Here is a 69,944-nt window from a genome sequence, read left to right as displayed (position 1 = left end):
AAATATGATTTTTATTGTTTAGATGATATATTCCATGTATGAAAATATTAAGTTGATCGGTGATAATTATATGTCCTTATTTGTCTTTATTTGTGTTCATGTTTACATGCATGACAATATGATTAATAAAATAAGTTTGAAGATATTTTTCTTACTTTATTTGTCTTAATATGGATTTAATTAGCTTATGGTCGTCTTTGAGGGAAATTGTCTTCCTTTCCCTTGTCAGCAAAAAGTACCTGCACTTGACAATCTCAGAGTATGCTCAACATTTTCAATTTTCTTTCATTCATAGTTTAGCGGGCAAGAAGTATCAGGAAAACAAAGCTTTTCATTGTAATTATAGGCATGTTTCTTAAAACTTCACTTAACTGTGATGAAAATTAACTTGAATTGAGTTCTGCATATTTAAATAAGTCAGAATTTGAATACACCAACTCATTTAGAGAGTTCAAGTGCGTAAACATCTCTTTAACAACGAAAGCTTCAAAACCTTAAAACATGACTAATCGAGTTTCACCCAAATCAAGTCAGTTTTTGACAAGCCTCGACGAAACATTCCAAAGGCACCCCTTCCATAGTTCCATGGAGTTCCATCACTACTATGGAACACACTAGAAGGTTCAAATTGCAGCCCAATGTGAATACTAAACAGGATCCTATTGCAATTAAACCACTATCTTTTTTTTTTTGAAACCAATTAAACCACTATCTACAACACCGTCACAAATTCCCAAATTAAAATAAAAAATAAAAAGAAATTCACCAAAAAACCTCGACAAACAATTTTCTTACTTTCTCTCTCCTCTCTTTCGCCTCCACCATCTATCCATTTCTTCCTACAGTCGACAAAAATTAAATTTTAAATAAAAAGGTTAATAGAATTTATATTCATCCCTAATTTTACCTCTTTTAGATCTTCAAAATTCATTGAATTCAATCCAGATTTTTGCAAGGAACTCTGATTTTAACCTCCGATTCATCGGTAAACGCATCGATTTGCCGGAAAATTGCAATTGATTTTGAGGAATTAGCGGAATTGAAATTCTAGGGTTTGAAGAAGAGGAGATTGAGAGAGTTGATTGAAGAAATTGATATGAGATTTGATGGATGAAGAACGATGCCGGAGCTGCGTAGTGGAGCGCGCAGAGGCCGAGCATCGAGAAATCCTACAGCAAACAACAATCAGGAGGAGATCGACGGCCAGAAAGTGACCGGAGGTAGGACACGTGGACGGCGTGGAGGAGGTATAGCAGCAACTAGGGGAAACAAAGGAGGATATCGAGGTAGAGGTCGGAGGAATAACCGGCAACCGGCGGCGGCGGTTGGTGGCGGTGTTGACGGTGAAGGTGATGAGAAGGTTCTAGAAGAAGCTAAGGAATCTAGCCGTAAAACGACGTCGTTGAAGGCTAACGCAGCTGCTGAAGAAAGAGGTGGTGTAGGATTAGGTTTAGGCGGCGGTGGTGCCGGAGAAGAGGTTGGAGAGAAAGAGATGGATGAGTTTGATAGTGGCGGTAATGCCGTCGGTCGAAGCGGCGATAAAGGTTTGAATGATGATGATTCTTCTGCTCCTCTACCTGAGAAGGTTTACTCCTTTTTCTTATAAATTGATTGGTTTCTGTTTTTGTTTGATTTGTGCTTTTGTTAATTTGCTGATAATACAATTTTTTAATGTTATATCTATTGAAATTTTGAGTGTGGGAAAAAAGTTTTGAGCTTGATATTGAATTATATAGTTTTAGCAGTTTGAGGAGGTTATTGTTATTAGGTTGATAGCCGATTAATACTTGGGGTAGTACTGAAGACTTAAGACTTGGGATTGGATCGCAAATTCGGAATTCTTAATACTCTTTATATGTATCAATGCCCTTTATTCATGCAGTTTAAGGATTAAATAAGTCTGTCAAGTAGCTGAATGTATCTAGTCTGATTGTTTTCTTTAAACATGGGCGATCTTCATTTTGTTTTTAGTTTATGAGTGCAATAGAATTAGTATATAAATCTTTTTTATCGGTTATGTTTTGGTAATAGAATTAGTATATAGATTCTATGTAGGATGCGTTACAGGTATGATTATTTTAGAAGTTGCACGAGGAGCACGTTTGATACTGACTTTTCTCTATTCTTTCCATATCGGGGTTAAATTTAAGAATATTTAAGAATATAGCACTATTTCTTAGTTAAAGTGTTTTGGGTACAATTGTTGTTTATTCCATTTGATTTATGATACTTTGGCGGTATGTTTGAGAATTGTTTGGGACTTTGGGTACATTTAGTATCTCTTGGAGTTGCAGCTGATTGTTATTTATTGATTAAAACAGGTCCAGGTTGGGGGTTCTCCAGTCTACAGGGTCGATAGAAAGCTAGGAAAAGGTGGTTTTGGCCAAGTTTATGTTGGTAGGCGCGCTGGTGGTAACACTAGTGAAAGGAATGGTGCTGGAGCTTATGAGGTGTGACATTTAGTATAACAACACATTTTGGCTCAAGTACATAGATGTTAACTTTTGTTTATCTGACACGTACTTTTTGTTGATGTACTTTAGGTAGCTCTGAAGTTTGAGCATAGGACTAGCAAAGGTTGTAATTATGGGCCTCCATATGAGTGGCAGGTTTACAAGTGAGTCAATATCTTGCAGCATATCTGTGGATGGTGGTCTGATTTCTGTATATGCAATGCATATTTGTTAAACTAATTTATGCTTTTGCTTTGTATTTTGCTTCTTTTTCTCAGTGCTCTTGGTGGTAGTCATGGAGTGCCACGAGTGCATTACAAGGGTCGGCAAGGTGACTATTATGTCATGGTAAGAGAGTGTTTGTGTTTCTATTATCTTTGTACTGCTTTATTCCCTTGGTATGATAAGCTGACATTAAGGTTGTTGCAGGTCATGGATATGCTAGGGCCAAGTCTTTGGGATGTTTGGAATAGCAATTCTCATTCGTAAGTAGATTGAAATGTCAATATCATTCTATTTTCATTATTTGGATATGATTTCGCACTAACAGGGTATATGTTCTGAACTTTATCAATTGCAGAATGTCAATTGAAATGGTTGCATGCATTGCAATTGAAGCAATTTCTATTTTGGAGAAAATGCACTCCAGGGGGTAATATTACTGTCTCTCATTCCTTGTATCTATTTCTGCAACATAAAAATCTCACCTATGTTGTTTGTTGAAAGCAAGATTTGTTTTCAGCCATTCATCATAACCTGCAAAGAATCCTTTTGTCGGTTTGTTCCTATTCACTAATACAATTACAGTTTATCTATACTGTATTGGATTGGTGGAAGAAAGGTGGGATATTGATGTTTATTTGAAGTTCACATAAGGAGCTGGGTAGTAGATTAATGCAACATTATCTATTGATATAGATTACTTTTGTTAATCAGCTTTTCATGAATATTAGTGGTGGTAGACACTGACTTTGGGTTAGAGTTTCTCTGGAATGCAAAATATAAGTCAACTGAGCATCTCCTTTCATGAAGCTTTTATAGTTTAAATATTGTTGTTGGGCTATTCACTTTCTGGTGCGTGTTTTAAAATGTTTTCACAAACCCTGCAGTTATGTGCATGGAGATGTAAAGCCTGAGAATTTTCTGCTTGGTCCCCCTGGAACTCATGAAGAAAAGAAATTGTTTCTTGTTGATCTTGGATTAGGTAAGTCGACTATCTTTCTATGTTGATAGTTTTGCTCTTCTTTTTATACCATTTAATGCATTTATCCATTCCTTTTTCTTTCCTGCAGCAACTAAATGGAGAGATAATTCAACCGGGTTGCATGTTGAATATGATCAGCGGCCTGATGTTTTCAGGTTTTTGAGACTGCTCATTGATTTGTTTTGTGATTATGATCTTATTCTTATTGTTTAAACTCATCTAATTATAATTTTCTCTGGTTATATCTTTTCTCTATTGCTTCAGGGGTACTGTTCGATATGCTAGTGTTCACGCTCATTTGGGAAGAACTGGAAGCCGGAGGGATGACTTAGAATCACTTGCATACACTCTCATTTTTCTTCTGCGTGGCCGGCTTCCTTGGCAGGGATATCAGGTCATTACTTTTCTTCCATGATTGTGTATGTGAAATGCGTCCGGAAGGTCTTGTGTTTTTAAGTTAATAATTTGTTCTAATGAGGTATTTTAATACAGGGGGAGAACAAGGGATTTCTTGTATGCAAGAAGAAGATGGCAACATCTCCGGAAACATTGTGCTGTTTCTGCCCCCTTCCTTTCCGCCATTTTGTTGAGTATGTGGTAAACTTGAAGTTTGATGAAGAGCCTAACTATGCAAAGTATGTTTCTCTTTTTGATGGGATTGTTGGGCCAAATCCTGACATTAGGCCCATTAATACCGATGGTGCTCAGAAGGTAAGCATATGATTGTTAAAATATTGCTCTTGATATTCTTCTGGAAATTTTCATGAGATGCCTTAATGTTTAAATCATGTTTATATTTTGTGAAGTTGATATTCCAAGTGGGGCATAAGAGAGGACGTTTGACGATGGAGGATGATGATGATGAGCAGCCAAAGAAGAAGATTCGAATGGGAATGCCTGCCACTCAATGGATTAGTGTTTACAATGCTCGCAGGCCTATGAAGCAAAGGTAAAATTGCAGAAAAATACAGTGTAAAATGATATTTAGTTTGAATGGAATTCTGAAAATTGCTTTTGGATTTTTTCTGCTCTAGGTATCACTACAATGTTGCAGATAACAGGCTTTCTCAGCATATTGAGAAAGGAAATGAAGATGGCTTATTTATTAGTAGTGTTGCATCTTGCTCAAGTCTTTGGGCCTTGATAATGGATGCTGGCACTGGCTTTAGTTCTCAAGTTTATGAACTTTCTCCACATTTCCTCCACAAGGTTTCTTTTCTTATCTTATAATGTGTGTCTGTTGTGTGTTTCATTTTTATATGTACAATCCTGTAGTTATATTCTTAACTATGAAAGTAACCTATCTGGTTTTGTACCTAATCCTTCTCTTGCATTTGATTGTAGGAATGGATTATGGAGCAGTGGGAGAAGAACTATTACATTAGTGCAATAGCAGGGGCTCAAAATGGTAGTTCCTTGGTAGTAATGTCTAAAGGTAAGTCTAAAACTTTAGTCATGGCTTTGCACTATGTCTTGATAAAGAATCTCACATGCTGTTTTATATGCTTTGGTTAACCCATTATTTAGGTACTCAGTACTTACAGCAGTCTTATAAAGTTAGTGATGCATTCCCTTTTAAGTGGATTAACAAAAAGTGGCGAGAGGGTTTCTCTGTCACTTCCATGGCTACTGCTGGTAGTAGATGGGCAGTCGTGATGTCCCGCGGTGCAGGGTATGCTGATCAGGTATGATATTAACATTTGATTGTATGTTTTAAAACCTAAATCCTGAAAAATGTGTGATGGTCATTAACTGTTTATGAATTTAGGTGGTTGAGCTGGATTTTCTGTATCCTAGTGAGGGTATTCACCGAAGATGGGATGCTGGTTATCGTATCACTTCTACTGCAGCAACTTTTGACCAGGCTGCTCTAGTTCTTAGTATTCCAAGAAGGAAGCCGACAGATGAAACCCAAGAAACTCTTCGGACTTCAGCATTTCCTAGTACTCATGTCAAGGTAAAATGATTCAAAAATTTGTACTGGGGCTGCCTATTTCCAGGTTCTGTTTTTCTGAATTTGCTGAGGATCTGTCTTTGTTGCTTATGCAGGAGAAATGGGCGAAAAATTTGTACATTGCTTCAATCTGTTATGGAAGAACCGTCTCCTAAGCTGCTAACCATTTGTCAAATACATAACCTAGTAGGTGTTATTTGAAGGATGCCATGCACTTGCTCTTACCAGTGGCCTTCAGCATTAATGGCACATTTTGAAGTTGCTGTGGCAGTTGTCTCTGTGCCTGTGAAACTGAGTCCTCAAATTTTCATGGAGTCTGCTGCTGATACCTGTGCACTTGATGTGCTGCAATTTATTGTTGGGTTGATGTCTATGAAATTTCATATGCAGTGGGATGGAGGCATTCTGAAGAGTTTGTATAGTCTGTGATCTTTAGTACTGAGTTGGTGTGTGCACAGGTCATCTTTCGGTTGTTGAAACTTTTTGGGCAATGTGCAATTAAAGATTATTCAAGGGCATGTACCCTTTTATCTCTTTTGATTCATTGGCAGTGTCTTGGACTTGAGATTCTGTTCTGTTATGTTCTGATGTAGTTTGCAAGAAGATTGACTATTGATTGTGTTATGAACTAGATGTGTAGAAAACTTTTGCTTCTCTTTTCACCTGTGGCTGTTTCTTATTATGGCTTAGTGATTTGTCTTCATTTTTATAGTTACAGCCACCGCAGTTGTCATCTCTCAATTCATGGGTTCTGGCAATTTGCCTTGGCTTTAGGGATTTGCTGCCTGTCTTCCACTTTAAAAGGTAATTGGATTTCCATCTCAATTAGTGTCTAAAATTCTTTCTGTCTTCCCTTTTGTGGTAGTTCAGTAGTTGGCACTAGTTGTATCACTTTAGATATAGGCATTTATGCAGGTTTAAGACATAGTTAATGGAATGAGATTTTAGGTGATTTTGTAAGTGAGCTTGTATTTTATTATTGTGTTAAGCAGTCGCATAGGTACTTGAGGAAATACCTCACTGAAATTTTGTTGGGGTAAAGGGTATGGTTATGGTGTTTGAATTGGACTGTTGTGTATGCTTGCTGTCTGGTTTCCAACTATGTTAAGAGTAGGCATATTAAATATGTATGCCATATCATTGATATAATGCCTTTTGTTATGGTGGTTTTGATGAGCGAGCAGTTTTTGTTTTGTCTTTGAATTCTATGTTATTGATATTAGCATGCTAATTCAAACAAAACTGTAGGTACTATTTTCCCGTCAATAGAGTTGTGTACTTGATTTAATCCTGCCTTAGTTGTTTGATTTCAGGGGCCACTGATATTATTCAGCAGTTTTGTGGCCTCGAACAGTCGAACATCTGTAGCTCTGGTGAGAATTCTCACTTTTTGCCTATACCCAAACCTGTAGAAGTGTATCTCAGTTGGTTTCACCAGTGATAGTTTTATGGAATGGGGATATAAATCATTTAATATCATTTTGTGCGTGAATATTTGAATGTGCTCATGGTAATGTTATACCTTGCTGTTTAAATGAACCGCAGAAGTTGGGGTAGGTTATAAATGAACCGCACAAGTTGGGGTAGGAGTACAGTTTTCATGCATGCATTGTTTGCTGACAAGTTAAATATTGTGTGCAATAGTTCATCATTCTCTCCTCTGTTTTTTTTTTTTTTTTTTTTTTTTTTTTTTTTTTTTTTTTTTTTTTTGGGAATTGTAAGATGATCTTGATCATATTGCTTCCCTTAATCATCCTAAGACAAGGTTTTGTTTTCTGTGTAATAGTGTATGTTCATTTGGGTGATTACAACAAAAAGTTCTTGTCACATAGGATGATCATAGCTTTCTTGCTTCTTTTATTAACAAAATTTGTGTGGTGACTAGTGAAATCTTGATTGTAGTGAGATAATTTCAATTAGCATTTTGGTATGCATATTAGGTTTTTTGCCTGATGGCCTAGTGTTTAGTGTTCACAATGGTTATTGTCATTACGGAAACCTGCTGAAGTATCATGTAAGAATTGTATACAAAAACCTTCTAGGTTTTAACCTGGTTTGGTGTTTCTCATTGTAGATGCTAGTACTTTAATTCTGTGATAATTGCTACATTGAAGCTTTTGTTTTGCTCACAATCTTAAGTACACTTCTTGTAAATGGTTATTGTCATTGCTTTAGGCTCAAATTTGTTAATTTCAGTCTGCATTGGATTTTATCTCTATTAAAATTCTGATTAAGTTGGCAGTGTTACGCAATTTTTTCTTTTTCTATTTTTCTTTTACCTTGTCTCGTGAAGTGTATATATATATATATATATATATATATATATATATATATATATATATATATATATCTTGTTTAGTAAGATGAAGGGCCTACAGGGCTAGAACCCGTTATGGGTTACCTGGCTTGGGTTAGTGGGCTAAACAATTTGGGAGAGTGGGGGAAGGTAAGGGAATCCCACCCCCCAAATTGCAACTAGTGGGAATTGAACTTCTAATCTCATGGTTAGAAGGTATTCTCCTTTTCACTTGACCAAGCTCAGCTTGGTAAAAAAGATTAATTTTTGATTAATCAACTTGTGAGTCCTCAAACGGTTGCAATTGTATACTGCTATGATGAGTTGCTGACTCTTTTCTTTAGTACTAATCCAAAGATGCTGTTTAAGTCTTCATGAGCTTTTGATATGTTGGTCAATGAAATCCTTGGACTGGTTGTTTGAGCTTCTCATTCTACCCAATTACATATGGTTCAACGACTATTCAAATTTTCTTACATTGATCACCAAGCAAGTATAGTTACAAGTGGCAGTCCCTAACTCTCGTTCTACTACTATGTTCATATAAGTAAGCAACTAAACTTGCATCAAAAGCAAAAATTACAGCACCTAATTGAGTAATTGTTTATGATCGAAGTCGTCGAGGATGATGGAATCAGCAAACTCTAGCGGTAGAGAGATTGTGGGGATTGCTTCCTCCCCTGCACCTTGATTTTGCTCAATTATGCTTGAAAACTTGAGAGGATGAAAGCATGTACTTTTCTTACCCTAAAGAATTAATGATGGCCAGATGTAGAAAACGGTATATAATATGTGCATAAGTTGCTTAGATCTTTTGAACTCACGGTTTAGATTACAACTATACAAGTACAACAACTCAACGTACGTTACTAGTGCAAGTTCAACAATAACTCAACGTATGTTACTTTCATGGGGTTAACTAATACTTCTCTCTTACATCATATTTCCATCTACGTAGAAGGTTGCATAGTGCTCTCTCTCTAATTGGCTACTGGTTCTCTCATTCCATTTCATCACAAAACCAATGAAGAAGTACATAATTGACATTTCTTCTAAGTTCAACATCTTTTATGATATTACCCTACCCTATAAAACGAAATTTAATAAACACCCCATTATATTTAAATTTTTTTGAGATTGAGGGATAGCTTAGTTAATTAGAGTTTTCCTCTCGATTTTAGGGGTCCTGGGAATAAGCCATTTTGGCTCTCTAAACACAACAAGAAATATTTGATGATGATTATGTCTTCCATATTGTGTGCTATGTCTTCCATATTGTGTGCCCAAAAGTATTACATACACATTCACTAATTGACCAATATGTATGTTTTTTTTTTTTTTTTTTTTTTTTTTTTTTTTTTTTTTTTTTTTTTTTTTTGACTAGAGCTTAAACAACAAGAAAAACTAACTATATGACAAAATTAAAGGAGGATAGACTACTGTTCGCCGTGGTAGCAAGAACGTGCGCCCAGTCCACCACATTCCGATCTACCTTCAGAATGGTACACCCATCAAAACTTTTGCTAATTTCCTGAATTCGAGCGACAGTCCATCGAACGGGAACATCTGAATCCTGCGCATCCCGAAGACACCTAACAACTCCAGTAGAATCCGTGTAATAGTAACTTACGAAATCGACCTAGCGATCGCCCATTGTAACCCCGCCAAACAGGCATTCATTTCTGCATGTAGAGCTGACTGAGCAAGGCCACACGAGGCCCCCTCTAGACACCCCTGTTCTCCGTACTGACGTACCTCCGGACACCAACCCATACCTGATCTTGTAGTGCTACTGTTCCACGAGCCGTCAACCACGATGACTGTTGTCCCCGGCAGGTTACCCCTTCCCGAATCCCGCAACACAGCGCAAAAAAACCCGGGCGGGTACTCATTCACCCCTTCTGGTAGGTGCAAGGAGCGAAGGTTCTCATTTTTCTTCGCAGTAAAAAGACCCTGTTGGCGAAGACCTTCCGAAATAATAGCCTGCGTCGATAAACTGACAGTGTCATGCGTGGTGAAGACCCTTTGATTACGCGCTATCCATAACCCCCAGAGAGTGGCAATAAAAAAGGTTGTCCTGTCCCTCCAGACCATCCTGGCTTAGAAAAAGCCGGATATAGTACAGAATCCAATCGCCAAAGGATTGGTCTGCGTTAGCTTGTGAGAGGATATGTAAAATTCCCCCCCTCCATGTGTCCTGCGCATTCCTGCAAAATCTGAACAAGTGTTGTAAATCTTCAACTTGTGTCCTACAGAGGTCACAATATATGCCCACCGCCAGACCGCGTCTTTCCAAATTAGACTTTGTAGCAATTCCATTATGTAGTAGTTTCCACATAAACAATTTCCACTTAGGCATGATGTTGAGCGACCAGAAGATTTTATAGAGACCTGAGACGGGGTCAGTGAAACATGCAGAATTCGATCGTTTAAGGAATGCATACCCTGTTTTGACTGTGTAATTACCCGATTTATGGAATTGCCAGTACAAGTAATCCTCCGAGCCATTACCATCACTCGGTAGCTCCATACTAGCCATTAAGGAAGCATCTGTGTCGACAAACGCCGAACTTATGCGGGCGAGGTTCCATTCACTTCCCGACGGGCAAATGAATTAACTCGTTTTCCAATCCTTAGCCTGGCGTAAAGTGACCGAATATAAATTCTGGTACTCTTCCATTCAACCACCTTCCTTCCCTGCCACTATTGATCTACCATTTCCCACCTTCCAACTACAACCCTCGAGCAGCGTATTCCCCGCTCTTATCAAACCCCTTAAACCCCAAGAGAAATTTCTATTCCGATACTGAACCTGAAGACCTTTAGCTAGCGGACTCTGATACCGGGCAGTGCAAACTTGCGCGAGTAAGAGCTGAGGGTTGTGAAATAAACGCCAAGCTTGCTTCATTAGCAAGGCCGAAATAAAGGATCCGAGACTCCGGATCCCCAGACCTCCCATACCCTTACCCATACCCTTAGGCATGCATACTTTGTCTTTACTCACCCAGTGTATTCCGTTGTTATCTCTATTAAACCACAGGAAACTTGCAACAAGAGAATCCACCTTATTTGTAACCGAGATCGGCATCTCGAAACAACTAAGGACATGGGAGGCCATGACAATGAGAATAGAGTTGATCAAGATTAATTTCTGAGGCTGAGAAAGATTAACTGCATTCCAACTTGAGATACGTTTTTTGATTTTATCGACAACGGATTGAAATGCTGCCCCTTTTCCCCCCTCCAAGTCAATCGGAGTTCCGAGGTGGTTCTCGAAGCGATCCACCTGCGGCATGCCCAAGATACTCTTAAAGGACTGCTGAACGGAAAGAGGAGTATTGGGGCTTACTTTGAAGTGTGACTTGGCAAGGTTAAGTTGCTGCCCTGAAATGTCGGAAAATCTGTTAATAATATCTGAAATGGCCTGGGTACTGGAAACATTTGCTCTGTAGAATAATAGAGCATCGTCTGCAAAGAACAAGTGAGAAATTGTGGGACCCCTTCGACCCAATTTTATGCCGTCGAAAGTTCTCATGTCGCAACCTTGTTGCAGCATTCTCGAAAGGAATTCCATACAAAAGAGAAAAAGGTAGGGTGATAAAGGATCCCCCTGTCGTAGGCCACAACAAGGTCAAAACTGCTCACTTGTCTCCCCATCTAGTAAAACCTTAAACGATATTGTCGAAATGCACTGTCCTATCATGTGCAACCAAGCAGGAGGGAAACCATAATATTGCAGTACCCGGTTCAAGAAAAACCAATTTACCCTGTCATAGGCCTTGCTCATGTCCATCTTAACTGCCGCTAAGTAGTCCTGCCCTGTAGTCTTTTTGTTGATCTTGTCTAAAACCTCATGGCTCAGAAGGATATTATCAGACATGAGTCTACCTGTAATGAAAGCATGTTGTGACTTAGAAATCAGGTCTGGTAATGCTCTCTTCATACGGTTTACCATACATTTAGAGATGCACTTATAGACTGTGTTACAGAGGCTAATGGGTCGAAGATGAGCTGTTGTTTCAGGAACATCAATCTTTGGGAGCATAACCAAGAGGGAGTGGTTCCATTCCTTTAAAAGGTAACCAGTGGTGAAGAAGCTCTTGACTGCCGATACTACCTCACCTCCCACCTTCTCCCAATGTTTTTTGAAAAAGGCGGCCGTAAACCCATCAGGCCCGGGGCTTTTTCCGCCATCAAGGCTAAACATGGACCTTCGAACCTCCTCAGCAGACACTGGCGTAGTTAAAATAGACACCTGTCGATCACTCAACGTCGGAATATCTAACTCTCTCAGAAGCACGCTTGTTTTAGTATCCGTATCCGTAGGAGTAGTCGAGCATAAAACCTTTTTCATCGAATCCACAACCAACTCCCGTACCTGAGTTATATCCTCCCTCCATACCCCCATATCATCCTGCAGAGCGTGAATTTGATTCCTTTTCTGACGCATCTTAACCCTGGAGTATAAGAGTGAGGTGGGAAGATCCCCCACGGCTATAAAGTTTTCTTTCATTCGTTGTTTCCAAAAAGCAACCCCCAACGAAGCAGTACTCATCGTTTCCTCTACATTCGTAACGTATGTGTGTGCCATTGGGAGAGTCGAAACTGACCTACCCTGCGAATCCAAGTCTGTAGTTAACAATTTCCAGTTGACACCCCAAAGCTTAGTGTTCCGCAAGCACCAGCGACGAAGATGGGCCCTAGTCATGACCTGCTTCCTAGAGACAGAGAACATAGGAGACCCTAGAGTAGGTGCATTCCATGTTTGAGTGATAATCGAACCTATCTCCGCAAAGTCCAAGCACCAATTTTCCACCTGATACGGCCTGTTGCTCGTGGCATGAGCAGAGTCCTATCGGCCACACCTTACAAAAAGTATTTAATCGAGTTGAATTTAAATAAATTGATTATAAATTATTTTAGTAAAAATAAGTTTTAAGCAGTAAAATTCAATGACTTCAAATAACAAAAATAAATAAATTGAATAAACATCAACTAAAGAGAACAAGAAATATAGCATGATTGCATGAAAAATGAGCAGGCGGTGTTTTCCAATGTCCAACAAGTGTAAAAGATTACCAATTGAGATTTCATCCTCATTCCCTTGCATTATATCCAAATAAGTTCATATAAATTCCATCAAATTATAAAAAGTTTGTATAAATATTAATAAGTTCTAATAAGTTATATAGATTCTAGCAACTACAATAAGTTACAAATACATCGAGCTTAAATGGTAATTTAGTGTGCAAGTAACCTTTATAAAGCGAATTACACTGAGCCACTCTTATGATGCTCCAATAATGCAAAATGCATATGCAAAATTAATAGTAAATTTGACAAAGTGAGGATAAACGCTTTTTATAGCAGAGAATACCAAGATGTGATCATGTAAAAATATACAGAGAAATTGAGTTGAAGTTGTAGACTGCTTGGTAAAGCTAATGACAACCAAAATGGTTTAAGGATTGAATCTCCACAAAATTTGAATAATTTCATTCTTGACTTCATTTACTATTTAATTTCAATCTAACCTAATCACCGTTCTTAACCTCATAAGCCAGCTTATGCATACTCTAGGAAAGATTCAAGACGCCAGATCACAGCAACGATCATTTCCTGGTCTTTCTTGTTATGCTCTGCGACATAATCTCCTCAAGCGAACCTTTTCCTGTTTTAGAAACAACAGCAAGAAACAACCCAAAAAATCCAACAGGAAATGAATATTTATACAGTGCACATAGAAGAAGAAACATTAAATTGGAATGAGCAAACAGATAGTAGTACTTGCCTCACTCTTATCATGGTCGTACTGAATGGAAAAGATGCACCTGCAACCCCTTATGTCATGCATTTTTCGTTCAATATCCAAAATAAGTGCATCATAATAAATAGCTTGATCTTTTCGTTCCTGCATCAAAAGGTAGAAAGAATGAGCATGTGCCCATAAATAACAGTAAACAAAATCTTGAATAAATTTAACTACCTGAAGACAGAGCATGACATCCCCAGCTTTGACCTTTTGACATTCCCAGTTCTCCAGGGGGATCGAACGCTCTCGCACATCATTTTTCACATTAACCCACTCATCTTCTTCAGCCCCAAATCCCACAAATCTTACATGAACTTCCTGAATATATGTAGGTAACACTTGGCTTATGTGAGCAATCATCTTCCTCAAAGTAAAGCAATTATAAATTTGTATCTTCTAAAGGCAATCATCTTGTAAAAGAATCAAATTATTAGTTCTATTATGTGAGCAGTATAGTGTAGGAAAATAAGTATGAACATTTCGAAAGGCAGCAATTTTACAAATTCAATGCATGATATTGGAATGTTTCCAATCAAGGTCTAAAGACTACGTTACACAAACAACTTAAACATTGTTTGGGACAAAATTAGAAGATAAAGATGCAGCAAAAAGAGAGGAAAAAAAGGAGAGGAATGGCTTTTCACTACTCCGTACTATAAATCTGATTGCCAAAGTGGGAAAAACCAGTTCACGTCAGGAAGGATACCACACAAGAAATGCTGGGCCCTATGGTTTAGATATATACTAAAATCTTCCATATAGATATGGACTTGGTAGCAAAACTTATAAAGGCTATTTCCTCCAAATTTTATTATATTTCAGAAAAAAAATAACAAGACTTATAGATCCATCATGTTTACTTATAACCTTGCTAAAAGTGCCATCCATTATTTTCCCAAATTGCTCCATTCAAGTTGTAGGCAACTGACAAGACCAGAAAGGGTGGGGGAAGAGGGGGGGGGGGGGGGGGGGGGGGGGGGATGAAGCTGAACGAGTGATCACTGTGAAAATTTTATTGGGAGAAGTATAAAAGAGGATGAGAGGCACCTACTAAAGATGAAAACGAGAATTCCACTACAGTTCTAGGCACTAATTCTAGATCACCATTGTAAATTAATCAACAATACCACGTAAACACACAAACTCGTGTTTTCTTCACCACTCTCCCTTCTTTCTTTGCTTGGAGATGAGAAGCTTGGGGAGGAAGAGACTAATGTCTTTGTTCCATCTAATTATCGTAAAAGAAAAAATTTGAGCCCTTTTTGATGGAGAGGGATTGGAAGGAAAAGAAGTAATCAATTATATTTAATTGCAAAATATACATGGGATTTGATAGAAAAAGGAAGGGCAAGGGGAAGCTTCTTCATAAATTTTATACATTCCTCTCTTCCCAACATTGAAGGAATATTGAATAATAAAAGATGTCTAATTAATTTACCCACTTAATCCTTTCACTTCCTTCCATTAAACTGAACTTTGGGAATAGATTTGTTAAGTTTTCTTTTCCTTTCCATTCCCCTTCCTCTACTGATATTGAATCAAACAAAGCGTTGGGAACTTACAGTTTCACCAGAGCTGAGAAATCTGTGGGAGAGGAATCTCTCAACATCATACCTGCATAGCAAAAAGTACAAGTGAATACAGAAAGGTTGCAACAAGAGCACAGAACTAGGAAATAGATGTACACAATTAAATGAATCCAAAATCTCAAAATGACTATTTGTTCAACCCCAATCCAACCTAGAAATTTTTGGTCAAAGAATCCACGCTAGAATTATTTTACAGCAAAAAGAGTGATTGGAACTTGAAACAAACAAAGAGTTTCACCAACTCAATGTTTCAGATAAAGCAATGTATAGAAAGGCTCAAGGCGTTTCTGAGTTCCCTGGGTCTAAGGCGCGCCTCAATGAAGTAAGGTGCATATAATAAACAAATTTAAATTCTGAAAAAAAATCTTTGTGCGCCTGAAGCTGCGCCTCATTAAAATCGCCTGGCCTAGACCACAAAAGGTGCATGACCCCTAACGCCTTGCGCCTCAAAGCCTAGGCTGAGGCGCACCTTTTCAAACACTGAGATAAAGTGCAAGCAGAGACCAAAAATTCACAGCATAAAAAGTCAGAATCCTCAGGCCACGATATTATAAATACAGCTAATGACAAGAAAGTTTCCCCAGCCAAGCATGAACAGTTATCTTCTTTACCAACTCTGTTACCTTCAACCATAAAATCTACTGCACAGTCAATTAATTTCCAAGATGGAAAATAAACCCATGGAGTCAGCAATTACTTGGGTAAAACACAATCAAGGTGTGATAAGATCCAGTGTTTCTAATTCCAGAGTCAGTAAGTATTGACACCATAACTTCAAGGTCAAGGCCATTGAGGTTATCCACTTTTCCAGATATCATTTTCATAAAAGTCAATTGCCGAGTACATATGACATTGAACAATAAAGAGCTAAAAAAATCTTAAGAGGAGAAAAAAAAATTGAACTTCGTGTAAAATACGAACTACACCATGTATGGCCTTTGATATTTAAACTTACCACGCTCCGTCTCTTGATCTAGCTTCAAACTCTAACTCTGATAACTCTGGTAACTTTTCCCCTGCTTTAAACAAAGACAGCAGAGTAAAGCACCAAAAGATCAGTTCAGGAAATCGTATCAAAAGAATAACCTAGACATTTTACAAGTGAAACGAATTTTCTAAGCTATTACTTATGCTAAAAAGAAGTCATGAATCTAAAGGTGCCTAAAAGGTTCAAGGACAAAAGGCAGACAAACTTTTTGATACATGAGGCAGCCTAACACAAGACTGCACAATTAAAACAGCTCTGTAGAACTGACAATTATATCTGCACCTGAAAGCAACAAGTTCTAAGATACCTGGGATTTACAGAAGATGCCTCTTCTTCACAGCCAAAGAAAAAACAGATATGGAACCAGCTTGACATGGGGCCATAAAAAGAGCAAAAAGTAAAAGATGAAGAGATCACAATAATACATCCCAATTAGTCTCAAGTACATTCTTAGTTGAGTTAGTTCCCAATAAGAAGGCATTGTCAGATGGTATATATAATCACTGAAACATAAATCTCAATTTTATCTAACCCAAGGTCAAATTCTCAATACCCCACTAAGAGGCCACCAATACTTCATAGGTATAAAATTGACTTTGCCCCTCCCTAGATGGGTACGTCACTATAGAAGTTATTGACCTTTTCTCTTTTAAAAAAACTAGTAAAAACCAAAAATTGCAGAAATAAAGATGTGAAATTTAGTCCTTGCTAAAAGAAAATTACGATAGCAAATTGACTAGGAGCAAGCTCCATTTAATCCAACTGTCTAGGAATTCATCATATGCAGCTTATGAATTCATCTAAACTCCAAATTAGCAAAATACATACCTTTAGGCACTTGGTTGGATTCATTAGTCTTCTTCAAGTCAGAAGCATCTGGACGAGCAGCCACATTTTTAGACACATCAGGTGAAGGAGTAATTTCTTTTTGATTGATAGATGGTGGAGCTGCTTTAACTGGACTCATTTTCTGCCTATTTTGGAACCAACTTTGCACCTAAGAGACACATGAAGCAGTGAGACTTACACATAAATTACAAAAGAGTGTCAAGGAACATATGAGAAAGAAAGGTATAAGAATATGGGAAAAAAAGCACCTCATCCCACTTTACAACAGGTTTCCCAGCCCGCCCAGCAGATCGACTGCATACATACAAGTTCTGTTTGAGGTCTATAGTCAAAGCATGCAAATCTTCCAAGCTACTTAAAAATGTTGCAAAAAGTAGGGTGTAAAATTATTGCAAAAAATTTACCTAATTCCCTTTGCAACTTTCACACAAAAGTCCCGGTTGACTGACAATTCTCCATATTCTGAAAACAAGCTTTCCAGCTTCTCAATCTGTCAATAGATATTAAAGGATTAAAACAATTTCAAAACTCCCTCTGTAATACAACAGAAGAGAGCATTGATTTTCTTGCTCACACAACAGTCGGAACTTGATAAAGATAAACAGAAAGGGATTTTTTTTTTTTTTTTTTTTTTTTTTTTTTTTTTTTTTTTTGGGGGGGGGAGAGGAGAATCAGATAAAGGTCAGGAAAGAACAATTTCTTCACAAGTTAGAAATTCTGCATTAATATATTTCCGTGCAGAACTTGCTGTAAACCCCTAACAATGACATGTGGGAACCTGTAGATCAAGTATGTGATAGAGCTAATGATTCCCCCTTACAGTGCCTTCCTTACTACAAAAAATAAATAAATAAAAGTACGTACTTGTACCACAACAGCAATATCAGAGCCTTAAACCCAATGACAGGGTTGGCTAAATGAATCAAGAAAACATCTCTTGTAATGATATATGCTCCAATAAGCCCAAATTCTTAGATATCAACATCCAAGTCAACTTTGTTCTTCTTTGGCTTCTTCTAAGATTCTTGTGCTCTCAACTCTCTACTTACATTATTAGTATTCCAGTCTGTCTTACTCCCAAACCAACACAATCAATTTCATCTTAAGTTATTCTCACATCTGCAATTCCAACCTTCCACAAAATATCTCCATTACTAAAATATAATCCTTAAGGCGTCCCCACACATCCATCTCAAGTTCTCAACATACACATCTATGCTAACCCAATTGCTAATCCCATTTGACTCACATATAGGTCAATAGCTCGATTTATCCATAGAATTGGTCTCACATACCTTTTCAGTAAAAAAAACTTCTTTTTGGTAACTCCTTAACCACTACACTGACACTTGACACCCTGTTAGTAATAAAAGAGGTAAGTGCATGTAGCAAGTGCAACAGGAAGCAAACTCATAACTTAAGAGTTCTCCCTGCACGAGGTAGAAGCTCACAAACTCTGTTACTAACCTAAACCTATAAATTTGATACAATAAAAATTACTTGAAATATTCAATAAACATCACACAGGAGGTCAAAACATAAATCTTAGTATACATGCTAGCACATTCATAGGTAAATCATCCGTAAGTTTAGTATAGCCTTAAAGTGCAAACTCAACCATTAAAACAGAAAAATGACATACAAAATTCAGTACACATTATTCGTTCATGTACTTTTACTTCCAATTAAGGCTTGTCTAAGGTAGAGGCATACAAGCAGTCTTCACAATTGCATGACTTCCCAAAGCATATGATCCATAATTAAGATAGTAGGTGAATCAATGAACTCCAGCCTAAAGCACCTGATTAATCTCCAAAAGATATGCTAGAAACATTATCAAACTAAAATAACCCACTAACAAGTCCATAATGAACAATAAAGTGTTTTAGTTTATCTCTGGGCAATTAATACACAACCATACCCCAAATGCCCAAAACATGTCATCCCCTCCCCTGAACAAACATCTGAAAAGAGCCAGCATGTCTTACAATTGAAGGGACTAACATTTTCTATGACATTTTCCTTTTTTGGTAAGGAGAAAAATCCTACTAAACCAACACCTCTCATTCTAACAACATAGGTCAACACTTGAGTGAGGGGGAGAAAGGATAGAAAATCCCCCACTCCCAAGCACAAATTGATTAGATGCTAGGGCTTTTACTTGTGACAGTGAATTCCTCACCATCTCCACTAAACTTGTTTGGTTCTTTCTACTTCGTATGACATTAGAATAGGAAATCATACACTATATGAATTCAAGAGAAATGAAAGTCTATGTTTAATACAACTTCAAACTTCCTATGACATTGATACAGGCAATTTCATATACTATAAAGATTCAATTTTCTATACCCAATAAAAATTCCAAGGCTAACAAAAAGTTGAATAAAAACCATGGAGTAAATTCAAGAAACCTCCCAATGAAGATGGTGACTTTTTATAATTGGTGACACATTACAGGACACAATTAGGCAATGCATACATAGAAAAACAGCATTTTAGAAATCAAATTCTTGAATTAAACCATAGAATTCAACGTATGAACACAAAAAATTAACATAACAGATTAACCCTAGGGCATTTGATCAAAACCCAGAAAAAACACTAAAGCAAAACAGAATTGCCAACTACCCACCTCCCAAAAAATTGGGAATTCACTGTAAATTCATAGCAATACAAAAATTTACAAAATTTCATCAAAACCCAGATAAAGTTTCATAAATACAAAAATACCCAGAAAAAAAAATCCTTACTTCGGTATCTGAGAAGCCAGAAAAGACCTTTCTTTCTCTGGGACGAAGACGATCCATGGAAAAAAAAAATAACTCAGCAGAAAATTCTAAAACCCTACTTATTTTTTGGGTCTTTCCAATATTGAATTGCAAGAACTATCAGAATTAAGAAGCGCCAGTTTCCAGTCTTTGGTGTATACTTTGAATTTCATGGAGTTAGCAGAGAAATTCAATTTCCATGTTTGTTTGAGGGAAAAATGAAAAATGAGAAAGAGAATTATGGGTTTTTACATAATTATAAGTACGATTTGGTACATGTTAAGAGTTGATTATCAATGTCCATTAGTCCGGCCCGAAAAGTATGCAGGCTTGGCTAGAACAATGAGGCCTAGTATTTTTTTTGGAATAGTATGAGTATAAGAAAATATTGGAGTGTAAATAAGTGGACAAAGTTGTAAATTTGCAATGAAGTCGCCAAATTCACGTTTTTACTTTAGAATCGCTATCGGTATTATTAGTTCTATCTCAAAATATTACTCTTTCATTTAAAATTAATTGACACGTTTTGACTTTTGACGCTATTTATAAACTTTACTTTGACTAACATTTGTGAGTTTTAATATGAAAAATATAATCATGTGAAATCTAGTTATATCAATTTTAATGTGTACTTAATTAAAATTAAAATTTGTTTTATTTTTATATTTTTATAATAGTATAAATTAAGATATTTTCAATTAAATATATGCATTGGTAAACATGATAAAAGAAATGTGTCAACTATTTGGAACGAAGGAAATACAATTTTGACAACGTGGACTCCCTTGACCCTTTTATGTGTATACATCTTTAGGTCAAAGTCTAATCTGACTTATTTTAAGAAGGGTTTGACATAATTATATAGTCTGAGTGATCAGATCCAACCCAACCCCATGGCTCGAAATGAACCACATTTATTTTTGCTAATGGTGATCTAATCACGATCACCACGAACAAACTAGTAATTAATTATTCATTCTAATCTTCTCATTTACAAAAGTACTCTGTAATATCTATCTTATCAAATTTGACCGTATTTCAAAGAGCATGAAGATACATAAACATTTTTGTTGCAATATAATTTCCTTCTCATCTTCTCACTTACGGTCTCAAGAAAATAAGAAAGAGTATGTGTGGAATAACTAAGAATTTTTTAAAAAATAAAATAAAAATGGAATTACTTAAAATTTTGAGTTAAAATAAATAGGTCATGAGATACTTGAATAAAACTTATTAGGTTGAATATCAAAAAAATAAATAAAAATATTTAAGTGATGACTCTTGGATAAAATAAATCATTTAGGGAGAAATTGGTTTCCTTAGTTTCATGGTATCAGTGTTCCATATTAGGGATTGTATTATCATGGTCAATGCAAGAAAACAACACTAGCATCTTACAAATCTTGCAACGTGAGCAACCTGATTATTGCAAAGGATTGCAATTTCATCTCTTAAAATAGTAATTTGATCATGATTACCGCAAAGGATTAACAAGACTTTAGGTTATTTTGATTATGATAAGAATCATCTAATATCCATTGAATCTTCCTTATCTAAATCGATATAATATCCTTAATTGATTGAACCTTTTTTTTTCTTATCTGATTTGATTGAACATTGACGTATATAAAGAAAGTTCTATCAACTAAGATGTGGTTACTTTGTTAGGTTATCTCTAAATCATACTTCACACCTGTTTTTTCATTACTTTTAACAATAAACAAACACAGTATGGTATGAAATTTTCTAGTCTTGTTAGAATCAATCAAATTCTAATACGAATAATGAGTAATAAAATAATATGGAATAAGAATATGGCGAAGAGAACAAAGCTAGAATATTATGATAGGAATGAAGTAAATAACTAATCAAAATCCGTAATGTTTATCCATACCAGCTGCCAATATAACTTTTCTAGGAATGTCTACGTTAGTTGACTTGTTTTTTTTCATGTGGTACGTCAAATAAACAAAGAATGTTGTTGTATTTATTTATCATAGGATTAATTAATAAATACAGATTTCTTGACAAAGACATCCACAAAATAGCAAAAATACGTGTTCATTGATTTATTTAATCTAACTATCATCATCATCAGCTGCAATCACCATCAATATAGACAGACATACACAACCAAAAAACATACTCCAACACATAATTAAAGAACAATATCTAGAATTTTTTTTTATGACTATGCATAAACATACCAATATTAATTCTATACAATACACACTCAGTTGATTCTAAATTTGGGAACTAAGTTTTACCACTCGAAGTTTTTATCTGCTATTCCTCTCGTGAGATGCACAATGCAAACAATGCTCTCACAAAGGGGTCTACCGCCGAGGCATCTACAAACATAAATTGCTCGGATTAGTTCCCCAAAACATCCTGTTTCTAGAAGACAAACAATCTAATGATCCTAAATCATCATCAATCAGCGCCCCCTACTAACACCACACATTAAAGAAAAGCAGGAAGCATGTCGGGACAGAAACAAGTAGCTAATAAAAATCAATAGACGGTGAGAAGGGGAGGAAGGGGGGTAATTGGTGACATATATCTTCAAGATCAATCCACAAGCTGCTCATGCCTCGACCATATAGGAAACCAGTTCTCCTCCACATCACCTTCCATCGGATGAGGTAAATGATTCAGCGAACCCTGATGGCCTTGTAGGTATGCTTGTTTGGGTATTGTCTCTACTTGCAAGGAAGGATGATGAAGAATCGTCGAGGTTGCTATCTCCATAGGCCTGCCACTTCTTCAGGGCTTGGGGTAAGGTCATGTCGAGATCAATTCCATATATGTCCTCGGAGTTCTCTTCTGAAGGCTTCCACACATCAATGAGAGAAGAGAGGACATTTACTACATGACCCATTTCAGGTCTCTGGTATGGCTCCCTAGCACAACAGTGGCCAGCCAGCTCAGCAACAGTATTGATACTAGCAACAGTCTCCTCGTTGAGTTCAAGGGTGGGATCGATCGCCTTTTGGAAAGAGTCCTTGTTTATGTACATCCTCCGGAACCAAGTCACCAGGTGAACACTGTCCTCTGGTTGGGTTTCATCAAGTGCTCTCCGCCCCGTAATTATCTCCATTAATATCACTCCGAAACTGAATACATCAACTTTTGTAGTTATCCGGCCCATTACTGACAAAGCAAATCACAAATCCAAGTTAGAGGAATTAGAGCAACATATTAGATAACAAGCAGAGTATCAGTTAACCTGTTTGTATATGCAGCTAACAAGTTAACTAACATGGTATATATACACCTTTATGTTCATGCCAAGAGATAAGAGAGAGACCCTTACTTATGGAACTACGTTATATTTCATAGGTAGTAACTAGTTATAAAAGGGAATAAGATAATAAATATCAAGTACTCGTAGTCGAAACTTTTAAATAACACAGATGACAGATGGTAGTAACTCTGAATCCCCCCTCCCCCTTAAAACCTTAGTTTGCGTTAGCCATACCCAGAAATTGCAACCATGCTTACTAGGTAAATAGTGAAACATCCTACTAACAGTGTGTGCAAAGGGTATTCTGCTTTTAGTTTTTTTTATAACACAAAACTGGGGAAATCGGGAAGTGTTGACTTCTGAAGGAACTCTTATTCGTGGGTGATATTGGTTAATATAAAATAACATATATTATCAGCAAATGACCAATAAAGGAAGCTTGCTTCTCACTAGATTAATTAAAAGGTTAATTAAAGCACATCCTAGAATTAAATATGTCAAGCCAGTAGATGCTTAGTTGTTATTAGGAAGCCTTAATTCTAGAAGGCCGCTGGCTTTTATGGACCTTATTAAAGAAGCTTATCAACAGTCAAAATTCACCCCCAACAAACTTGCACAAGCACACACACAAAGACAAACATGCTCCTCCAAGCTAAATTATTATTTCATCAGTTGACAAAGCATATCTGTTAACAGATCTTCTATTCGATTCAATTATTTAGCCAGGAAAAGAATAAGCAGTAAGCAAAACACCATGTAATAATTAAATTTTTTAGGAAGCAGAGTTCCTGTTTTGTTAATATTTAAGACCAGAGTTGCCTGATTCGACCCTACCCCTGCAAACTAAAATAGCGAATTTTACTAGCAAATAGGTATTTTCGGCCCATTATAACCAATTAGGTAGCCAACCCGTACCAAATCTCATACTAGTAAATCAGGAAACATTGTTAAGGACATAGTGCAGTCTTGACAAGTAAAGCATTATGGATCGGATAGCAGTTTAGTTAAATAAATTGCCCCCTTTGTCTTTGAATAATAGGCCACATTTGATTGGAGGTTATTTTGAATAGCATTGAGTTAAAATTTCTTTATTAGCCTTCACCAATTATAGAGTTATATCTTTACCATATCAATATTGTATTTCTTTGAAAATCTTAATCAAAGGTATTAATGTATTATCATTAATGGTGGTACGATAAAGTTAAAATCTTAACTTACTGAATCTAGAAAGTGACATATCATATAGTGATGACCAAAATATAAACTATGCTCATCACTTAGGGTTAGGGGAAGACATATAAAGAAGAATATCTCAATACATAAGGATATAATTTTACCTGCATATTCAGGAGCTAGGTAACCAAACGTGCCTGCCAGCCTGGTTTCTATTGAGGTTTTCCCACCATCAGGTGCAAGACGAACAAGTCCAAAATCTGCAACTTTTGCACGCATATCATCTCCCAAAAGAATATTAGAAGGTTTAAGATCCCTATGAATGAAACTTTGATGTGCTAAACTGTGTAAATACTCAACGCCTCTAGCCACATCTAATGCAATAGTTAACCTTTGATTCCATTTAAGAGGTTCCAATTCCTCATCCTTCCAATGAAATAGGTATCTACTCAAATCACCCTGTGGCAAATACTCATAGACAAGAAGCTTCTCATTTCCATCCAAACAGAATCCCAGGAGGGCAACCAAATGTCGATGGCGAACTTTAGTAAGAACAGCAATCTCAGACTTAAATTCTGCCAATCCTTTGTCTCCTAAAACTCCAGAATTCATCCTCTTCACTGCAATCTGGGTTCCATCAGGCAGCTCCCCTTTATACACGGTTCCAAAGCCCCCTCTTCCCAGAACATTGTCATCACTAAAGTTGTTAGTCACATTCCTCAACACTTGAATAGAAATGACCATGTTATTAGTCTCTATTACATGGACATCACTAGTGCCACTGCTCCCCTGACTTTGGTCCTCACTCACCGCCTTGCCGTTCACTCCAGACCCAGTGACTGTGATTTTGACAGCATCATCAGACCCTGAATGATTTGGATGGATCACCACAGTATTAGACTGTTGTACCCTCCCATAGAGCTTTTTCCTTCTCAAGAAACAAAATAGCATTAAACTAGCAAAAGAAACAAGGACTACACCACCAACAACTGATCCAACAACTACTCCAACTTTGGAACTTTTTCTAGAAGTTTCTCCAGGTCCACCAGAAGAGCCACCTCCAGTCGATGTACTAGGATGATCTTTGCCAATATCAGCATTCCCACGAGCATTAACAGCAGTGTGGGCAAAAGCTGGAATATTACCATAGAGATTATTAAAAGACACATCAAGTGTCCTGAGGTTAGGCATTTTCGTAAGTTCATCAGGTATGGTACCCGTGATATTATTATGCGAAACTATCAAAGTCTTAACCGATGTAAGAGCAGCAAATTTCGGCGAAAGAGTTCCACTTAGATTCCTACTCTGTAAATTTATTATTGTAATGTTATCTTGAGAGCAAGCTATCCCCACCCAACCAATACAAGGATTATTGCCTACCCAATCTTTGGCAAGTTGAAAAGGGTATCCAAATGGTTCCATAACTGATATCAATGTATTCACACGGCTATCACAGTTCACGCCAGGATCGGGCAAACAAAAGCTGTTCTGGTTGGGTAAGATGTCTGCAGCTACTGAATCAGGAAATTTAGGGGTCGGCCCTTGAAGAGCATTGTTTGTCAAGTTAACCACCTTAAGGGATGACATTCTTGTCAAAGAAACAGGAACTGGACCTGTAAGGCTATTGTCCCTCAAATTCAGATCCTCTAAACCAGCCAATTTTGACAAATCTGGAATAGGACCAGTGAGTGCATTCATATTCAACCATATTTGTACCAACTGGGTCATATTCTGCAAAACATCAAGTGTCCCATTAAGACTTCGACTACCATGGGAATCCAATTGCCCATTTAACCACAGGGACTGAAGCCCAAGACCCGAAAAGCTTGAGGGTAAACCACCAGTCAGATTATTGCTGGACAAGCGCAAATGGATTATACCTGGGAAATTATCAGGGTTGAAAATGTCAGGTATATTACCAACAACATTGGCTGACATAGCAGAAAAATTCTTCAAAGGAGAAGCATCCTTGAGCCCCTGAGGTATAGACCAAGCACTTAATGGGTTTCTGTCCAGATATACTTCCTGGAGTGAAGTCAATCCGTCAAAGAAGTCATCGGGGATAGAAGTAAACTTGTTGTCATGGAGGAATAGCCTCTGCAGCGAGCTCAGCCCCTTAAAACTCGGTAATGGGCCTGTTACATTGTTGTTCATCAGCTCAAGGACTTCAAGGCTTGTGAGGTTGCCTACTGCAGGGGATAAAGTGCCAGTCAACCCTGAATCTTTCAACTGTATGCGTGTGACCCGATTGCTCGAGTCACAAGCCACACCCTGCCACTTGCACGAGTCCGGTGCAGACCAATCAACATTTGCAGGGGGCTTTAGGCTCTGTTTCAAGGACTGCATTGAAGCAGAATCCAATGAGGTGGACTGTGGAGTAGTGGGCACTACAAGCAGAGACACTACAAAAACAGTCATCTGCAGAGCAACCATCCATAGGGTTGAAACCCTCGGATGCTCGATCGACATCTTCGAGACAATTACCCCACCTACATAAATTATCAGTTTACAAATCATACAACCAACCTAAGAGTAAACCAAACAATAAATTATCTCAAAGTTTGAGTTCTAATGGTTTCATTTCAGTTCAGTTTACTAAGAAACTGCAACCATACATTCCAAAATCTTCAGCTTTGACAAAATAAACTAGAAAACTAAATCAAACATGCATCTATAAACAAGAATCACTCCGAACAACTCCAATTTGACTCAGAAATTCCCAACTCAACAAAAACCCTAAACTACACATCTCAAACTACAAAAATTCAGTGTAAAATCAACAATTCCAAAAACAATCTTAAACCCAGAAATCACAACCCCACAAAATACCCACAAAACCCAATACACAAAAATACTTAAAAAAAAAAAAAAAACAAAAAACAAAAAACAAAAACAACCACCAACCATAAAATTCACTCAAAAACTCAAAATAATCCCAGAAAAAATCCAAAAATAGAAAACAAACCCAGAAAAGCTAACCTGGAGATCAGCAGGACAAGTGTAGAAATGAGGAGAGAGAAACAGTGTCAAAGCTACAGAAGAGAGAGAAAGAGAAACGTTACTGTAAGAATTCAGTATCCTGCGGCGTGTTTGGCTGAAGGGTTTTTTTGAGTTGGTAAGAATAAATGAGAAAGAGAAAGATGGTAAGAAAGTAAAGATTTGGAAGAAAAGAAAGAAGAAAGAAAATTGGTTGAGAGATTCTTTATTACGAGATTCGAAATCAATCTCCGTTGATTATGGATTAATTCGATGAAGGTGATAATGGAAGACAAGAAGAGAGAGAAATGGCGGGGTAACTGGCATTGTGTAGTACTTTCATAACATAAACTCGTTTAATAAAGTCAACTTTTAGAGTATATTTTTTCTGCGATACGTTTACGAATGTTTTTTTTTTACAAAAAAAAAATAAAAAATAAAAAAAATATATAAATGATTAATAAAGAAAATGTGTTGCTAGTATAAAATAAGGTATTTTGGTTTTATTTAATTCTCTATGAATATGTGTAATAAATTTTTATTATATTTTAGCTATTTTTTTTCATTATATATTTAATTTTTATTTTGATAATTAAATTATGAGTTGTGCAATAAAAAAAATGTGTCTCGCTTGTATAAAATAAGGTGTTTTGGTCTGATTTTATTTAATATGTGATCAAATTTAATTTTTTGATTTTAATTTAGTTGTATTTCTAAATTAATGTTTAAGATTAATATGTTTGTAAGAAAAATGTTTAAGATAAATATGGGATGTTATATTTGTTTAAAGAAAATTTTTTCAAATATGCAAGTTTTAAGATTTACATTAATGTATGCAATAAAAAAATAAGGAGTATATAGTAATAAAGGACCATAATTAAAAGTTATGGTATGACAATATTATGTCCGCACTTTCTTTCAAAAAAAAAAATATATATATATATATATATCCGTACGTCCGGTCTAATCTGATCTGATTCTTACATAAATAAATACTCCATTTAATGTTATTTTGATATAAGTTGAAGAGAATAAATATAGAAGATTAAGTTTTATTTATATAATTAAAAACAAACTTATCTTTTGGACACCTAAGATTGTTTGTTCCATCACCCATGACTAAACGTCCAAACATCTTAATCAAAGAGATTAAATTACCAAAGAAATTAATATATATTATCACTTGATTGGTTAGTTTAATTTAGGAATTAAATTATGGATAGTTTAATTTGGTGTTTGTGATGTTATTTTAAGCAATTTGTACTTAAGCTATTCAATTAGGAAACGTCTTTCGTGGGAAGTTTTTGGACTTGCATGTTCAACCCATTTCCTCCAATCATTATTATTAGGAAACATATATAACTATTATTCGTATTTTATTCCTTGTAATTATATGCAACTTTGTTTCCTTGTTGTCTTGTAGATTTTATATTTTAGCTGTAATAAAAAGAGTTTCTTTAGCTATGAGGTCAATTTGCCACCTCAAAACATTACTTAGTTGTCAATCTTGACATTATATTAATAGCTCTATGTATATTAAAAATAATTAGGGAAATATAGCAAATTAGCACCAAGACTTTAACTCTATGTTCAAATTACCCCCTTAACTTTTAATTATAGCAAATGGACCCCAAAATTTAACATATCGTGCAACGTACATCTGAGCATCATTATTTAACAATAAATTCATCAAAACATGCTAATTTTTTGTATTAATAATAAGCATTAAGAGTATTATACATGCGTTATATGTCTTACCATTTCAATTAAATGTGAGCAATTGAAGAGATTAATCAAGTATGATGGTTTGCTAAATTCCGTTAATTTTTTCGCCCTTTGTCATATTTCACTGTCGATAATTTCTATATTTTATAGTATGTATTTAATATGTATGATAATGTATATGCACAATATTTTGGATGTAATTAATTTTTTTTTAACTTTTTTTTGTCTTTTATTGGAGTATATTTTATGAAATTTATATATTTTAATGTGATTTTGCTCAAATTTGATGTATAGGTTTTGATTGCATAATTATATTAAGTTGTGGGGTTAATTTGCTACAAGTAAAAGTTATGGGGTTACTTTACACCTGCAATAAAAGTGTTGGGGCTAATTTGCTACTGCACCCAAAATAATTAAGTAGTATGTTCAATGAACTAACTTTATATGTAAGTAAAATGTTAATAAGTTTAATCAACAAAATTCGGCAAAATCAATCTAATTTCAATAAAAATAATTTAAACTTAAGTAAATAGTACATAATATAATTTATTACTTTTTCTCTACTTCGAAATGATGTACTATGAAAACTCTAGTGATCCTTAGAGACAAGATTAAGTTCTTTGGGATAGCTTCAATTTGCTCACAATTAACAAGCATAGGAGTTGTAACATAACTAGCCTAAATAAATAATTGAAGTTAGCCAATGTATTTGGGCCCCGAGATTTACGAAAATATATATTTATGTTTCTAGTATTTTAGAAGTAGAATGACCCAAATATGAATGAAATACGTACATATCTCCACCATGCCAGTCACCAGGCCACCACACGTATGAATATTAAGTATGAATGTTAAATACATATCCACCATAGTTAGTGGGTTTAGATATGGTCATATGGGGGAGGGGGTGTCTGCTCATGTACCGCGCTGCCCATCCATAATTCTAGACTAGTGTACAAGTCCAAAACACAAGTGACATTACACATAAACCACATGGGAAAAACATTGGATGATAGCGAATTTGTGATACCCCATTCCTTATATTACATCATACCAAAGTTGAAGAAGATTTTTCAAGCATGACATTTGATTCGTCGTGATTTTCAGGTGGATTAATCAACTTTGGACGCGATTGATCTTTTAGAGGAGATTGATTTCAATTTTCAGAAATAAAGTTAAGGGATAGAACTACACTGCACGTGTTATGCAGATTTAGAGTCTATAATGCATATGATTTGCTCCTCAAATGATTAGAAAGACATCAAGGCTGTCAGGCTGGCTATAGAGAGAGACAAAATGCCAGGCATTCCTTGGCTTCTCAACTGTATCCATCCAACCTGATTGATCGAATCGTGCCCCCACATTATCCCACTTGTCTCCATGGCCTATAACAAGGGAGCTACAACCTCTGTTTCAGTTGTTGCATTGATGCAGCAAACTGGCCCAGGGTCTGAACTCAACGGATGCTCATACACGTAAAAATTACAAAGTTCTACTCATAAATTATGAGTAATAAACATATGGACATTAGCTGTTATGTGTGCTTTATGGGGCTGATATACACCTTATATAGCAAGAATTAATTCCGTCTCTATGTATAATTTACGAGCATGATTATTATACACCGTACCCTTGCCCCATCTTATTCTTTTTACACCCAACGTAACAGATTCTCACGATTTGCATTCGAAGAGGTTTGATAAAAAGTCTAAATTGATAAAAGCAAAAAAATCAGCAGCAGGAAACAGTTTTGAGCAAAATAATGATTTCATTGATAATTCCAAGTTCACTATACTGGCTAGATTTATTAAAAACTAATAGCAGATCCGGTAGATACAATACTCGTATAACAATGCATAGCACTATATGTTATCTGCAGACATTCAAGAAAGGAATGTATGCAGAAAATAAGCGAAGTAGAAAGTAAAGATTACAAAAGTATAACACTAAGAAGCCCAAGTCACGGAAGATCCAAAACTGCAGGGAAATTCATAATTCTCATTCTTCAACGGTAATTTCTGTAATTAGGACTGTACATGCAGCTCTCAGCGTATTTTACCAGGTTTTCAGGCTGTGGAAGCCGACTAGCCAAACCTACACAAAATAAGATGGATAGTCAGCGGATTGCAAGAAGATCCAAGTATTTATTCATATATCAGACAGTAAAAGTAATGGCTCACCGAGTTCATAAGCCTTCTCTGCTACTTTGGCAGCAATATTAGCAGATATATTTCTAATGTCTTTGTATGGCGGATAGATAAGTCCCTTCGCTAAGTGCTCTTTTGTAACTTGTGCTGCCAATGCCTCAGCTGTATACAGATTGATAAAGAGTTACTTTTACTTATTCTTCGTCGAGAAAGATAACAAAAATCATAGGGTAAAATGGTTTCAATATGCTATTTACAAACATTTCTGAAAGGCCTAGTGAAAATATCTTCCAAAATAGGAAGAAGGTGAGCTGATCAAAACTGGCCCTGTCCGACTCAATCAGTGTTCACAGAATTTTCCTTCCTGGAAATGTCTGCTGGCCCAATTGATTGGACTTTTCTTGGGGAGTATGTTACCTACTTCAGCCCAACCTACCCGATTTTATCAATTTTCAGCAGTACTTTCCTGGCCAAAATGCAGCCCGGCCTGATTTTTGGGACCATGGAACAGTCCATGATCAGCTCTAGAAGAATAGTTGTAAGAAGAATTGCAGAGGCTATATGACTTTGGCTCAGAAGAAATACAAATTTGTTGTTTACACTTTTACAGGGGCACTTACAGGCAGCCAAAAGCATGTCGTCATGAACACGAATTGCACCGCACATTATCAGACCCAAACCAAAACCAGGGAATATGTAAGCATTATTTGCCTGCAACATGACAATTAAAGGTTAACTATCAATCTAGATAGAGAGGGTCCCTAAAAAAAAGGCAGTGGATGCAGGTTAGACCTGGCCAGGAACAAAAGTATGTCCTTCATATTCGACTGGATCAAATGGGCTTCCACTGGCAAATATTGCTTGGCCCTAAATCATTTTAAAGAACAAAGCCAAATTTATGTCAGTTTCATCTTGTAGAAAAGAAAGAATTAAAGGTGAGAACTGAGAATTATATAGGCAAACAAAAACAGCAATTTACCTTGCTCCATGTGTAGGCCTCCTCAGCAGTACATTCTGATTGTGATGTAGGATTTGATAGAGCAAGGATGAGAGGTTTCTGCAGACAACCACATTAACACACCATGTTAAGCTTACAACTAGTCCTAGCAAAACCACGCCGTCCCAGATTACTTGAAATTACATGACCCAAATTTGATCTGACTCAAATTTACCCAACGTCTCAACCTGACCCGACTCAAAAATTAATGCCACTATAAACCCGAAAATGATCTGACCCGAAGCCAAACTAAGGGAATCATCGGACAAATATGGCCCCAAACCCAAAATTTCTAAAGTTGCTTGTCACCTCTACAAAAAAGAAACAGGAACATAAATGAAAGTAGGAGATTGTACCGAATTGATAGATGACATGGCTTCAACCACCTCCTTAGTAAATGTCTTTCCCTTTCCAGAAGTACCTATCAACACAGTGGGCTTGATTACCTGAGAATAAAAAGGATACAGAAGTAAGTATATAACTTTAGTCACAAGAAAATCTCTTAATAATGTAATGCCTTATTAGTAGCCCATTCTTGTTCACCTGTACTGCTTCTAAAAGAGTTGTAACAGGTTTAGCCTCATGTGCCCAAGGCAGTTTGAAAGACTGAAGCGACTCCTTCCTAGAGCTAACAACAAGTCCCTGTCATCAAAATAATATATAAATATTGTAAGTAAGAGATAATAAGAGTCAAGCAATAATGATAAAGAAATGGCTTTCTATGTAAAATTTTAATAAGAATCAGGATCAGTGGATAATACCTTGGAGTCTACAAGCCATATCTTCTTTCTCATTTCTTCAACAGGAGCATTTGTCTGTGCAAAGACAACGGAGAAAAATAGTAAGGCGTAATATAAAAAGGGGAGTAAAGAAGAGAGCATAGTTGTAATGAATTTCCAGAAAAACAATGAACAAACTAGGACCAGTTTGATACCTTGTTTGACATCTCACGAGCTATAAGCTCAGCAATACCTGTTCCAGCCTTCAGATAACAAAAGTTTCAAGTGTTAGATAGCAGAACAGACATAATAAGTTAAGGAACTATCCCAAATCAGAAGGGGATGAACATGCATCCAGTTGACCCAAGGGGTGGAGGGGAGGGTGTAAAAGCCAAGAGAGCAGCAGTAGCACAACCAGCATAATTGGAAGTAATTTGTACAAGTGACATAATACAGGAAAGTATACTGATATTGTTTCAATCTTTTTTTCTGTTTTTTTTTTTGCAGGGAAGCACTTTTAAGAAAACAAATATTACTACACATAATAAATTACTCGTAGTAAGATCGTTAAATGCTCACTTCTCCAGCGCCCAAAAATAAGAATGTATGGTCAGCCAAGTTTCCTCCCAGTGGCTTCAAAGAGGCAATGAGCCCAGCGAGAACCACAGAGGCAGTACCCTGCACTCAAAACAAGGGGTTTTACATTAGTTGAAACTTCTAAAAGATATTACACGATGTTAAGGCACAAGAACTTTCATCACCTGTATGTCGTCATTGAAGACAAGGTGAGTTTTGCGGTATTTCTCCAGCAGTTCAAAGGCATTATGATTGGCAAAATCTTCAAACTGCATGAATGTCATAATAAAAATAGAGGTTTAGTTTTCTTGGGAAAAAAAATGTTATTTGTACTTAGAGGCTCACAACTTGTGACTGACCTGTACGAGGATTTTCTCGCCATAGTTCTGCTTAACTGCAGACATAAATTCCTGAACAAACTCAGCGTATTCCTTCCCTGTAGCCCTATTTTGCTTCAGACCAATGTAAAACTCGTCGTTCAATAGCTTCTCATTATTTGTGCCAACATCAAGGGTTATAGGCAAGCACTGCAAAGGAAGAAGATAAGAAAAACAGACAGTTAGATCTGGGACATAATATAATAGCATGCCTTTATGTATCCAGATGAACAAATAGTCAATGCAGATTACATGCTTCACATTAAGAAACCATAAAGTGATTACAATACAAGAACTTAATCAAATTCAATTGCTTACTGCTGAAGGGCGAACTCCACCAAGTGCTGTGTACAAGGAAAGTTTTCCAACAGGTATGCCCATTCCCTAAACAAAGAAAGTTTGTCTTATCAATCATGAGTCTAACAGAGAAATCAAGGTAGAGTGGAGGGAAGTTAAAAAGGAATGTCAAAGACTTAACAAAGAAGCAGACTAAACATGCTCCATACCTGGCAACCAAGGTCTCCTAGTCCAAGGATACGCTCACCATCAGTAACCACGATAACTTGAATATTCTTTTCAGGCCAGTTCTTCAAAATCTCAAGAATTTTTCCCCTGAAACACAAAAAGACATCAAATTCCAACTTCTGAAAACATGGATACAAACCGAGCATTCATTTTCTATCCAAAAAAGCAATAAGGGAAATTGATGAGAATGTTCCAGAAAACATACTTATCCTTCAAACTGATGAAAAGACCTTGAGGGCGTCTAAAGATACTTCCATACTTTTGGCAAGCCTCACCAACAGTTGGAGTGTACACAAGTGGTAACAATTCTTCAACATGGTCAATAAGAAGCTTATAAAACAATTTCTCATTCCTCTCCTGTAAAAAATACAGCATCGGCAGATCAATATCATGCAACACGTACATCTCACTATAGCATTTTGCCAACTGATGCCTATCCAATATAACTTTTGAAATTATTATAGTATTATATGATTTTCATCAAATTTAATCACTTATGAAATCAGTGGCTGCGAGGTCTGTCATTAGTTCAAAACTCCAAATGGTACAACATATACTGTCCTGTAAGCCATGATCATTATAATTGTAGCTCCCCAGCTCCAGAAAGTACACATATAATTATCAAATTCACATCAGATTATTGGCTTATACTAATCTTAAGTAGAAGCAGTACGTGTAAAAATAACCTGAACTGACAAAATAGTGCCAAACAGTAACAAATTTTGTAATTGTCAAACATAGATATACCTGAAGATCCATCATAGCAATGTATTTCTGCAAAGGAGCTTCATACTGTCTAAGGGTTGCCAAAAACTTCTTCGCCTGATGTTCAAAAAAGCGCGATTAAGAACTACTCTAAAGCGAAAAAAAGCTTAAACGAATTTGACATCCAAACAAGGTTTAGTAACCTGAAGCTCCTGAGACAGACATGCAGGTGGTAATAAACCACGCAAGTAGTGAGCATCTCTTTCTTTCTCTGTAAAAGCAAGCCCTTTGTTGTGATGGGGATCCCTCAGCAATGTATACCCACTGCAATAACAGTACTTGATTAATATATATGATCATGACTAATCTTTTCGGCTTTTTCGCAATCGAAAACATCCAAAGAGTTCCACCACATGGCTTAGGAAAATTCCTATTACATTTTCCAATCTAATACAGGTAAAATGCAGTAATGCAGAAGTCTTGACTTAAAGAACCTCCAAGAAATAAATAATCCATAAATCTTTAAATTCAGGAAATAATTCCTCAACCTCTATTTCTTTATAATCAAGAAAATTCTTCATAATATATTATGACTAATCCATAATTTCCTTTTTTGATCTTACAATCAGACATAACATGAACACAACAATGCAAAAAACCCATTTCATATACTAGTACACATATATTTTTTTTCAGTAGTTACTTCGAGTTTAACCATTTTACAAGAAAGAAAACCCATATTATGATGCATTTAAACCAACACGTAAAAGATCAAAATACAACCATGACTACATAGCTAGAAACAAAAACATCAACAATACTCAAAACCCGAGATCAAAACCCATCTACATAACATACAATAAAACAAACAAGAAAGGACAATAAATGTAACAATCACCTAGCAACATTTACTACCATAGTACCATGACAAAATTACTAGAAACAATAAAATCAACTGTACTCAAGACCCGAGATCAAACCCCGTCTATGTAACATAACATAAATGTAACAATCACCTGGCAACAGATACTGTCCAAGGAGTGATATGTTGAGCCTCGGTGGCAGAATCCTCACCATACACATCCTTAACACCCCCACCAACACCGTTGGATCCTTGAGTCATCTCATCCAGTGCATTACCAGTACTCATAATTCCTCTAATAACCCTTTTCTCTCTCTCTCCTTTGACCTTCAAATTGACCAATAATCTCTGCAACAACAACAAAAAATGGCACAAAAACTAACAAACCCAGAAAATCAATGAAACCCAGAAAGATACAAATTGTTCCTTTTGCTGCAGAAAAAGTGGGTTATTTTTATAAGCAAATTTAGAAATGTGAACAAGGGTAGAATTAGAATTTTTTATTTTACAAAAAAAAAAAAAAAAAAAAAAAAAAAAAAAAAAAGGGGGTTTGATTTGTCTTAGGACTAAGATTTGGAATAAAGATAAAGCTAAAACGTGGCTTAATAAATTTGATTAAATAATTGTAAAAGTAAATGAGAATTACCAAGAAATGTGGTCTGTTTCTATTGAGTGACATCATAATTACAGTATTTTTGGGTAATTAGTAGAGGAATTTGATTTGGGTGATGCAAGAGGAAGGTGTTTACTGAGTAAAGTCAACTTTCTTTTATCGGAAGGTCAAAAGAGAGAGAAAAGTTTTTGCGAGAAATACGCGTATGTTGTTGGTGAACCATGACTGGACTGGACTGGACTGCACTTTTAATTATAAAATGGTATGCTCATACTAGAAGTCTACAAATGTGGAATTCAAATATGTTCATACATTATGTCTAAATTTAGATGCTATATTTGTAAAAATATTACTCAAATGAGAAAAGAATCAAATTACAATATAAATGTTAGAATCATAGCACTAATGTTACTTAAATTAATTTTGTATGTTGAATACTTGAATTGGACTTTAGTAGTTGATTAAATAATCTGGATTTACCAATTCATTTGATCCACTTTGATGATATGCATTTGTTAGATTGATGTCATATAATTTTTATGAAATGAGTTTATCTTAGTTTCAAAAATATGTTTGTGACTATAGTTTAGTATACCCAATCTAACTATCATAAATATATGTCAATAATTTTACAAGATATGGGAATATAATAACCTTGCATTTGGATATAATACATGACTAATACATTTACTCGTCTATATACTAAAAAAATAAAAAAAAAAATAAAATAAAAAAAAAAATCCTTATTAAGATGCCATTCCATTTTCTTGCAAATACTTCCTAACAATTTCCGTAAAAAAAAAACTTCCTATTTCATTGATTAGTGTAAATTAATGCAAGGTGTTGTTAAAGGGTGAGGTTGGGGTTAAGGAAATTTAATGAATAGATGTTTATCAACATTTTAGACAATTAATAGAGTTAATTAAATATGGAGTAGGGAGTACTAATCGACATTAAACTAAATTTAATGAATAGAAACCAAACTGTGAATATCATTAAAGGAGATCAATTTCCGCTACAGTAATCAAGTTTGGGGAAAAGGATCAAGGGAAACAAATTCATTACAACCTCTAGTATCCCATCTAGCAACATGATGGGCTAGAGTCTAGACATCATAATTAAGGGTAATTTTGAAGCAAAATTTCCAAAAGTATAATGAATAAAAGAATCTGAATGATGGAGTTATTTTTTATTACACCAAAAAATACATTACGAGTAATAAACTAATCTTGTAAAGGAAAACGAGGACATAAAATGATATTGAACACGAAAGGCACGAGGAACTCAATTCCCTCGAGCCGCCCGTGGATCGCACCGTACTACCAGCAAGGCAGCAAGGAGCCAAGGACGATGCTTATTTGCCGCTATTACTGCCCTTGATTTCTCTTGCACGCTGCAGCAGCCTGTTAAACAATTACAGTACGATTGAAAGTCGAGGAGTTGATTAGCCACATTGCAAATTACTTGCACCCCATCATTCGCACAAAAAAGAGTCAGACTAAAGTTATACAAGTACTTCCTTCGAGCTTTCAAGATCATACAATGTGTCTCAGCATATCTTTTCAAAATAGCAACTTAAATATTTAAAGCCATAAATGATTGAAAGAAAGCGAAGACAAACTTACAGAAAGATTGCAACTATTCAAGTACTCTTAATCTGCAAAAAGAATTCTGGTATTGAATTTTATTCAATTACCCAGTAAATATTTCTGGTTATACGAAAGCTATATAAAGATCCGGTTTTACTCATCTTTATGACCATCCATACAGGCGAAAAAAAACACTTCAGCAATCCCTAATAATCTCTGATTCTAGGACAGCTTCTCCAAAAGTCATCACACCGTCCTCCAAGGTTTCTTTGCTGTAGTTCATTCAGCATTAATGGAACCAACTTGTGCACATGATATATCGTTTGAGTTCTTACAAGCAACATACACAGCAAACAAAGCTACAAGAAAGAGCTACTCTATAGACTATAGTCTATACAATCTCATATGTACTTCTAGATGCCTGTCCTACACAGGAAAATCTATCGATAGCTTAGTCTCATTTGTTCGAATAGACACCTATTCTCCCAAACAAGACTATGGCATGGGAGCAAATACAAGTACAAGTACATATAACAGATTCAAGAAGCAATTACACTCTTATCGCATGTCATCTGCAACCTGAGAACTCCGAACTCCCCAGAAAGTTTTTGGCTTCAACTTCTTGTTTGTGGCAGTAAAGAGCCAACCCATGTGACTCTCACATGTAGCACAGTTGGCAATGGTCCATTTATATCTGTAAAACATACATGAACAAAGAGCTTATATACGTAGTATAATTAATGCTAAAGGATATTACTTCCACTTCACTCCTATGGTACCTCTCAAGCATAATAGCATACAAACCGAAACATATAATTTGGCAGAAGTACTAAAAATGAATAGCATACCCTGGAAACCAGCTGTATTCTTCTCTTGGTCGGCCAATCAGCGCCAAACCATTGGCTTTGTAAAGAGTCATTATCTCATGCACAAAGCCATTCGGGTTAACATATGCACCAAGAGGGCCTTCATTAGACATCACCAGCATATCACTTCGCCTGGCAATTACAGTCTGTAACAAGGCAAGAAGAGCCAGAATCATATTAGTCAAGATATTACGCAATTTACTCATCATGACAAATACATCTTTTAGCACAATAAGTAAGAAACATCAAAAGCAACGTGCATGGTATAGCTGCATTTTAGTTGCTGTAGTAATGGGTAAAATCGATAATGACGGTGGAGGTTCTTATTATCTGAATCAAGAACTTTAGGTACCCAGTGCCAGTCTCATAACAAACTATTAGCTAAGGCCTAAGGACACAGCTCCCTACCCTCAGTCCTTCCTTTTTCCTTCAACTAAAAGACGAAAAAGGTTGACAGGAAAAAAAAAAGGCTGGAAATTTTAGTAATTCAATAATACCTGACAGTTTTTACACCTTACACGATCAAAACCTTCAAGAAGTTCGATTTCTCGACGTAATCTATAGGAGACTCCATTAATTTCTAGCAGCTCCTGTCTTGTAGACTCGGATATAGGAATTTTACTGGCAATGTAAAATGACAAGATATCCGGCTTTCTAACAAACCCATCCATACTAGGCGCTCCAACAACCTGCTTCCACATATCTGCAAAACAAACGGAAGCACCCTTGTAAGAAACTGCAATGCACCTTCAACATAACCTACTAGATTTCCTCACCTTCACATCAAAACGCTAAGTCTCAAAAGTCAAAACTAAAATTTCAGAACGAATGGCCCTCATTATACTTCCATAAGAGCAGTGTTAAGTCATAGAAGCAAGCACTATTACACAAGGATGCATTTATGAACCTTTTACGTGGGAATGGAACTGGTAGTTGACTCAGCCTAAAAGTCTGCCACAGTATCATAGAAAATATTTCACAGGAGTGAGGAACCATTTGACATTGGGTAATCATATTGAGAATGCCAGCACAAGACCTTCAGGAAAATAAAATTGGGAATGGAAATTCATTCCCTTGATACTTTAAGCTTTATTTATATTGGGTACTAGTTCTCCCTAAATTTCCACACATTCCAATACCACCTTATAGTTATAGAAATTGAAGCTCAATACACAAAATTCATCACCCACAATCTTATAATAAGACTTGCAGTTGTAAAAAAGCTTTCACAAATTACAACAGCTAGAAAAACAAATTTTCGTATATACTTTGCTATACCTGCAGAGCATGACAGCCCTCAGTGTCAACAAGAGATACACTGAAGAACTACAGTAAAATGCATTACATAACCATCTTTCACTATGAAACAATATCAACGCACAGCCAAGGCTATTCATTCACCAAATATCTGATCTAGGACAGAAATGTGCAGAAACTTTTTGTAGATTACAGATATCAGGATTTTTGAGATTTTAATTGAAGGAGAGGGAGTGCCACCAAATATATGGACAAAGACAGTAATGCACAGGAACTTTTTGCAGATTACAGCCTTTACAGGCATCAGGTTTTTGAGAGAGAGTACCTGCTGCCTTTTGAGCAAGAGTGAAAGAGTCGTACATCTGGTAAACCCAGTATGGCAAAAATGCTCTGGGAACTGCACGGAACTGATTCAAATTGGCAGACATTCCTCTCTTCCCCCATGCAACTCCTTTCTGAGGTGATTGGTTAATTTCACCTTTGTTTGAAACTCCTGAGGTAGCATCTATTCTCCTTCGACACTTTGATTGTGATGAACCATCACTTGATTTAGATTGTCCAGAGTGAAGCTCTGATTCACAAACATATTTATCATCATCACTGCTTGTTGACTCGTCAATCGTATCATATGCACAACAGGACTCAACAGCATTTTGATGCAATCTCATCTCTGAAATTGAAAGCTCATTCAGATAACTTTCCTCCGACTCTGCATCAGAGCAATTGCTTTCAACTGCATCTCTATGTCTCTTAGCCTGATTATGAGATTTTGTAGCATCAGAAAAGCTCCGGCTACTAAGGTTCCTCAATGGCGGTAAGGTTCCAAATGCATCACGTGGGGTCCTCAAAGGCAAGTCTTCTTCAATGACCTCAATCTCTCCACAAGGCTAAAGACACAAATTTATTTGTCAAATTAACCCCTCAAAGCGAGTTTAATAGCATGACAGTAGTGGCATTATAGTAATACAACATTAGATTTGTTCTTACAGCTCCATCAGTATCGATCCAATGGCGTCTAACATGGAAACGCTGCTTTCCACGAGTAACTACGTTGACGGATCCATCCTCCAAACGACGATATTGTCGAATCTGAATCAGTGGTAACAAGATTTAGAATTAAGTAATTTATGATCAATGTAGGCTACACATAAGGTACTAGATGTACCCTATTTTATTTTTATTTATTTTTATACTGAGCATGGCTTCTCCAACTGATGACCACTGTCACATATCTAGCCATATCACATGTCTGGCCAAAACCTCTCATAGGAGTGTAATGGAGCCACAAGGGTTATAGCATGTAGGTATATTTTGCAAGTGAGAATAAACTCAAAAAATAACAGTCTACTCACACATATAATCTTTTGACAGAGTAAAATAAGAAATAGATACTAGTTGTAAGAACTTGAGCTAAATAGATAAAGAAACTATCACCCGCATACAGATCAGCTCAAGTTTATCACAATTTGGGAAAAGTTTAACAGCAAATAACTGCATTCAGGTTCAGGCTTACAAACTTTTTGTTCTGATTATTGTTGAAATATTATGAACCATATGACAACTTTCTCCTTGGCTAACTTGAAGTGAATGTCAATATATAACATACTAAAGGAAAAGTGTTTAATTCCAACACAAATTTAGTTATTTTTAACACTAAAATGATTCAATATGAAATTTCCCAAACTAAATATGAAACAATCCATATTATTATAAGTTTTCTCATCACTGATCAGACACCAGCACACAATTTAAGTTATCTTAGAGGATTTAACTAGCCAATTACTCCCTCCGTTTCATAATTTTCCCACTTCCTGTAGCAACACTTGCCAAGGAAACAAGGAGAATATGTGATTGCAAGTGAGTATGGATTTAATGAATCAAGCAAGTGGGGTAAAAGAGGGTAGAAGGAGAAAAATCCTTTATAAAACAAGGATAATAAAGGCCACAATTTTAATTTAGTTCATTTCAATATTAAAGGCCGCTTCAAGATTGTGTGAATTAAATTTTGAACATTCTCAATTTCCCATATTACCTTTAATATTACATTTATACTTGTATAAGAACTTCAATAAAAATACAACCATGGAATGGTGATTTGGTGAAGATGCAATAAATTTAAATGGCAAAAGATAGTATTTTTAAGTATATATCTTCGAAATAATCTGAAATCAAAAGTGTCCCATTATTTAGGAGCAAAACAAGAAGAAGCATTTTCACAAAGTTTGTTATGTGTAAACACATGGGGTAGTAAAGCCAAGAATAAAGGAAGGGGAGCACTAGTTTGAAACCTTTGAATAAGTAGTAACGCATCTATTTCGCAATGAAGAAGAAGAAGCTTAAACTAATAAATGAAGTGCTAAAAACGTAAATCTGCACATTCGTTAAAAAATCAGTGAGCATAATTGTAGTCAGTTTCATATGTAAATTAAAGACTAATATCTTATTTAGCTATTCAGTCATGACAATATTCATGATATAAGCAGCTCTGTAAAATTAGAAATAATACCTCTGCAGTAGTCCCAACAGCTGAAAACCTTAACCTTCCAAAATCAAGGTCTCTAAAAACACGAACCTGAGCAATATAGCATAAATTGCTCAAAAAATCTTAAATTAAGGATAAAATTCCTGACAAAGATGCATGGCAAGTAGTTTACGTACCACACCTATGGTATAAGGGGAGTCAATCTGACCCATTGCTCTTTCTACAGCTACTATAAAATTTGGCTGTATGATTCTTAAAGGAAGAGTTGCCTCTGGGAACAGTACTACACCTGGACAACATATGTTTAAGAGGGGGGGAAAAATCAATTCACCTTGTATCAAAAATCAAATATAAAACATTAAGAGATTTAGAGAGATTAAGCAAGACTTCAATTGAGATATATTGCCAAATTGGGACTTAATTAAAGAATAATTGATACAAAAACCTTCAAGATAAAAAAGAGGGAGAGTCAAAATGGCGCCAGTATCAACAAAAGCTGTCCTGTGATGAGTGTCTTCCACCTCTGCAACAGTATGCACAATCAGACAATTTTATTTCACATAAACAAGAACTTATATAAGGGTGTAAATGCTACTTATGCCTACCACCCAAATAGGTATGCAATGACGCCAGACAAGTGTCAAATGTAAATTCACCCAACCTGCCATGAGCATAAACACTGGAGTAAGAGAAAGAACATTCAAAACAAGGAGTTAGAGACTTAAGAGGCTAAGAATTAAAAATAAAAGAACTCATATTTCGTAGCTTTATAAGCTACGCAAGTACAGAACATATTGAATCCTTTTCTGATTTTTCATAATGGATGGACTATGATAGTCATCATTTCTGACTTTCAGCCATCAACAATTCCCTCTCACGCAGCAAGGCCAGCATACCAACACACATCAAGGCCAAATAATAAAATACTAGTATATGAATTTGCAAGTACTGTTATTTTCACGCAACCTCAGGTGTAGAAGAATAAAGATTTCAGTCTGCATAGAAGTATGGGAAAATAAATTGCATCAAACAGTAATAGATATCAACGGTCACTCTTTGTAAGTGCAACTGCTTGATATTTTTTCAACTCCCTCACACAGCAAGGCCAGCATACCACATCTGCCCCAAGGGAAAGAAAGAGAAGGAAGGGAAGGATATAAGAAAGAACAGGGCTTTCGGAAGACTGTATAAACAACCATCAAGCCACATCAAAACTGCAGCATAAAAGAAAAGGTGGGTGAAGGAGAAACTCTCCAAATTTGACAGCAAAAAAGCACTCCACTCAGTTTGCAAATCCCAACCAAACAAAGGCTCAATTATAAGGTTCTTAATTTAGCATATTTCTCTTTGAGTTGAAAGATCTAGGATTTTGCCACTTGAACCAAAGATATGGAGATAACGCTTGATTAGGGTGCCTCTCACAGCAATTTGGGAATTGACTTAGACCAGAATCAATTGGAATACTTAAGGCCAGCTCGCGAGTCAAATAAACCCAGGAGTTGAGTTGGATTTTTAAAGTATAGAAGGTTGCAAATGGCCCACATTTTAGATGATCTTACACGAGGCGGATCTAGGATCATTATGAGGGGGATCTTGGATCATTAAATTGGTGGGGCACTAACTAATTCCCAATTTAATGAATGCCTCATTTTATCTTCTATTATTTTTTTTATAAGTAACAAATTATTAAAAACGGTGGGGAGAGTGTCACCCAAACCTCTCATTAGATCCGCCTATACTCCCACCCACTAGTGGTGGCAGTAAGTAATGGTGATTTTACTTTTTAAACATCAAATTTTGAAAATTTCAAAACATATTTGCACTTAATGGGTTCCCTAAGTACATAATAAGAAGATGCAAAATCAGAAAACCAAATAGGTAAGGGAAACTACCGAATATGAAAGTGTGATGTGAACGTTGACCTACAAAGTGCTAGTCTTTTTTTTTTTCTTGATACTAGGCTAGCTGATTATATAGTCTGGATCTTTATAAGGTATATTAGTAGGTTAAAACACATTCAGAAGCTTTAGGATTCTGAGTTAATTATGGGGAAAATTTATAGGTGCAGTCACTTGCATCATCCTTTCCCTTCCGTACTAGTCGAGTAAAAAATCTCAACACTTGAGAGACACTGGAGACTCCAACTCTGAGGAACTCTTCATTGGCAAGAGAACCATCAATTTCCTGATTAATCAAAAACTTATCTTTCTTTTTCACCTTTAGGCACAGGCATGCCTATCTCATGGGTGGTTCAAGATCGACTGATGCCTCTATTTACTAGACCTAAAGGTAGTTTACTTACTCAATAGAGTATGGAACAAAACAAGCAAGGATGTAAGAAACAATCATATTTCAACTAAGATCCAATTTGTCAAAGGGTGGTTTTTGTTGGGATGCAGCTATGCTTATATTGCTTGCTAACGCTTTCACTTTGACATTAACCTTTCAGCATCAGTCACTTTGATCTTCTCAAACCAAGCAATGATCCTAGTCCCTATCCTTATATGTGACCTGCCATTTTACAGCATAGGCTCCATTACATAGTGTGATCACTAGCTTGGGTGTAGACCATTGTGTTTAACAAATCATAGACAATAAACAATCTCAAAGATATTTATCATTTGTTCATGACAGTTGCCTAAGAAGTAAGCGCTTGTCTAAATGAATAACCTTGAGCTCCTCATAGTCTATCTATTACCACGATGCTACAATGCTCCTCCACAACGGAGATGATTGTATCAAGCAAACCACAACCAAGGTAAAATAGTAAAACACAGAGGATCACCTTTTCATAGCAAACTACTTCTAGGTTTCCCACTGCAAAATAGAGAAACTTGAGCCCAATCCCTAATGTCTTCGAAATCTTGTTTAAATGTTTCCAATTTACTAGCTTAGACTTTATTGAGATCTAAAATAAAATGGGCACTATTCTACCTCATCCCTTAGCATCCTCTGGCCTCTGCCACACTAAAAAATTAGGAGAATAGAGCTTCACTACAAAGGGAATAGTATTGAGGGGGAACTTTCATAATAGTGCGGCAATGAAATTAAACGGACTGATTCATTAACGGCTTTACCTCAAGAGTGACCTACCTTACAAAAAAAGGGTTCTGAAATGCATATCTAATCGTAATAACCATCTATTTCTCATATATTCTAGGAAATCAATATAAGAGGATAGTTTGTAATTGTCACCAAATATTTCATAGCTAGTGGCTACAAAAGAAAACACCACCTTCTTAACCTCAACGTGTTTCCAAATCCAGTCCTGATCATCTTCATTAAATTGTATATTTGTTTTTAAAAGATAGGGTGTCATCCCAAACCTTTTAACATAAGAGAATCAAATATCCTCTATAAGAAAAGGTCTTATTGAAAGTGGGAATCACATCAGAAAAAAACATGATTATCTTTAGCGACCTTATCATCCTCACTTACAAATTGATATCATTTCACAGCTTTCTACCATAGATTATTTTAAAGAGGAACTCATAAACAATGTCACATCCTCATCCCACTAAACAAAATATTCTCTCAAACTTAACCGTTATTATTCATCAATTCCACCAATTTGCTCTTAAGTTTGACCCACTCCCTAATTAAGCTCCTCATCCCCCAAATCCTCACTCTCTACTTCTCTAGCTTATTAAATTCACTACTCTCCTTTATAACATATATTCTCTTAACTTGAATATTTTAGGCGAGTTTCACGATACAACTAAACACAATATACCATATTACATCATTCATCAGTTCCATGTCCACACTCATTGAAAACTAAAAACCCAGTTTCATTCTCCTTAAGTTGCATACTAACTAGTAACTACTTTCATTAATCTTTTAAGAGTTTTAACATTATTACGCAAACAGGTTTCAGCAATAACTCGACAAACATATCCTGATCAGCATTGTCATGTCTTATCAAAATGTGGGTTATTCAGCTAACTGGCATTCATAAATCCCTATAAGTTTAGCTAGTTTTCCAGACATTCGACAACTAAACTAATTGAGCACAAAAACCATATATAAACCCTAAAAGCCACAAAAATCAGCAATTAAACAAAGGTGAAATGATCAAAATCAAGGGCAAAACACCAATTTAAACATCAAAACAAAACAAATCAAATAAAGAAATCAAATTGAGTAGCAGCGAAAAAAATTATCAAATTGAAAATCGAAAAATTACATAGCATGATCATCATCGGAGTCCTCGGGTAAACCTTCGACTTCTTCAATCTGCAATTCTTCATCATCGAGCTCCCGGATTTGCTCAATTTGGTACCTTTCTCTCTCCAAAATGCTGTTTTCGTCCATTGAAATTAGGGTTTTAGAGCTTTAATTTGTGATTAATTTGGGAGTGAGGAATAGTTATTTATGTTGTCAAGAGTATTTCTTTATTTATTTAGTGAAGAAATGATAAAATCCTGAAGAAACCCAGATTTTGTAATTTTCCAGATACGTCGTTCACCTTTTTTTTGTTTTCGACAAATGTACTCGGTAATTATTTGATGTAATAAGGGTTCAATGCCTCTCCCTCCTTTTGCTACTTTTGGTGTAATAACTAAATAGTTGAGGTGGGGCACTAGTGGCGGGTTCACGATATACTTGGGTGAGCACTGTTTGTTTATGATGTGCATTTGTCTTCATATGTTAAGCTTTGTGCGTCAAAAGATAGTGTATAATACGAGAGATATATGCTGAGGGAGTTAGGATGTATGAACCTCCATAAGTTACCGAGTTGGGTGTATTAGCCCATCTTTGATATATTTTTATTTTTTTCTTTTTGTGCTAGACTTGATCTGATTAAGGGATTTTATTAGATAAATAGGAGAACGAATCTAGAGATGGTTGAGATTCACATTGTTTTACTTTTTCAAGAGATCCATTCTACATAGAGTTTAATCTATATTGTGAATTTTTGTGCACCATGGGTGATGAATTCATAATGTGGAGCATGCTACCTTAACTCCATAAGAGCACATATAATTGTAGTCTTCATTCCACACTAAATGTCTTACCACTAAAATCATATCACATTTCTTGTTTTATTTTAAAAAATCAAGAAATATTGAATGACAAAAAATAATTAAAATTAAGCTTTAATTTAGAGAAATTCAAGTCCTGTATTTGCACTATCTACTCATCTAATTATTTAATTTTTTTTTTCTCGGGTTCATATAATTTATTAATAAAGAACATAATTTGCTCAAAACGAATTTATTTATTTATCTAAAAACTTATATGTTTTCCCGACTTTATTTAAATTCTACAAAGTATTCTCTTGTGCTTTTGAGGGTTTACTAATGTTTCAAGACTATCCATTAGAGCATTAGAAAATTTGATGAGGACATATAGAGTAGTTGTGGACCTTATGGTGGCTTTGTAAGAAAATTAAAAATAAAAAAAGTTTAGGACTTTAGGTCATGTTTGGCTCACTTCTTATTTTGAGTGAAATAAATTCAGATAACATACAATATATGTAAATTATAATAATGATAATACAAATTTAATTAACAACTAAAATGAATTGAGATTTTGTTAGATAAGTGAAAATGGAAAATAAGGTGAGTTTATGACCTTTTACCCAAATTTAAGTCTATATGTCCTCTGCTTATTATTCAAAACCTATAAACAAGACAATAGCATTTAACTTTTCATGTAAATTAAGTCAATTTTATCGAGTCTAACTCAATACCCTCCCTATATGACTAATACGAGTAACTGGGAGAAGTCATCATGCTTGTATATCCAACTTTATCATCCGACAAAATCATTTTACTATGGTGTAAATCAAGTCAATTTTATCGGTTCTAACTCAATACCCTCCCTATACGAGTAATTGGGACAAGTCATAACGCTTGTCTTTGCAACTTTATGTGAAACCATTTTACATCTAGTGTAAATTAAGTCAATTTTATCGGGTCTAAATCAACACTCTCCGAGTAAGTGGGACAGGTGGTATGCTGATGGCTTATACTTCCATGTACTTTCCGTCATCATGAGTCATGGACATTTGCCACCTCTGAAATTCGTGCATTGTTATCAAATTTGTACGATCCTCATATAATGGAAGTGTAATTGGTTACACCCAAAAATTGGTACGATCGAATGATGAAGATACCATAGTATTTAGAACAAGGGCACTCTATAAAACCCCATCACACCACCAATTACCCAGAGATTCTGGTCAAGTTTTGCTCTTTCTTCATCAAATTGTTCAGAAATCAACAACCCCATAAGGTATTTTCATTTATTTTTTCAAACTCACTTAATAATTTTATTAATAGATTGTTATAAAATGATGCAGAAAACTTCTTGAATTACTGGTTTTCATTTTCTGATTAATTTTGTTGATGATGGGTGCAATATTGGTTTTTTAATTGATGCGCTTTATAGTGAACATATATTTTGCTGTGAATTTTCTTAATTTGATTTTGTAATTTTGTTACAAATTTGTGACACATTATACTGGTATATTTTTGGATGTCGGCTAACTTAATTAGTACTCCTAAAATACTATTTGACACCCAATGTCGTGAGTCACGGACTTTGATTTAGGTTTATATGTTTAAAGGGGTTGTACAAGACGTGGATTCAACCTTAAAAAATTAACAATAATCAAAGCATTAATCTAAAGATAAGGTCGGCTGCATGAACCAAGAATTTATCTCCTTCTATCCTAATAAATCTATGTGGGATTTGAAGTTATGGTGAAGGATTTACAATGTAGAGTTATCTATTGTTTTTTTTTTTTACTCACTCCGTCCACTAGGATTATCCTACAGGCTAGTTACATAGACACGGGTACGTGTCCAAGTGTCCGACTCGACTATTCGATTATTTTGTGAAATAATTGATAATTTCATGATTTTGAACTAAAAGTGGAGTGTTCAAGTGTCACTCCCATGTCCGAGTGTCAGAGGGTGACATTTGACATGGGTATTTGAGGTAAAATGAAAGGGTGTAGGTAACATAGCCTGCATGGGAGAGTTTTATTTTCAAGGCTTGGTTGAAGTTTGGTGTGAAGGGTTCTTGTGCTGTTCATTTCCTAGTTGTGTATGGATATAAAATGTGGATTGTGGAGTAAACATACCAAGATTAGATGGGGCAAACTCAATGAAACAACAATAAAGAATAATGGGGCACCCTTAGTGCGACGAAGGGAGTAGTATTACGGTATATAAAGAGGATCTTAGGGGACCATGGTACTGCACATTGTAGGAAAGATGTACGATCAAAATCATTCGGCTTCTAATTAATCAAATTGTCCTTTATAGTATGTGTCTATGTATAGAGTAGAATGAAGTAATGTAGGGAAGTAAAGGGAGAGGTGAATGAATGTTTCTTGGATGACCAAGTGATTAATGAAGAAGGGAATAATTGGAAGGAAAAGTCTAATATAGTACATGTAAAAATTTGTTCTAGCTCCTATATGTTTTTCGTACTGTGAATAGGACGATGCTGTGTAAATGATAATATGATAAATAAATCTTTACTTATAGACTTTGGGATTAATAGTGGATATAACAAAACATAAGGACTCATATTAGATGATAATTGGTTGATAGGACACTACTTTTATTTCGGGAGATATATCGATCAATGTATTGCAAGCTTGCAACTTTAATTACTCACCATTGTTTAAGGATCATGAATGTATATAGAGTTTGAGGCTTGAACTCGTTAGTAGAAATCGACTTTTCAGTTAAATACAACAATTTTGGCTAGAACAATTGAGAACCAGCTGTTACAAGCAATTGGGAGAATGCATGTTTTTTAGATTTTTTTTTTCCCCTTTTTATTTGAAAAAGCGAAGTTGCCAGGATATTCTTTAGTAGTTACCCTTAAATTAGGAGTAATCCTTTATCAAGTGCAGAACACTTCTGCTGCTGACTTATTACCAGTTTAGATGAGCAGACACCAATGGTTGCAGTTACCTGAGAGCTGCTACACTGTTTTCATTCCTTAAATTATATGTTTGGCAAGTTTGTAATAAAGTGAAGAACATGTAAGGGGATAAACAGCATGAACTTGGTGTCAGAAATCTTGTATTAAGCATGTATTTTACTTTATCCTTCTTTTGTTATGCCTCTAGCAAGTACTTGGGTTACTTCTTGGTGGGAGGAGCGGACTTTAGCTCAGATTTTAGTAAATTTTTATTTCATGGAATTTATAGACTTTGGATGACTGTTTGTGATCGAAGGAGGTTCTTGCATGGAAATTTGGCTGTTACATTTCTTGCTCAATCATACCACTTTCAATCTGGATTTTGTTCCTTTTACCAAGGGTAGTTCTTTAGTGAACTGAGGTTTATATGGTGTCTGCTGGACAATTTAAGGATAGAGAAAAGAGAAAAGGAGGGTAAAGAAATCAGGACAACACAATGCTATCTGGTTGAATTGGGTTAACTGTTTCATTTTGATGCTTTATTAAGTGAGGGTAAAAATGTTATAGTCTTAGATCTCAGATATCTATCGTTTTGCCATTTAGAATTTTTTCCTGGAGAGGTTAGATAATATTATTTTGTGTTACCAAAATAGTCCAAAACTGCTCACTGTACCAAATACTACTTTTGGAATCGTAGTTCCAGGGTGGGTCGGGGGAAGAATTAGCAGACTGTGTAACATATAGGTTAGGTGGAAATTCTGTTCAGTCTTGAAATCAATATGAGGATGAGAGTTGAAGTTTGCTTGGCTATGTTTTTTTAATTCCATTCTATGGTACTAGCTTACCGAGTTATCTACTCTTCTGTGTACTCAGAAGAAGCTAACAAGTCGAGAAAGTAATACATAGTATTTATTAAGTTAATGTATATAATCCCCTTAAGTCTACATAAGTTCATCTCCATTAACTCCTCATTCGCATAGGTTTCCTGGTCCATAGTGGTCACATATTAGATAAGAGTAGACAAAGACATATGGAGTTACGTTTACGTACATAAATTTGTAATTTTATTATGTATTTAATTGATTGGTTAACATGCAATTTATCATCCTTTAAAAGTGCCTACGAAAGAAGAATTTTGGGGCACAAAGGTTGATGAGGGGTATAATTCAAAAACTTTCTTGTAATGATACCAGAAGTTAACTTTTCATTCAGTATCATGGTTTTAATGTTAAGACTAGTCTTTGCAAAACAAAGTTTTCTTTCCTTTTCCGTTTGACAGACTGTAATTAATTTACCTTTAGTTGTCGTTTTGGTGCAATTAAGCATACTGTGGTATGCATTATATCTTTTAGATTCTATATTCTGTGCTATAGTTGTGGAGGTCTTTCAATGGCTACTGAAAGATATTTCTAGATTGTTCTGCAGTGATTGTTCTTTTCACTTATTTTGTTAATTATTGGAATCTGCTGGTAGGAAAATATGGCATCGGAATATGTTTTTTTGATTGCATATCATGTTGTCACACATATATATAGTCCTTGTTTACTAATTTTGCCTAGCATTTACTATCTTGGTGAACTTTAATCAGTTTGAGATTTGACTCAGTTATGATGCTCTATTCTTGCTTAGTAAATAATGTTCTTAATTAGAGTTTTGGTCTACTTAAAGCATCTTTTGCATACAGTTGTTAATACGTATCATGACTACATTCTATCATGTTGAGAGCAAATTAAGTACTGTCATTTGCAAATTAAATTATTATTATTATTTTTTTTTTTATCAAACTGCTAATTGTTAATGTCACCTACAATTAGCTAGCTAAATGCCATACTGTCCTGTGAATCAGGTATTTGTTTTGGCTATTGCTTTATCTCCATGTTGTGTGATGAAGCAATCAGACTAAGTTTTGTGTCTGATATAGATATGATGACTACTGAGTCACTAGCTTGATGCTGTGAGAGACATTTGCAAGTTGGAGTAAAAAGCAACTTTATATCTAGCCTTTGATCGATTCCTCGTCGCCCACAAGATTTTGTATTGTAGCTACATGAGCATATTCATGAGGTGGGGAAGTTATCAACAAGGCATAGCAAATGCTTATATTAACCTCTCCCTTTTAGACACGTGTGCGCTCCTTTGTTCAAGGAATTATGTTCAGTACTAGCCATTTCTTGCTATGTCTCTTTTTCTTTCTCATTCCTTCTCTGGGTTGCTATTTGGGTTTCCATTTTCTATATTCCCCCCCTTTTTGAACTAAAGTTAATGCATTATGTCAGGCACAAATCATTCTGGACTTAGATTTAGATTGTTTATGCTCTTTACCTAGTCATGTATGCTTAATCATTGGTTTAGCCTCTTTAGTATTTTCACAGTATTTAAATATCATTAACTGTAATTGCTATGCCTCTTTAGCTCGGTAACAAACTTCTCAAAATGAATCATTATAAATCCTATGGAAAAAAGACTTGTAATTTAAAAATTTTGGTTATAAAGAAGAATCTAGGGAATTAGAGATGTTAAAGCAACAGCTACTTTTTAGTTTTTACAGTTGCAAAGATAGTTAGCTCGGGTTTAGCTATATAGTTATATAGTGCTTCATCGTAATTGGCTCTTTCACAGTGGCTTTTTTGCTTTTTTGGCAAATTCTCTGCATGAATAATATTATTGAACGATGGATGCTGTTACATAAAATTTCTAGTAAGAATTTTATGAAACAAATTGGACGTCGAAAACTGTAATGATGCTATTCTAAAACACACAAATTTCATCATTGTGCTTACAAAATAGAGTATTTCCTCTTTCTTAATCAGCGTTTAGTCATAAGTTGAGTAATCTTTTTATCTCAAGTAGAATGCATTGTAATGATGCTAGTCTAAAACATACAAATTTCATCTGTGTGCTTATCTCAAATCATTGTGCTTACAAAATAGAGTATTTCCTCTTTCTGAATCTGAATTCAGTCATAAGTCGAGTAATCTTTTTTTATGTCAAGTAGAATGCATTCCTTTTTCATGAAAACTGTCAAGTTGGCTGTATTGCAACATCTTCTCCACGGCATTTTTAGGGATGGACCTCATTGTACGATTTTATCATGTCTTGAGATAGAATTCTTATCAACATCAAAGTCCAGAGACTATGAAAGAAAGCTAGAATATCTTGTGTGGCATGTCTCAGAAATTGGAAAGGGTGGAAAAAGAAAGTTAAGAATAAATGATTAGTAGATTCAGGTCGCCAACCAATTGCTTTTGTTTATTGATCTGGTCCACACCCATTTGCAGATATCACAGCAATGAAGGAACAATAGTTTCCTTTTATAAAAAATGAAGTGAGATGGAGACTTCTTGGCTCGACACGAGTCTTTGGTTGAGATACTCAGTGAGCTTACCAGAGAATGATTTATGATGGACCAACATGCTCCTTTAAGGTATGTTCTAATCATTGCTGAAGATTTATTTAGGTTTTCATTAGCTTTGTAAAAAAATTGTCTCTGATATTTTGGTTCCTTTTCAATCTATGTTTTAGTACCATACGTATTTTGATGACAAGTTAACAATTTTTTTTTCTAATGAATAACACTTGTGTGGTGATGAGCCATTTGAAAATGATGTGGATGTCTATTATGATGTCTACTTTTTGTGTATATCTATCAATTATGATTGATGAGTATGAATAATGTTGTGAACTCTGTGCTAGGTGAAAGTTATAAAAAAATTCTGAAAGTTTGATTCTAGCAAAAGTTTGATTGCAGCAATGACTAATCTTTTTCCAATCTATTTCGGGATATATAAGGCTTATATAATTTGCATAATCCCACCAAAAAGATCATGATTTTTTTTCAGTTTTCTTAGTCTCCTTTATTTTAGAATGGGAGAAAATCTCTCATGTAATTTCTAATGGAGATTAATCTTTAGTGCAATGATTAATGAGGAAGTTGCTTGAGAAACTTCTCAACAAAAGCAGGGAGGAATATGGCAGTATAAACTGGATGTCCTTTTTTTTATTATTTCTACGTCGCTTTCTGGCTAAGGAGGCATTAGAAGGGAAAAAGGGAAGGAAGAATAATCATATAACTAATATATAAAGCTAAACTTTTAGCCAGGCGACGAGATAGCGACACTTGGCATTCCAACTTTTCGCCAAGTGTCGCGCCACGTAGGATAGAGTTATATTGAATTTAATTTGTAGGATAAAAAAGTTAATTTAAAATTCTATTTTCAACTAAATTTGGATAGAATTTTAGGATAAAATTGTTAATTTAGAGTTTTATTTTCGATAAATTACCAATATTTCATATGTACAAATTAAATTATAATTTTATTAAAAAAAATTATAACACTCATAAATTATCATATAAATTTATTTTTTGTATCATAGTATTTTTTTGGAGCGAAGGAATTAGTTCAAAATGCACCACATTCATTATTTATAATATATTCTAATCAATTATAACAATATACTTTACAATCTAATATAATTTATTACTGTGTGTAAACCTGTCAATCGGGTCGGGTCACGAGTCATTTCGGACGGTCATTATTTCAGGCTACGGGTCAAGAAATATTTTTCACCAATGTTATTATTATTAGTCATTACATACCTACTATATAGTTTAAATCATCACAAAAACACATCAATTCCTAACTAATTTTGTATCAATGATATGTTTTAAAATTTGACATATAGATTAAAAATTTATCTTAAAATTCAATAAACAACCCGGGCATCGCACGGGCACAAAACTAGTTTTGAATAAAGTATTTACTTATATAATATTTGGGGAATTAAAGAGATAAATATGGTGTTACCTGGGTTTGTTGGATGATGCTATGGTTTTTTTAATCACTGTTTCTATGATTTTAAAATGCACTTTTACCTTAATGCTATGATCAATGATCATCATGTTTGATATGTGCTTTAGGAATAAATTTAAGGCATAGAATGCTTAATATCAGGGTTGTTTTGTTCGGAGAGGTTTGGGGCAAAAAGAGAGGTTTGAGGCTAAAGTAAGGTTTGACTAACTCAAGTCTCTAATATGAGTGTTTGGTTAAGAGAGTTTTGGGTCCAAAAAGCTAATTTTGATTAAGCTAATGATTTTTTATGAGAGAGGTTTGTGGTAGTTGAGGGGAAATGACTCTTCTTTCATAAATTTGATTTATTTTACTGCATTTACTAAGTTTGCTCGAGAATTCAAGCTAATAATAAATCATGCATATTATCGTTATTGGTAATTTTACACAATTTTGTCAAAAAATAAAATAAAATTTACACACTAAAAATCTATCATCTAACAGCTATTTACCAAAACTTTTACACAAACAACTAGTACAAGCAAGTAAGCAATTAGTAAAAAAAAAAAACTCATACAAATAGCTAAGAGCTAAATTCTTGTTGCCAAATAGGGCAAATATTGTTTACTTAGAGAAGAGACTCATTATGTCATTTCATCATTTTCTTAATGTAGTGGAATTCTTTTGTAAAAAAAAGTAATAAAAAAAACAAAAACAAAAACAAAAACCTATGCTACTAAAAGATTCATAACATTAGGGTTTTTTTCCCTTTCTCTTGGCAGTCCAATTTCATCAAATATCAGGAAATCTATTTTTTTTATTAAAACTCAAAGGGATAACATGGTATTGCCATGTGTCATCCCTTCCTCATCATGACTAGGCGCCACATGAGTGTTGACAATGTATGTTTGTAAAACCTTTCATTTAAAACAAGTACATAAATAAAATACCTTCTAAGCTACTCTGTATATTATTACCGTGTCTCTTCAATCACCCAAATAATAAACACTTTATTAATTAGCGATAATTAACTTATATACACTAATACTTTATTTTTATGTTACTCGCATGTAATTCATGTTATTTTTTATAGTTTATTTTTTAATTAAACATATATGAGCAGAAATTTCTTTAGAGCTTGGTTCATGCGATTGGTTGAATTTGCTGCTGTTGTTGTTATAGTATCCAATTACTATATTTCCAATCCATTTAAATCAAATAGTTATTGACGATTGTAATGTTATATTATAAGAACCCGGGACATCGTTTGGGCCAATAACTAGTTAGACATTCTATTGGAGATGATGGTATTGAAGTATAATTATATGTCTGAACTGTACATTCATGTTGTGAGCTTGGATTATGTTGAATACATGTAGTTAAATGAACAACTACAATCATGTCATGAGTTAGAAAGACCAGCCTTAGCACTTTGGTTATTTTTCCATGATTTCTATTTGTGGGCACTTTATAAATGAGCTTAATGAAACTTATCTTAGAACATTTGGAATCCATGTGGAGGTATTTTAGCCTTTTAGGTCCTGCTGAACAGAGGGGATGGCCTTTAGATATGATCAAAAGCTGTGATACTACTTACCATTACCAACATCAAAATGGCAAGCCACTGTTTGTATTGGATCTTATTCTTTGATAGTAACATTTCAGTCGGAGTTGGGTGCATTTTCTTTTCCTGGTTCCTAGTGGAATAAGATAAGAACTTCTAATTTGTAACCATATACTTCAATCTTAGAATTTTTTAGAATTAATGTAAATAAGCATTGCGTAAAATACAAAGCAGAATACAGAAGCATCCTCAGAACATTATAATGATTTTACTTTTTAATATTACTTTGCTTTACAATGACTATCATCCATTCCCCATTTCCCCTTTGGATTGTTAAAATTGGCTGTTCTTGTTCACTATCCCTTTATAAAGTTATAAACTTAGTATAATGTTGCACTTTTTTTTATTGGTTCTTTCCACTTTTTCGTTTATCTTTGTATTAACATTCATTGTCTGCTTGGATTCTCCTGGGTTTAATATGGTGTGCATAATGATTTTTTTTCTGTACATGTGTATTCAGTCTCAAGTTTATGAAACCCCATCAATGAAACGACAGAGATTTGTCATGTTTAATGAGAATGTTAAAGTAAGGCTGTTTTAGAGTCTAAGTATAATGGACTTCTATACATAGCCACATAGGTTAGACACATAGGATCAAACTTGAGACAGCCCTTCTATGATTAAACACTAACTGGTTTTCTCATTTTTGTTCTTCTAATTTGTATGATCACTTTAATTTTTTCAGTTTTGGAGCTGTCATTTGCTTTATGTTGTGCTTCTCTAGTCTAGCTCTAACCGCCTATAAGGCTGTTGGACGGAAATCACTTGAAGTCTTAACTCTGCTTACATCACGTTTCTCAGTTGTGACATAGAAAAGGAAATGCCTAATTGTGTCCAATAGATTTTATAGCATAATGATGGTGTCTAAACCCTTCCTAAGATGATTTTTACTGAAAAATATCTCATGAGAGAATAAGGCAGCCCTGTATCCACGTTTGATAAGTTCCCCTCTTCTTTTAATGTGAAAGAATTGTCCTAACATTCACCCAAGTCTTTCAAATCTTGCTTTTAATTCCTCTTTTTTTATTTCTCCTCTACTTGAATGTACTTATCCATCTATAGGTGTAAGGAAATGATAGAAGTGCAAAAGAAGATTCCAATTTCAAGGCTATTGTAACGTGGGTACAAAAGAATCTGCTTGGTTGTTCATTAGGATAAGGATATTGACTGCTGTCTATTCATATTCTCAGCCAGAAAGCAAAATCTTGCATCTCTGACTGCATGCTGAAGAATCATAACTATTATAAATACTCGTAGCTCTTTGATTTGTTTAGACAATCCGTGCCTAGTATCAATTAGCTTATAAGGCATGTCCGTTGAGACCTGTGTTCAACTATATAAATCTAGAATGGATACTCGGCCTTTGCAAGAGCAAATTGTGCAATTTAGGCGGTCTCTATTTGAGCAGGTTTAGTGTTTCTATAATTCTATTCTTATATGCATCTGATACTTATAGCTATTGGTTATTTTCACAAACATCTGTCTTTTAAAAGAAATGATGGATCAAGAGATCCCCTACTTGAAGGGCTGGACATCATTGCTTGGATCACTATGGAGTCATCGCTGTTTCTGCATTCTGATTTTTTGAAAAATTGGAAATTATAGTGTAATATCTGAACTTGAGGGTAATGTTAAACCATTGAAACTCATTAATTAGAAAGATGGCAGAGTTTATACACACTATGGAGAAAAAGCTGTATTTAAGTAATAACTTGAGTTTATATTTCTCAAGGAATTTCTTCATTGTGCAAGTGTATGAAAGTTAATTTATTAACGAAATTTAAGATGAATGCACTTGAAATGTGAATGATTGACTACTTTAAGAGGAAGCTAGGGTAGTGTGTAGATAATTTGTGGGTGAGACACCTCAAACTCGAAAGTTGTTCAAAATCTATTAGAAATATTTTGGTTTGATCTGCAGTTTAAATTTCACTTCCTTTGTTGGTCACATTGTTGGGACTTGGTAGGGTCATATCGTCTGAGGCGGCCAGATGCATGCAACTTTGCCACTACCAGTCATGAATTCTTGATTAGTAGTTTGAAAGTTTGATGCCAATGTTGCAGGGATATCTTGATGAGCAATTTATTCAACTAGAGGAATTACAGGATGATGCCAACCCTGATTTTGTTGAGGAGATTGTAACCTCATATTACACTGATTCAGTTAGACTGATCCAAAATATCGACCAAGCACTGTGAGTATACTCTTACCTGACCAACAATCTAATACTGGCTTCAGTCTTTGTACAGCATATTGATTGATAAATTCATACAGTGCGAAATATCCATTTGATTTTGAGAAGCTGGACAACTACATGCACCAGTTTAAGGGCAGTAGCTCAAGGTATGAATTGTTTAGTTGAACTTATGACAGCTTAGAATTGACTTATTTTATATATGAAATGTAGGCGTGTATTGAAATATACATAGCAGAATTGAAGATCCATATGTTTAGGCGTTTAGCTGAGCCATATTTTATTTTCTAAGTATTTTCCTGCTTGTTGACTGACGTACTTGTTAGGAGAAATCAATAAACGAAAAAGTGAATATAATTCATATTTGCAAATTTTGCAGTATTGGAGCTAAGAAAGTAGTACTCGAATGCTCACAGTTCAGGAAATATTGTGCAGCAGGAATAGCAGAAGGGTACAATAAAATCCCAATCACACTACATTTACTAATTCTTATCCTGTAAAGTTGAGTTAATCTCAACTGCAATGATTTAATGGATTCAATGCGTTTGTAGGTGTGTCAAGACTTTTCAGATGATAAAGCAAGAACATGTGATGTTGAGAAAGAAACTTGAGACTTATTTTCAGCTGTTGAGCTCAGCTGGAGGGACTTAGGAACGCACGCACCTCGCATCTGTTGTTGAGATACACATGTTATTACATACATAGTATTCAGTAATAATGTTGTGCTAAATATAGTTGTAGAAGTTGTATATACATGATATGTTTGTCGTCTCCTATGACTTAGCAGCGCAATTATATATACACCAATACAGCAGAAGATGAATGCAGATTTGTTTTCAGCTGATTGAGTGTTACATAAGGGGTCATTCATTCCTTTGTTAGAACTTATAAGTATAGTGTGAACGTTCAAAGTGCATGTATGTGATCGAATGTACTTTGAGTGATAGTTTGTAATGCGGTTAGCACGTCTCTTGCTACTCATCTTATGCTGCATGTAGCACGGAATGTGCATAGCAGTGTTGAAAATTTGTTCACTTTTGTGTATTTTGTTGAAGACTTGTTCACTTTTGTCGGGAAATAGATATTTGCCACTTTGAGAGAGTATACTTTGTATCCCATATTATGTTCATGCATTAGAGCTTCATCGCCTTCATAGCAGAGAGTTGATGATGTCTATTGCATGGACTGATGAAATCATCTCCCGGGCGAAAATAGTTCTCATAAGAAGGATGGTCCTGGAGAACGAATATAATCTACTCTACATGAACAAGTATATGGAAAATAATAAACCTCCATACCATTGATCATGGATCTCAACCCTAAATCCAAAATTATAGTTTGTTGCCGTTGTTTGATATTTACATACCTTAGTACTAGTAGTGTGTGTTCCTTTTGGGAATTTTTGAATTTAATGATATGAATTGTTATAAATATTAAATTAACCAAAAAAAAAAATAATCAAAATCGAGATTATAGGTATTTTTCCTATGTTTTTTTTAGAAAATTTTATCTTAAATATCATGCAATTATCATTTATTATGATATGGTGTCAATACGTATTTGTATACTTCAAATATAAGAATTTAAGGCATTGCCCGCGATAATCAATATGAGTAGTTAAATTTTTTAAAAAGTGTCCACTATCCAAGACATTGCCCAATTTTAATCACTAGTTAAAATTGTTTCATTAAGTATTCTTATTGTTCTTCTTGCATGTATTAAGATTAGCATTTGCAATGTCAAAAAAAAAAAAAAAAAAAAAAAAAAAAAAAGATTAGCATTTGCATGCTTGTATTAATTTAATCCCTTGTTCTTTTTTGTTCTACGACTTCTACCACTATCTATTGTAGGTCGTTCTCTAATATTATGCTCACTTTGTTTTATTCTATTTGAGACATATTTCTTTTACCATCTTACCCATTTAACCCCATATAACTACACCTTTCCATACTCCATGTATTACTTTTTTCACTTTTTCCTTACAAACTCGCCTTTTACATACTTTTTCTTACTTAATCTTACACCCTCAAATTCTTCAAGAACAAAAAAAAAAAAAAGGGAGGTTATATACCACCTAGTTAGACATTCTCATCCCAGCTCGGTATTTTATTATAACCTCTCATTATATGGTATCACACACTTAATTTTTGTAATTATTATTTTTCTCTTCTTACATCCCATACTTATTTTCTCTCAATTTCTTTTCAACCATTTAATTTTTAATTTTTCAACAAACCGCACTTACATAATACGTAGTATTTTATTCCATTCAACTCACCATTCTAAAATCATATACCGGTTAAATTGATGTACGAGTATTAAGAAAAACCAAACGGAGTATGTTCACTTTTAGGGCACCAATATTTCATATTGGCTTAATGTTTTGTGTTTACTCTAAAAACTTAAAGTGGATTTTTTTTTTCTTTTTCCAATCCCTTTGCATTAGTTTTTTTTTTTTTTTTTTTTTTTTTTTCCTTTTTTTCTTATTATGAGTAGTATTAAAGGAGAAAATACAAGTTTCGATAATCTTGCCAAGCTTTTTTTTTTTTTGGGAAATTCTACACTATACCCCTCAGGTGTTGGCTTTTCCAAGCTGTGCCCCTCACTTTGAAAAGTTCCACGCTGTAACCTGTAGGTCCCACAAGTGATTACGCTGTACCCTTGCTGTGTCACCATAAATGACGGACGTCAGAAATAGTTAATGCCGTCACCTAACTTTTGTACTTTCCCTCTATTTTCAAAACTTAAATTAAAAAACTTAAAAAAAAAAAAAAAAAAAAAAGAGAAAACCCCTCCCCCTTAACGACAGCAACCCCACAGCCACCCCGCCAGGGCTGCCACCACGCGGCGACCAGAGCTCCGTACCCGGCTGTACCAGCCTGACCACCGGCCCCTCCTCCCCTTCCCCTGAACCACCTTCCTCCACGCTAAAACCCTTCTCCCTCCCCTGGGAAACCCCGTTACCCTCACCAACCACCGGCCAGGCCAAACCCTTCCCCTATGCCGGCGAACCCATTCCTCCCCTCCACCGGCCGTCTCCACCTTCCCCTTTCACTAGAGCTTTGTACGTATTCGGCGGTACCAGCCCGACCACCCAGCCCCTCCTCCCCTTCCCATAAACCACCTTCCTCCACCCTAAAACCATTCTCCCTCCCCTCGAAAACCCCCCTCCTCTCATCGGTTGCCGGACAAACCGCCTCCGTGTACCGGCGAACCCATTTCGCCCCTCCATCGGCCGTCTCCACCTCTTTCCCCTTTGAACCACCATCCAAAAACCTTAAAACCCCAAATCATCAAGTGGTTTAGGGGTTTCGACTTTGTGATGGTGGATTTTATAATGCAGACGACCGGCGAAAAGGCTAAGCCGGCACGGGGAAGGGTTTTCAGGCGCCGTGGTGGTGGCAACCCTGACAGGTGGCGGTGGTGGGGGATTTTCCTTTTTTCTGTTTTTTTTTTTTCAATTTTAAGTTTTTTTTATTTTAAGGATATTTAAAAAAAAAATTGTTATTTTGTTGGAAAGGGAAAACTAACGGAAAGTTGTAACGGAGAGATAACGGCAAGGGTACAGCGTAATCACTTGTGGGACCTACAGGTTACAGCGTGGAACTTTTCAAAGTGAGGGGCACAGCTTGGAAAAGCCAACACCTGAGGGGTATAGTGTAGAATTACCCTTTTTTTTTTTTGAAGGGATCTTGCCAAGCATTTTAAGGCTCTTACATTAGGAATTTTTCGTGTGAGAATTGAGGAGGATTTTTTTATTATTTTTTTTAGCTTTAGAAAAAAAAAATCTCTAGGGATACGCTTGTCTTTTTGCACAAGATGTTGGGGGTACTAATGTCATTTGCAAGCCCTTATTTTTAATTATTTTCTTACTTGAAGAGAGAGAAAATGTGAGAATGAGGAGAGAGAATGAAAATGTCGGATGAGAGTGCGCGAATACTGAGATGCTAAACATTGGAGAACAAGAACAAGGTGATTAATTGTATTTTTAATTTCATGCTTTTTATATGAATTTTTTATCATGCATTTCACAATTAATTTTTCCCAGTAATTTGCAAATATTCAGTTTCTTCATCTGGGGTTTGTTTTCATGCAATTTCCAGTTTATACTCCAATTCTATAGCTCAAATTTAGCAGTCTTCACCTCAAAAAACGCCAGCATTGATTCATCATCAAATGGGTAAGTTTGATCAAGTTGTTTTCTAATTGGGGCTCTTAAATTTATTCTAAATTTGATCAGAATTTTACATATTTTGAAGCAAGTATTAAAATTTCTTTCTAAAAGTTTAATTTTCAGCATTTAGTTTGAATTGGGTGATTAATTGAATGTGGGTTTTTAATGTTGATGGAAGAGAAAATCAGATGTGGTCTCAGTTTTTAGCTAATTGCTGTATCTGTTGCAGCTTGATAGAATCTCATTCTTATGGATTTCTGGGTTTTCGAATATTACCAATTTACACATTCTTATTATCAGTTCTTAGCTAATTTTAGTTTTTGCTGTAACTTTATAGCATCTGTAGTGTTCATTATATTGGATTTTTCGGTTTTCGAAGTCGATTATACTGCTTTACACATTCCTGTAGTTGGGTTCTTTCTCTGATACTCAAGAAAGTTGTGTATTATTTCATATCTTGTTTGCTTGCATTGCAGATTGTTCAATGGAGGAAAAAAGTAAGCATAGGATATTGATGGTGTCAGATTTTTTCTACCCAAATTTTGGGGGAGTTGAAAGTCACATTTATTATCTATCTCAGTGTTTGCTTAAGCTAGGTCACAAGGTAAGTGAAACATTATTGTTTGTGGTTTTCTTATCAGTTATGCTGGTAGAGTAGTCATATGAAAGTAGTGAAATTCTTGGATATCGTGTTCGTTTTGCTTACTTTATACAGGATTGTTAGTAGGCAGTATCGGTAGTAACTATAGAGTAGAGATTATCATATTTTTACTGTGTTTGTCTCCTGATTGGTAGATGTTTTCTTACATGTTGGCCCAAGTTTTATGCAAAATGGTGGAACTCTTGATTTGATATTTCTTTTGGATGGGAAACTATTGAAGGTTCAAGTTGGCTTAGTTGGTTGGTAGGATTGTGATGGGATTTCTTTAGCGTGTGACTAAACATTTTTATTGGTTTTTGGAAAATGTGTAGGTTGTAGTTTTGACTCATTCATATGGAAATCGCTCTGGGGTGAGATATATGACGAATGGTTTGAAGGTTTATTATGTTCCATGGAAGCCTTTATTCATGCAGAGTGTATTGCCCACGTTCTCTGGTACACTTCCTATTATGAGAACTATTTTTGTCCGAGAGAAGATTTCATTGGTCCATGGACATCAAGCCTTTTCAACTTTCTGCCATGAAGCTCTAATGCATGCACGCACTATGGAATACAAAGTTGTTTTTACTGATCACTCCTTGTATGGATTTGCTGATGTCGGTAGTATACACATGAACAAAGTCCTACAATTTACCTTGGCAGATGCAACTAAAGCAATTTGTGTCTCCCATACAAGCAAGGAAAATACAGTGCTAAGGTCAGGTATTCCTGCTGAAAAGGTATATGTGGTACCAAATGCTGTTGACACTGCTATGTTTAAGCCTGCACCCGAACGACTTTCAAGAGACCAAATTGTCATTGTTGTGATAAGTAGATTGGTATACCGAAAAGGTGCAGATTTGCTTGTTGAAGTCATTCCTGAAGTTTGTCGTCTACATCCCAATGTTAGTAATATGAAATTTTTTATATGTTTGGAATTAGTATTAGTGTTTGTCCTCCTAGGTCAGAACTTATTTCAATCACTTCGTTTGGAATAATTTTCATGCATAGATATTAATTACATAATTCATTTGGATTACATCTATGATTTATAGTTTTATACTATTAACAATTGTTATGAACTGATCATCTCAGGTTCGTTTCATTGTTGGAGGTGATGGCCCGAAAAGAGTACGGCTAGAAGAGATGCGAGAAAAGCATTCTCTTCAGGATAGGGTTGAAATGTTGGGTGCCGTTCCACATTCTCAAGTTCGATCTGTGTTAATCTCTGGACATATTTTCTTAAACAGGTAACTTTTGTCTCCTTTAGAATAAGAGGGTGAGAAAAATTCCACTTTATTCGGAGGATTTACTTGCTTTTGTACTCTAGACTCTACTTAGAATTCGAGGAAGTGTTAAATTTCTTGACGGCCTCTTATTTTCAGGATTTTTCCTAACAGCTGGTTTTCTTATATTTGGGTTAATCAAACATTTCAATTGTTGCTTGATTTCATTTAACAAATGGAGACTGGCGTTCAAATGGGTTAAAAATTTACATTTGAGTTTAATATGAGAAATCATGAGTAGATAGATGGCAGTTGTCTTTCTTCCTACAGATCAAGCTTTGGACTACAGTTGATTAAACTCGTCTACCTTAGCTACACTTGATGAGTTGTTTGCTGAGGAAAAAATCCGCTTACTCTTCATGGGTTTCTGAGGCTGAAATAAGTATTTTATTTGGTAATCTACATATTGTGGAAGCAAATAGTTAAGCACTTAAAATTTGAGTTATTCTTCTAATTCGATTGGAGAATTTCAGAAGTGGTTGGACTTAGATGTCCCATTGTCCCTAATAACTTTTAAGTATTTGATTAATTTTGCAAGATTGGTTGAAAATTCCCTTTTTAGCCAATACCTTGTTTCTAAGTAATGCTTTTTTACTGATTTACCAGAGTAAAAGTCAATCAAGGAACCTTGTTTATTTCATTGGATTTTTTTGCAGTAATGTGGTTTGTGCTGACTCTTTTTGTGCTGGTAAAGTTAAGGCTTACCCATAGTGAAGGCTAGAGCCTTGTGAAAAATCTTGAAGCCCTTTATCATAGAACTTAATAGATTTAGTATCTTTTAGTTCCCATACATGTAAATGAAGCAAATGAGAACTAATGCTTAAGTTTTGAAGCTTCCTGTTCTCTTTACTCTTCTGCAGTTGTTTTGATCTTATTGATGTTCTAACATCCATGGTTGTTTTACTGTTTTCCACCATCTTATTTCTCTGTTTTGAATTTCTGGACAGCTCTTTAACCGAAGCATTTTGCATAGCTATATTGGAAGCAGCTAGTTGTGGATTATTAACAGTCAGCACACGTGTAGGAGGTGTCCCTGAGGCAAGTTTTATGAGTTTTTATGCATCAGTCTGCATCTCCCCTCTTGTTTATCATCCCCGCCTTTTAACCAGCCTTTGTCTGTAAATCTTTTTTTTTTTTATATATATTTTTTTTAACACTTTGAAGAGATATATGTGTGTGGTCTAAATACTTGGTATGGATGTACGATTAATGTTTCATTACCCATGCAAATTTCCCCATTTTACTTATTAGGTTTTGCCAGATGACATGATCGTACTTGCAGAACCAGACCCTAGAGTTATGGTGCAAGCTGTTGGAAAGGCGATAACCATGCTCCCTAACATTGATCCGCAAGTTATGCACCTTCGAGTGAGTACATTAATTTATACAATTATATTAGTTCCCCCGCTCCTCCCCTGGTCCCTTCTTTTCTCTCTGCTGATGTAATTATTTCCTGTTGCTGCTAGATGAAAGGGCTATATAGTTGGCATGATGTTGCCAAGAGAACAGAGAGAGTCTATGAGCGGGCTCTGAAGTGTGCTGATCAGAATCTTCTTGAACGGCTTTCAAGGTAATGCTTGATGAATGCGCATGCTTCAAAGGTAGCATGTAAACTAAATCATTGAAAGACATTACTGACTGGTTTGCTCAGTATCTTTTTCATGTTTGAATTCTGTGCTGTTAATTCAGTCTATTTTAAAACAAAAGAGAGCAGAAAATCATCATTTGCATGGTGGGAATCTAGATGAAAGAGTGCTGCATCTTCTTAATTTGGAGATCAAAGTCTGTTGTGATTGCATCTGTAATATTGCCATAGTCCTCTATGCTTGACTAAAGAAATGATCAGATGTTGCAAATGCATTATCCTGAGCCCAATTAATGTCGATGTATCTCTCTCTTTTCTTTGGATCATTTCAGTCTGCTATCTTTATAGTCCTTTTGGCAGAGTGCAAGATAAAGTTAAAGAAAATTGTTTCTTTTTCTTCTGATTGATTTAAAATTAAACAGGTACCTGGCTTGTGGTGCATGGGCAGGCAAGCTTTTCTGCTTGGTTATGATTATCAATTATCTGTTTTGGTGTCTGTTGAAACTATGGCAGGTAGTTACTCACCTCCAACGTCGTGTTTGAATTTTGGTTGTTTTGACATCAGTCTTTTAATATCACTACACTTTGCTTAGCCTGACGAGGAGATTGAGGAGGCTCCAGATGTTCAATTATCTCATCAGCTGGAAGATATATCAGAATAATCTTCTCAGAATAGAAACATGGAATGACATTAGATGTGTAATCTGTACATAATTCATCACTAGCTCATCGCTGAAAGCTCACCTCTGTCAATCTGCAGCAAATGTCAAATACAGCACAATGCAAAGAAGTCCACCTGTAGGCGTTTGTACTTGGTAGTTTCTAACTTTCTACTAGTACTGGACATCCTAATTTTTCTTTTACTTTCTGTAACAGTTTTGTGGCTAATACTCTATACTTTGTATGTCCTTAGGCTCAATGTAACTAATTTAACTGACGATTTTACCAAAAACCAGTGTTTCATTTTGTCAAGTTACAAGGATTTATACTTCGTAGATTATAGCTAAAGATTTATAATTCTTCAGGTGTTTATATTGTTGTACTTTTTTTTTTTTTCCCTAGTATATGTATTTGATAAAAAAATCTTTAGCTATAATCTAGGAAGTATAAACTTGATTTTTAAAGTTTAAACAAATTACATATTTGTATCAAATCAAATTAGCCAAGGTAGTACAATATTGAGTTATTGACATGCAATTACTCTGGTTTAAGAGAGTTCAGTTGCATTTAATCAAACTAAACGTTTCATTTCACAAAAATAATTCCATCTACTAATGGTTAACTACATACATTTATATGCAAATATGACTTCATTGCAAATTAATCAACACCCTTTCACTTCCTCTTCCATGTTAACGTAACTGTAATTCTAAACTGACTAAGCTACCTTAAAACACCCTATAAATACCAACCCCTTGCACTCCATAATTCTTCACACCTCTCTCTATCTTAACTCTCTCACACACACACACACACACACACACACACACACGAGCGCGCGTGTACAAACACATACCATGGCACAGTCTCTAAGAATCCTCGCCACAATAGTGGTAGTGCTAACAATATGCTCTTTAACAAGGACTAAAGCACGTCCTATGCTTGTTGATCTTAGTCCTACTGAGTCGAGCACGTTAGTGGCTCGACTAAGCTTGGCAGGCCATTCGACGAGCTGTTGGGAGTCCTTGTTCAAGCTCCAGTCTTGCTCAGGGGAGGTGTTCCAGTTTTTCTATGATGGAAAAACATATTTGGGCTCAGATTGTTGTCATGCAATCATTATCATAGTCCAAGATTGTTGGCCTGCTATGCTAGGCTCATTGGGCTTCACTGCTGAGGAGGGTGATATTCTTAAGGGCTATTGTGATGCTGAAGAGAACAATCCAAGCCCAAAACCTCCAAGCCCACCTCACGCTCCCGGGCCCGTTAAGGATGGAGTGATGGATTAAGATTAACTAATCATGTTTAGTTATTAATCTTTGATAATTAGTTTGTATTTGGTTTAAAATGTCTGAATCCTTTTTGAGTAAGGTTTTTCTTGGTGTTTCTTTTTTAGGTATTGACTAAGGATGAGGGTATGTTTGGTAAGGCTACTTACAAAGAAATGATCTTTGTTATTTGCATAATAAAATTTTGATCTTCACTATTTGAAAGTTTTAGTCAATCTCTTTAGTTTTTGTGTGTTTTTTTTTTTACTTGAGTATTATTTAATTCATATTATTATTTCATGCTTGATAAAAAAAATGTTTTCTTGTGCGGATTATATTCAAGTTACCCTGAATAATACGAATTAAGTCTTTTTGAGGGGACTTTGTAATTAAAATTTAATATCGTATATCATACATATGTATCATTGTCTTTTGCAACTTCTTGAACACACGAGTAGGGGTGGCAATTTGGGTCAGCGGGTCGGGTTCGGTCAGATTTCAGGTCAATTTCGGGTTGTGCTTAAAATTATCAAAAATAGTTTAAAACTTAATATTATAACGATATATGACATTTTGGTCAAATCGGATCGAATTCGGGTTGTTCGGGTTCGGGTCAGGTCGGTTTCGGGTTTCTCTCAGTAACTTCAGGTCGGGTTCGGGTCGGGTTAGGAATTGCCAGCCCTAAACACGAGTAGAAAAAATTGTTCACTTTTCTGTAATAGGAAAGAGATGAGACAATCAAAAGTAATGTGAATGCTTAATTTACAAAAGTGGGATTAAAGTCATTCAAATTATTAGCGAAAACAAATCTAAAAGCAAAAGATAAAGTGATTGAAAAGAGAAGGAAAGAAAAGGGGACATTGAACAGACCCTTCAAAGTATGAAATAATTAATCTCTTGAACAAGACAAGACTACTAGTCTACCACCAAATTTGTGCTTAAATTATGAAAATTAACTGTTTTTGGTTATCTTAAAGACAACGATTTGGAAGGGGTAGGTCCTGTACTAGGTAGTCATTTCACACTTGCCTCTACAAAATTGATGTATACAATGATTGATTAATATGATCTTATTGTTTTACAAAATGC

The 69,944-nt window shown here is 35.4% G+C and overlaps 7 protein-coding genes across 10 annotated transcripts; 3 read left to right on the top strand and 4 right to left on the bottom strand.

Moving 5' to 3' along the window:
- The first annotated feature begins 706 nt into the window (after window positions 1-706).
- LOC145642113 (casein kinase 1-like protein HD16) lies at window positions 707-6,273 on the top strand. The gene is made up of 16 exons (XM_081693203.1): window positions 707-1,585; window positions 2,322-2,450; window positions 2,544-2,617; window positions 2,732-2,801; window positions 2,883-2,938; window positions 3,034-3,105; window positions 3,563-3,657; window positions 3,746-3,812; window positions 3,922-4,051; window positions 4,150-4,368; window positions 4,464-4,606; window positions 4,692-4,866; window positions 5,002-5,092; window positions 5,185-5,342; window positions 5,426-5,614; window positions 5,707-6,273. The coding sequence occupies exons 1-16, from the start codon at window positions 1,121-1,123 to the stop codon at window positions 5,764-5,766; spliced, it is 2,193 nt and encodes a 730-aa protein (XP_081549329.1). The 5' UTR covers window positions 707-1,120; the 3' UTR covers window positions 5,767-6,273.
- A 6,979-nt stretch (window positions 6,274-13,252) lies between these two features.
- On the bottom strand, window positions 13,253-20,183 carry LOC145556397 (protein SAWADEE HOMEODOMAIN HOMOLOG 1-like). 2 transcript variants are annotated; one of them, XM_081618046.1, is made up of 9 exons: window positions 19,899-20,183; window positions 17,550-17,635; window positions 17,394-17,439; window positions 17,125-17,293; window positions 16,264-16,327; window positions 15,282-15,333; window positions 13,894-14,037; window positions 13,699-13,818; window positions 13,253-13,578 (listed from the first exon to the last, which is right to left on the bottom strand). In XM_081618046.1, the coding sequence occupies exons 1-9, from the start codon at window positions 19,953-19,955 to the stop codon at window positions 13,540-13,542; spliced, it is 777 nt and encodes a 258-aa protein (XP_081474172.1). In that variant the 5' UTR covers window positions 19,956-20,183; the 3' UTR covers window positions 13,253-13,539. The 2 variants fall into 2 exon arrangements, with proteins under 2 accessions (XP_081474172.1, XP_081474173.1); XM_081618047.1 differs by having other exon boundaries at window positions 16,264-16,324; window positions 19,899-20,182.
- Window positions 20,184-22,042: 1,859 nt separating this feature from the next.
- On the bottom strand, window positions 22,043-27,711 carry LOC145642112 (receptor protein kinase TMK1-like). 2 transcript variants are annotated; one of them, XM_081693201.1, is made up of 3 exons: window positions 27,316-27,711; window positions 24,501-26,862; window positions 22,043-23,069 (listed from the first exon to the last, which is right to left on the bottom strand). In XM_081693201.1, exons 2-3 carry the CDS (start codon window positions 26,851-26,853, stop codon window positions 22,543-22,545), a joined length of 2,880 nt encoding a protein of 959 aa, XP_081549327.1. In that variant the 5' UTR covers window positions 26,854-26,862; window positions 27,316-27,711; the 3' UTR covers window positions 22,043-22,542. The 2 variants fall into 2 exon arrangements, with proteins under 2 accessions (XP_081549327.1, XP_081549328.1); XM_081693202.1 differs by having other exon boundaries at window positions 24,501-26,825; window positions 27,316-27,710.
- A 3,080-nt stretch (window positions 27,712-30,791) lies between these two features.
- On the bottom strand, window positions 30,792-36,782 carry LOC145642110 (NADP-dependent malic enzyme). Its single transcript, XM_081693199.1, has 19 exons — window positions 36,592-36,782; window positions 36,100-36,293; window positions 35,287-35,407; window positions 35,126-35,200; window positions 34,584-34,735; window positions 34,360-34,465; window positions 34,172-34,237; window positions 33,836-34,003; window positions 33,662-33,745; window positions 33,480-33,578; window positions 33,116-33,163; window positions 32,943-32,996; window positions 32,725-32,823; window positions 32,538-32,627; window positions 32,164-32,241; window positions 31,977-32,051; window positions 31,805-31,895; window positions 31,218-31,346; window positions 30,792-31,131 (listed from the first exon to the last, which is right to left on the bottom strand). Exons 1-19 carry the CDS (start codon window positions 36,625-36,627, stop codon window positions 31,043-31,045), a joined length of 1,854 nt encoding a protein of 617 aa, XP_081549325.1. The 5' UTR covers window positions 36,628-36,782; the 3' UTR covers window positions 30,792-31,042.
- A 1,434-nt stretch (window positions 36,783-38,216) lies between these two features.
- Window positions 38,217-47,235, bottom strand: LOC145642111 (uncharacterized). Its single transcript, XM_081693200.1, has 10 exons — window positions 46,939-47,235; window positions 43,358-43,413; window positions 43,198-43,275; window positions 42,929-43,041; window positions 42,777-42,842; window positions 41,258-41,359; window positions 40,596-41,157; window positions 39,511-39,716; window positions 38,996-39,159; window positions 38,217-38,841 (listed from the first exon to the last, which is right to left on the bottom strand). Exons 1-10 carry the CDS (start codon window positions 47,064-47,066, stop codon window positions 38,706-38,708), a joined length of 1,611 nt encoding a protein of 536 aa, XP_081549326.1. The 5' UTR covers window positions 47,067-47,235; the 3' UTR covers window positions 38,217-38,705.
- A 1,673-nt stretch (window positions 47,236-48,908) lies between these two features.
- Window positions 48,909-60,349, top strand: LOC145556396 (histidine-containing phosphotransfer protein 4-like). 2 transcript variants are annotated; one of them, XM_081618044.1, is made up of 6 exons: window positions 48,909-48,992; window positions 53,918-54,063; window positions 59,115-59,245; window positions 59,326-59,394; window positions 59,625-59,696; window positions 59,797-60,349. In XM_081618044.1, exons 2-6 carry the CDS (start codon window positions 54,031-54,033, stop codon window positions 59,894-59,896), a joined length of 405 nt encoding a protein of 134 aa, XP_081474170.1. In that variant the 5' UTR covers window positions 48,909-48,992; window positions 53,918-54,030; the 3' UTR covers window positions 59,897-60,349. The 2 variants fall into 2 exon arrangements, with proteins under 2 accessions (XP_081474170.1, XP_081474169.1); XM_081618043.1 differs by lacking the exons at window positions 48,909-48,992; window positions 53,918-54,063 and adding an exon at window positions 58,332-58,458.
- A 2,689-nt stretch (window positions 60,350-63,038) lies between these two features.
- LOC145556395 (phosphatidylinositol N-acetylglucosaminyltransferase subunit A-like) lies at window positions 63,039-67,909 on the top strand. The gene is made up of 10 exons (XM_081618042.1): window positions 63,039-63,217; window positions 63,349-63,425; window positions 63,896-64,023; window positions 64,392-64,964; window positions 65,155-65,309; window positions 66,293-66,383; window positions 66,597-66,713; window positions 66,812-66,915; window positions 67,353-67,443; window positions 67,524-67,909. Exons 2-10 carry the CDS (start codon window positions 63,422-63,424, stop codon window positions 67,590-67,592), a joined length of 1,332 nt encoding a protein of 443 aa, XP_081474168.1. The 5' UTR covers window positions 63,039-63,217; window positions 63,349-63,421; the 3' UTR covers window positions 67,593-67,909.
- Window positions 67,910-69,944: the final 2,035 nt, after the last annotated feature.

Source organism: Chenopodium album, chromosome 8 (genome assembly GCF_948465745.1).
Source record: "Chenopodium album chromosome 8, dcCheAlbu1.1, whole genome shotgun sequence".
Taxonomy (NCBI): Eukaryota; Viridiplantae; Streptophyta; class Magnoliopsida; order Caryophyllales; family Amaranthaceae; genus Chenopodium; species Chenopodium album.
Note: the sequence above shows the minus strand (reverse complement) of the source record. Positions and strands in the feature narration are given on the sequence as shown.

Bases quoted from the DNA above. Each gene is read 5' to 3' on its own strand.
- LOC145642111 (XM_081693200.1), bottom strand. From the start codon at position 47,066: ATGGACGAAAACAGCATTTTGGAGAGAGAAAGGTACCAAATTGAGCAA. The intron at 42,843-42,928 runs GTACGTAAACTA...TATATTGCTCAG, and splicing joins CCCCTTATACCATAGGTGTG to GTTCGTGTTTTTAGAGACCT. The intron at 39,160-39,510 runs GTATTATTGAAT...GCCTTGTTACAG, and splicing joins TAAGGTGTAAAAACTGTCAG to ACTGTAATTGCCAGGCGAAG.
- LOC145642112 (XM_081693201.1), bottom strand. From the start codon at position 26,853: ATGATTTGTAAACTGATAATTTATGTAGGTGGGGTAATTGTCTCGAAG. The intron at 23,070-24,500 runs GTAAAATTATAT...TTGCTTTGTCAG, and splicing joins CCTAGCTCCTGAATATGCAG to TAATGGGCCGGATAACTACA.
- LOC145556395 (XM_081618042.1), top strand. The intron at 64,024-64,391 runs GTAAGTGAAACA...GAAAATGTGTAG, and splicing joins TGCTTAAGCTAGGTCACAAG to GTTGTAGTTTTGACTCATTC. The intron at 65,310-66,292 runs GTAACTTTTGTC...ATTTCTGGACAG, and splicing joins GGACATATTTTCTTAAACAG to CTCTTTAACCGAAGCATTTT.
- LOC145556396 (XM_081618043.1), top strand. From the start codon at position 58,360: ATGTCCGTTGAGACCTGTGTTCAACTATATAAATCTAGAATGGATACT. The intron at 58,459-59,114 runs GTTTAGTGTTTC...CCAATGTTGCAG, and splicing joins GGCGGTCTCTATTTGAGCAG to GGATATCTTGATGAGCAATT. The intron at 59,246-59,325 runs GTGAGTATACTC...AAATTCATACAG, and splicing joins CAAAATATCGACCAAGCACT to TGCGAAATATCCATTTGATT.
- LOC145642113 (XM_081693203.1), top strand. From the start codon at position 1,121: ATGCCGGAGCTGCGTAGTGGAGCGCGCAGAGGCCGAGCATCGAGAAAT. The intron at 2,802-2,882 runs GTAAGAGAGTGT...AGGTTGTTGCAG, and splicing joins AAGGTGACTATTATGTCATG to GTCATGGATATGCTAGGGCC. The intron at 5,615-5,706 runs GTAAAATGATTC...TTGCTTATGCAG, and splicing joins TTCCTAGTACTCATGTCAAG to GAGAAATGGGCGAAAAATTT.
- LOC145642110 (XM_081693199.1), bottom strand. From the start codon at position 36,627: ATGATGTCACTCAATAGAAACAGACCACATTTCTTG. The intron at 35,201-35,286 runs GTTACTAAACCT...TTTGAACATCAG, and splicing joins GTCTGTCTCAGGAGCTTCAG to GCGAAGAAGTTTTTGGCAAC. The intron at 32,997-33,115 runs GTATCAAACTGG...GTCTTTGCACAG, and splicing joins CTCGTGAGATGTCAAACAAG to ACAAATGCTCCTGTTGAAGA.
- LOC145556397 (XM_081618046.1), bottom strand. From the start codon at position 19,955: ATGGATCGTCTTCGTCCCAGAGAAAGAAAGGTCTTTTCTGGCTTCTCA. The intron at 16,328-17,124 runs GTATGTATTTTG...CTTTGTTTAAAG, and splicing joins ATCCAACCAAGTGCCTAAAG to CAGGGGAAAAGTTACCAGAG. The intron at 14,038-15,281 runs GTAAGTTCCCAA...ACATATATTCAG, and splicing joins TTCTCAGCTCTGGTGAAACT to GAAGTTCATGTAAGATTTGT.